Source organism: Bidens hawaiensis, unplaced genomic scaffold, assembly GCF_021521415.1.
Source record: "Bidens hawaiensis isolate Kalapana, Puna unplaced genomic scaffold, B.hawaiensis_p1.1 tig00015870_1, whole genome shotgun sequence".
Classification (NCBI taxonomy): Eukaryota; Viridiplantae; Streptophyta; class Magnoliopsida; order Asterales; family Asteraceae; genus Bidens; species Bidens hawaiensis.
In genome coordinates, this window is record NW_027492420.1 from 463,503 (window position 1) to 535,591 (window position 72,089).

General features: G+C 39.4%; 4 protein-coding genes and 1 pseudogene across 4 annotated transcripts; 3 read left to right on the forward strand and 2 right to left on the reverse strand.

Annotated features, from left to right (window-relative positions):
* Positions 1-9,647: 9,647 nt before the first annotated feature.
* On the forward strand, positions 9,648-20,451 carry LOC143549943 (wall-associated receptor kinase 5-like). The gene is made up of 3 exons (XM_077040708.1): positions 9,648-10,603; positions 18,278-18,433; positions 19,181-20,451. The coding sequence occupies exons 1-3, from the start codon at positions 9,676-9,678 to the stop codon at positions 20,386-20,388; spliced, it is 2,292 nt and encodes a 763-aa protein (XP_076896823.1). The 5' UTR covers positions 9,648-9,675; the 3' UTR covers positions 20,389-20,451.
* A 6,102-nt stretch (positions 20,452-26,553) lies between these two features.
* Positions 26,554-29,474, reverse strand: LOC143549945 (protein PLASTID TRANSCRIPTIONALLY ACTIVE 12, chloroplastic-like). Its single transcript, XM_077040712.1, has 9 exons — positions 29,297-29,474; positions 28,021-28,734; positions 27,832-27,944; positions 27,492-27,751; positions 27,283-27,404; positions 27,084-27,152; positions 26,946-27,008; positions 26,762-26,854; positions 26,554-26,677 (listed from the first exon to the last, which is right to left on the reverse strand). Exons 1-9 carry the CDS (start codon positions 29,351-29,353, stop codon positions 26,576-26,578), a joined length of 1,593 nt encoding a protein of 530 aa, XP_076896827.1. The 5' UTR covers positions 29,354-29,474; the 3' UTR covers positions 26,554-26,575.
* Positions 29,475-35,675: 6,201 nt separating this feature from the next.
* On the reverse strand, positions 35,676-37,812 carry LOC143549935 (heat shock cognate 70 kDa protein-like; annotated as a pseudogene).
* A 3,435-nt stretch (positions 37,813-41,247) lies between these two features.
* On the forward strand, positions 41,248-45,523 carry LOC143549936 (RNA polymerase II C-terminal domain phosphatase-like 2). Its single transcript, XM_077040700.1, has 14 exons — positions 41,248-41,320; positions 41,705-41,859; positions 41,986-42,456; positions 43,286-43,496; positions 43,600-43,757; positions 43,849-43,919; positions 44,016-44,121; positions 44,229-44,331; positions 44,407-44,546; positions 44,620-44,677; positions 44,780-44,916; positions 45,023-45,076; positions 45,176-45,272; positions 45,387-45,523. Exons 1-14 carry the CDS (start codon positions 41,248-41,250, stop codon positions 45,521-45,523), a joined length of 1,971 nt encoding a protein of 656 aa, XP_076896815.1.
* A 1,445-nt stretch (positions 45,524-46,968) lies between these two features.
* On the forward strand, positions 46,969-48,431 carry LOC143549946 (uncharacterized). Its single transcript, XM_077040713.1, has one exon. It carries the CDS (start codon positions 47,181-47,183, stop codon positions 48,420-48,422), a length of 1,242 nt encoding a protein of 413 aa, XP_076896828.1. The 5' UTR covers positions 46,969-47,180; the 3' UTR covers positions 48,423-48,431.
* The last annotated feature ends 23,658 nt before the right edge of the window (positions 48,432-72,089 follow it).

Genomic DNA, 72,089 nt, shown 5'->3' on the forward strand with positions numbered 1-72,089 from the left:
ATGGAGTGGCCGACGCCCTCAGCAGAAAAGAAACAGATAAACCCAGACGAGTGCGAGCATTGCAACTCACGATTCATGCAAACTTACCCGACCAGATTCGCGATGCCCAACTCGAAGCTTTAAAAGATGATAATCTTCCATCGGAACTCATGTGGGGCATGAACAAGCAACTTGAAACCAGATCGGACGGGGTCCGATATTTTGAGAACCGGATTTGGGTTCCACGGTTCGGAGAGTTGAGAACTCTGGTGATGGACGAAGCACACAAGTCCCGATATTCTATCCACCCTGGCTCAGATAAAATGTACCAGGACTTAAAGGCACTTTACTGGTGGCCGAACATGAAAGCCGACATTGCCACCTACGTGAGCAAATGCTTGACTTGCGCGCCGAGTCAAAGTAGAATACCAGAAACCATCTGGTCTACTGCAACAACCGGAACTCCCAATGTGGAAATGGGAACACATCTCAATGGATTTTATCACGGGTTTACCTAAGACACCGACGGGATGCGATACCATCTGGGTGATCGTTGACCGGTTGACTAAGTCTGCACACTTCTTAGCGATTAAGGAATCGGACAAAATGGAAAGACTGACTCGCGTTTACATGAAAGAAGTGGTGTCTAGGCACGGAGTGCCTGTCTCAATCATTTCTGATCGAGATTCTCGTTTCACTTCGCACTTTTGGAAGTCGCTGCAAAGCGCACTAGGCAGCCGTCTTGATATGAGCACAGCATACCATCCTCAGACGAATGGGCAAAGTGAACGAACTATTCAGACCCTGGAGGATATGTTGCGTGCATGCGTGTTGGATTTCGGAAAAAGTTGGGAACCTCACTTACCTTTGGTAGAGTTTTCGTATAATAACAGCTACCACGCAAGTATTAAAGCAGCGCCGTTTGAAGCGTTGTACGGACGGAAGTGTCGATCACCACTCTGCTGAACAGAGGTGGGTGACAGCCAAATCACTGGTCCAGAACTGGTACTCGAAACCTCGGAAAAGATAGTTCAAGTCCGAAACCGCATGGCAGCAGCACGAGATCGCCAAAAGAGTTACGCCGACAAGCGCCGAAAGCCTCTCGAATTTCAAGTGAATGACCAAGTGTTACTTAAAGTCTCACCTTGGAAAGGTGTGGTTCGCTTTGGTAAGCGAAACAAACTCAACCCACGATATGTTGGTCCTTTCCGGATAACTGAGCGCGTTGGTCCGGTGGCGTACCGACTGGACCTACCAACGGAACTCAGTGGCGTACACAATGTTTTCCACGTATCAAATTTGAAGAAATGCCTATCTGATGAAACCCAAGTAGTCCCTTTGGAGGAACTGCAAGTTGATGAACAGTTACGTTTCATTGAGGAACCAGTCGAGGTTTTGGATTGGGAAACCAAAACGCTCAAGCACAGCAAAATTCCAATCGTTAAAGTTCGTTGGAACTCGAGACGTGGACCGGAGTTCACGTGGGAACGCGAGGATCAAATGATGAAAAAGTATCCTCACCTTTTTGAAGGGCTGACCAAACACAGAAAACCGCGAAACCCGGCAAACCGTCAGAAATCACCGGAGGTATGAATTAAATTTCGGGATGAAATTTCTTTCTACTAGGGGATGATATGACAAACTGAAAATTTTTCTTACTTTTTCAGACACTCATCACGACTTGACTCAAATTTTCGGGACGAAAATTCTTTAACATGGGAATGATGTGACAATCGTCAATTTCAGGTTAACTCCGTTAACCCAACTCTGTCAATTCAAACTTAAAGATCATTTAATCTATAACGCACACTTCATTACATTTAAACTAGGGTTTAAATGACGCTTAACACTTACTACATGTGTAGTCTTTCGGGAATTGCACCGAAACGCAAACGAGTTGACACAAACGATTGGTGAATAAACGAAAAACGTCAAAACAGTAATTATGTGATAATTATGTGTTAGACTTATGTGTTGTGTGATAACATCGTTATAAACACTAACTCAAGATGTAAACAAGTTAGTTTAAGCTAGATAAGTAATACTTAGAAGTGGAGGGGCCAAAGTGTAACATAGTATTATTATAAATAATAATAATAATAATAAACCCTAACTTATTATTCTCTCCCCACACAATCCCGATCGGAATTCTCTTCCCCCCCCCTCACGGCTGCCGCCACTTATATACACACATACAATCAAGTTTTCAAGTCTTTGATTGAAGATTAAGGTGCTAGGAAGGTATAAACGACTATCCTATGCATCCTTTATACTTAATTTCGATGTTTAATGGGTTAATTGAAAACCCTAGAAGCCGATTATGTGTGTATGTAATTCATATGATTGTTGTTGATTTGATGATGAGTTGATAACTAGATTGGATATTGTTACATGTTAATTGCTTGTGTCTTTGATTTGAGTTCAAACAAAAACCCTAATCATGTATGTAATGTGTAATTGATGTGCATGGATAGTGATTATGGAGTCTAGAGTGTTATATGAATGTATGATGATCCATAGATAGTTAATATGTTGAGTTTGGATGCAAACAGTTTCTGGACAGATTGTGTTATTGATGTTTAATTGACTGCAACGAGGTGTAAATGTGAAAATTGGTTGAGATTATTGATACTACAGTAAACTAGGTTGAGTCTAGTTTCTAAATATTATAAATTTGCAATTTTTGGACGTGTAAAAGTTAACTTTTATGATTTTACAAAAACGTTGTGCAAAGCTGAGCTGTTAGACCTGCTGTTAGGTTGTTTTGTAAATATTATATCTCATGAACTACGAGACCAATTGGGTTGGTTCCACTTCTGGAAGTTGACTTGTTGAGTTAGGAACCTAACCCAAGTGGTCTTGCATTTATTGGATTTTTCGTTTAACGGGAATTTCAAATAACATTCTGTTGCGCATGAATTTGACTGTTATGAGTTTGCTGTAATGATTTGATGATTGTGAGAAACCTATGTGGAATAAAAATATAATAAAATATTTTTTGGAAACCTAAGACATATATGATTTTGTGATGATTTTTGGTAAATTAATCGTGATGCTATGATCAGTGAGATAGACTAGTTTTTCAAGTAGAATTCTGTCGTTAAGAAACTAGCTGCTGAATTTTGTGAAAATGCATGAAACATGATACTTGCTATATAATTGTTATGTTTTGACCAAATTGCTCTTGCGGGGAATAATTGCTAATTGATTGTCATAATATGACCAAATTGCCCTCATGGGGAATAATGGCTAGTTAATTGTTATGTGTTGACCAAATTGCCCTTACGGGGAGTAATTGCTAGTGATGTACTTTATGAATACATGACACGTAAATAATTGCTTACACATGTAACGTATCACAAATACATTTGTTAAAGTCACACACGATTCACAAACGAAACACGAAACATGTTATGTGCATAGGTATTATGTGCCGGGTCTAGAGACTCGATAATATTCCGATACTTAGAAAAATCTCTTTGTTGTTTTAGAACGCTAGAGAGAGTTTTTCTGTTTCGCGCATCTTGGTGAATTATTTTGGGAATACTTCGCAAACAGTGAGTTTCACTTTCCCCTTTTAAACTCTTTAAACGCTTTTCACTTGGGGGAGATAACATACTCCGAAAACGCATTTAAGATTTTGTTAATATAGATTATATATCACTTGTAAAGACTAAGTGGCAAACGCGTTAACTAAAGTCCTTCATTCACATCGAACCGTTTAATATTGGATAATAGCGAGTCACTGTTGAGTAGTACTACTGGGTTTGACAAACCCCACCCAACGCTAAACTCGACTGGAGGTCGAGTGGGTGTAATCTTGGCTAAACACATACCATGGTCTGGATGACCTGGTGGCAAGGCAAATGATAAACAGTCAGCTTCGGTGTCGAACACTTAGTGATACTTGTTTTATAGGCTAGCTACCTATAGATATATAACTGACATAACACTATCTGTAACGCAAAACGCTGTAACGCAAAACGCTGTAACGCAAAACGCAAACGCTAAACGCTTTATTTTATATAAACTTGTGAACTCACCAACCTTGTTTTGACACTTTTAGTATGTTATTCTCAGGTAGCCGAGGCGGGCGCGCGGTTTAGGAACATGCATTGCTTGAAACACTTTTAACTATGCAAACTTATTTTTAAACTGTTATCTTTGGGTTTTAAGTCGTCCTGCGTGACGCAACATTGGTTTCTATGGTTTTTACGCTTCCGCATTTAATTACTCGTAAACGTTTTCATGGTTTTGAAACTTTGTTTTGTGGTTTGATTATAACTAATGATTCCGATCCTGTTAGTTCACACCCTCTGACGGTAAAACTCCGTTAGTGGATTTTGAGGGTGTGACAGATTGGTATCATAGCCATTGGTATTAGCGAACTAGAAGCTGCATGCATACTAGACTATAACCGCGACGACCCATTAGTTATAATGATACGCACTGCATAGATTTGTGTAGTCTTTGTTATCTTATCTCTTTACCTCTTTCACTCATACGTGCGCGCATACACGGCTTACCTGTAGGAATGTCGACGCCGCCATCATCATCATCATCCGATCCGATGACTCATGCTCATGGGAAGGAACCGCAGTTACCTACCGCATCGCCACCCCGTGTAGTCCCGGAACTCGAAGTTCCCGCACCGAAGAGGTACCGCCTATCCGGAGGCATGTACGAAAACGAAGTTAGCTGGGATTGGTACCCTAATATGATCAGACGTATGGTCTATCGCGAACAAGTTCCCCCGTTACCTCACCCGAACCACCCTGCTTACCCCAACACCCTACCACCCATAACCGAACCTGTAGAGCGAGTTCTCGCAGCTGTTGTTTCATGTTTGGAGTGTGATGTGGGCTACATGAGCTATACGAGAGCGAACGTTTCCGGACTGTTAAAAGACGGAACCGAGACGAAGGAGGAGATTGCCCGCATGGCAGCGGCAATGAAGGAAATGCAAGAGGCTAGTGATCAACAGATGAAGATTATGAGAAAGATGCAAGCCGAGATGATAGACTTGCAAGAGCAACTCCAAGAGGCAAGGACCCGAACCGGGATAGCTCTAGCGCGTTGCGATGTCATACAAACGCAAATTGCTCAGACTCCAGCCTTTCAATCCTTCAACTTTTGTATTGTATATGTACATTGTTACGTTGTTGGAGGGGGCAAAGAGCTATTTTACATAAGGAAAGGGCTTTGCAATAAATAGGAGGGACTAAATGTGACAAGGATATAAAAGTTGAAGGATTGAAAGGCTGGAGTCTATTAAAGCGTATATGAGAAGATATTTTTGGTTTTTTTATTAGAAAGATTATATAACTTTCTTCTTGGTGTTCATCTTCTTCGCTCTGTTAGGGTTCGATCTTGAATTTGCGTGCAACACTTTGTTGCAGGTATAGTTTCTTATACATCATAGTTTAGATCTTGTAATTACTTTGTTAGATTTTCTTATTGTTTGTAGTTGTTTAACCAATTAGGACAATTAGGATTAAATTGATGTTGTAATTTGGTTTGAACATAGTTGTATCTTTCATTGTTTGATTGAAATAAAGTGATATGTGTTCATGTTTTTAACAAGTTTGGTAAATATTTGAGCCCCAAGGGGGCTAGGATTAGGAGCCTAGGAGGTCAAATAGGATTTACTTTCAGGTGTATTAAATTGTATTAAGGCAAGTAGGCAAAAGTTTAAAACCTGAAAAACTGTCCTTTTATAAGGGTTTATATTCTTTTTTTTTACTAGTTTTGAATTTTCTCATTCTTCGTGTATGTATTATAAATTGATTGTGTATAAATACATTAGCTGCACCCTAATTATTGGGTATTGAGTTTTACTTTAAAACATGCACATATGTTATAAATAACATTTTATTTTTACTGTTTAGTATATATATATATATATATATATATATATGCTAGTTTTTTGGATCTTTAGTTTACTAACTTGGTTCAACTAGCAGTTTGCTCGTCCGGTGGACGAGAATATCAACGCAGTAAGGTGATACTAACATTAAGTCAATAACACATAGAAACAACTGATCATATAAAAACATAAGTCTAGCTATGATAGTACTTAAAAAAACAATATTAAAACATTAAGCGATACGGTCCTCAATCAAGGTCAACCCGATTTACAACACGAGCATTGTTAGTCCTCCTCTTAATAGGCACCCAAGCGTCTTCTGATTCATCTTCGGAACTTGCAATCTCTATCACATCCTCACATTTTCACTTATCGAGTGCGCGAGACCGTTTCTTGAGTCGGTCAGCATTGTGATTCTAAGACAAAATATGTTAATTAACTGTTAGTTATTTTCAAGTAAACACAAAGTAAGAAATAAGTACCTCAACCTTAATGTCGACAACAATATCCTTTTGGCAAGAACAATACAGTGGGAGTTTATCAAAGTCATTCAAGTCCCCCCCCCCCCCCCCAAATAAATCTTCTTCCTGTTAGTAGCATAATGGTGCAGGTGTTAGCATTTGATTTGAGTACGCTAGCGAGCAAATAAGCAAGTTAAGCTGTTACCTGCTTAATATAAGTGGGTTCACCAACGACATTCTCAGGTTTGTGCAGCTAAAAACACAAATGAAACCCAGTTAGGAAGTTCGCGTAACACACAAACTCATATTTACAAGTTAGATCCTTACAATTAAGGAAACAATACACATAAAAAAATCAAAAAATAATGATAATAAAAAAAGCCATTGATATGTTGGTACTGTTTTTGAGTTTTGTAGAAACTTAGTATATATACAAAGACACAATCATGGTATCATATATATTATGTAATATCAAAATAATAAAAGTTCAGCAACAACAAAAAAGAACACATTAGAAACTCAAATAACTCAAACATGTTTTCCACCACATGTACCTCATAAAGCTTACTTCCTGTTTCAATAACTTTGTTCTACAAGTAGGAAAATATCAATCGTTAGAGGATAAAGTATAAGAAACTTAGAAACAAAAAACTGAATTAAAGTACCTCCTCATCATACAAGGATGTGTGATGATATAACTCTTTATTCATGACGGAAGCACTTAGCAACACAATTAAAAATGAACCTCATAACTACATTTATAAGCAAACAAAATCCAATTATATAGAGTGGTATGCACTACAATTTAGCAACTGCAACACCACATCCTAACTTTATAGGAACTGCAATATATACATTAACTGCTATGAACGAAAATAAAAGTATGTAACTACCCACTACTACACCTATTCCATTCCAACACATTTGATCCACCACACAAAATAACTACCCAATACATACATAATGTGGACATGGCTAGTGGGAAGTTAAAACTAAGTTAGTTACATGCACTTTTTTAGGTGGTAGAATTTAGTTTAATTATACTAATAGTCGAGTTGGAATAACCATGTCTAATAGTGGGTTGTTACCCATGTAAATGGGTTAGTGGGGTAGTTACATGTAACGAAAAGTAACCGCTTTTTAATCCATCTTTATCAAACGGCCCATATTCGATCTTTGATCTTATCGGACGGCCAGAATTAAATCTCACTCTTCTGTAACCTATTATTATAATTACTGGTATTCAACGTCCCTTGTTCAAAGCTAAATTACAAGGTCGAGTTTGGAACCTTAATTTGAAATTTGTAAAAAAAAATCGTATCAACTATTCATTTATTAGTCGTATCACTAATTCACTATAATCATTTTTATTAACTGAGGTTAAAATTTTGTTCTTGATGTATGAAATGATTATTTTATATAGCTTTATATTTATTATTAATAAAATGATCATTTAGAAAACGCAACAAGCACCCCTTGATCTTTTCCACTTATTACTCTTGACCCCTCCCAAATGCATTTGGTTATACGGGCCAATGAACTTTTCGATGTCCAGATGGTTAGTTTAAAGACGACTAAGTCATGTTAGTTAGTCTTAACAACCAAATGGGTTACACCCGCAGTTCAAAGAGAAGTGTTTTGCACATAAATGTCGAGAACCATGTCCATAATTCCTACATAATTGATCAAATCATACTCGTAAATTTCAAAATAATGGACAAAATATATATCATTTGAGGTTTAAAGTTACGATTATTGTTACAAATTCCATCACCCGAAACTCAATTTTAAACTCCTCTAAAAGAATATCAAATAAAGCATACTCAAGTATATTACTCAAACAATTCCATATTTTTAGTAATTGCTAAGTTTTAGCAACTTTAATAAAATCAAAATATTATTTGTTATATTTTAAATAGGGGTGCCAAATGTTGACACAACCCAAACCCGATATGAAGTAAATTTGGGTCGATGATACGATCATAAATATAAATATTATTTAAGTTTAATATATTAATTAAGTTAATTATCTTTTATTTAGTTTTCTTATTATATTATAATTAGATTTCCTTACTATTTATCTTTTTCTATTTTTATTTCTTTATTTTTCTATATATTATAATCTCGTTTAAGAAAAAGAATAAGAAAAATTTATTATTTTGGGTCTATTTTCTCTTCTTCTTTTGTGTTTTTGAGAGATTGACGGTTGCCTCGAATAAACCGTAACAATTGGTGCTTTTATTGAGCCTTAGCCTAGATGGCTTTGGAAGAACTCTTGTGGGAGCATCCACGATTACCTATTTTTACTAGATCTAATCACGCTATATGGATCTCTCAAGCCGAACAATATTTACTCTTTTACGCGATCTATGGCGACGAGCGGTTTCCCTATGTTATTGAATCCTTCGCGGATGAACCATTCTAGTGGTTCAATGGTTGGCTTCGGAGTTCGAACTTCCTCACCTGGGATGATTTTACTACAGCAATGCTTACTCAATTTTGTATTGGTGCTATAGATAACCCTGATTCGATTGAACTTAGCAATGTTTCTATATCTTTAGCCACGCTGCCATCTGCCCCGCTACCGCCGCCACCCACGATTCCACCTCAACCAAAGCACAAAGCACAACTAATATGGGGCGATTACAAGCCCTTTGGTTACTACCATGTCTTCTACTTGTAAAATTATCTCAAACTGATACAATAAAGTACACAACTTTAAAACTCCCGTTCATAGTAGATACTATACTAAGGAAACAATAAAGTATATATACCCACGGCCAAAGGTTTGCTCGGGTATGCAATACAAGATACAATTTGATACAATACTACATGCATGTCACAGTCAAGCATCTAACAAATATCTTATGCAATTATGTAGTTATGTTACGGTCCAAAAGTCAAGTCAAACTAATGAAAATACACTGCTACAGTTGATTTTTATTCAGTGTACGTTAGACAAATCAACTTGAAATTTTTCTTCAGACCATTTGCATGTCACAGTCAAGCATCTAACAAATATCTTATGCAATTATGTAGTTATGTGCCAGTTGAATTGTCGACTCATGTGCCATGAAGAAAGAGTTTGGTTTATCTTTTCCTTTAAAGAAGAATCAAAATGCAAATGAGAATAACACCGAAACTCTCTCTATCAGCTCGTCCCAAATAAATATCCTCCGTGGAAAAGTCAGGAATCAATCTTTTCTTATATGTATATTTATTTTTCATATATTATTATTATTATTATTATTATTATTATTGTTAGTGTTTCTACGATAGGAAATTGCAGAGGGTTTACATTGTGCTCTATATATATAAAGTTAAAGTTAGACGAATTAAGTATCCCTCAAATATCAAACCACAAATTACATGGTAGCCATGAAACTCCTTGTTCTTCTTATGTTGGCTTTATTTCTAACAATATTCACCTTTACAGCATCAGCTAATAATGAAACCTACAACCTCGTCAATTACTCAACCAACTTAGCAAAGCCAGGCTGCGACAGCCGATGTGGGGACTTGACTGTCCCATACCCTTTTGGCCTCAACTCAAATTGTGCTATAGACACGATGTTTGTTATCTACTGCGACAGGTCCTTAAACCCTGCAAGGCCTTCTTTTACCAGAACAGGTTACAACTCCATCAAATTGATATCTGACTCCACCCTGCGGATTACCAATGTAGTAGAGAGTAAATGCGAATTTCATGATGGCAGCACAAGTTTTATCAGATTCTCCTTCAATTTTACAAGTTGGCCATACACCATATCAACAGTAAACAAGTTCACCGTCCTCGGCTGTGATGGTTCTGCTTGGTTGACCTCAAGAACAAAGGATAAGAACTTGTATACGGGTTGCATGGTGTTTTGCACAAAACCGGAGGAGGTTGGTGATGCTGACTGCACAGGAAATGGTTGCTGTCGATCATCCATATCCCAAGACATTAACTACTACACAACTCGCATCTCTTCCTTGCGGAATTCAAGTGAAAGGACCGATAAGAGTCTGTTTGCTCCTTGTACGTATGCCTTTCTTGGTGATCCTAGCGAGTTAAAGTTCAAAGGCACAGTTGATTTAAACGACACTTCTTTCGAAGATAGGATTGAGTCTGATGTATCGATAGTACTTGACTGGGCTATCGGTACGATGAGTTGTGCTCAGGCCAACGGAACCACTGATTTTGCCTGCAAATACTCAAATAGCACGTGTGTTGACTCTGCAAGGGAAGCTGGTGGTTACCGCTGCGAATGTAAACAAGGTTATGAAGGGAATCCATACTTGTATCCTGGCTGCCAAGGTAATGATCTGCCTACAATCAATATATCTCAATTAGTTACCAACTTTCACATTACATAGATTATAACACAATAAAATGAACCAGTCAACTTAATTTTTGTGTTTAAAGAGAATACATGACTAATAAAAGGTCAGCAACTATGTCCTTCCTCTTCTTGTTCGGTTACTCACGATTATTGCAAAATTCGATTCACTTCATAGACTTTTCACTAGCTATTATTCAACTTAAAATATATTTTCGTTTATGTTGAAATAGAAGTTAAGCGATTAACAAGCTGCGACGCTATTTTTGTTTTTAATTGTAAGAGCAAGTCTTTTACAAACTGTATTACTTTTTTTTTTGAAAATTGACTTTCATTAAAAACAAACACAACCAACGACTATCACCAAGACGAAGATAGACGCCGAAAGCCAAAAACCAATAACAACAATCACGTTACATCAAATAAACACCATCTTTTCCAATCCACTACCCCTATCTTAGATCTATTTTTGTACCAAAGAAAACCCAAAGATTTTATATCCGCAACCATTTCTACCACCTTAGTGTTCTTGCCCGAAAAAATCTTTTCATTCCTAGCCCGCCAAATCCTCCAACAAGTAATGATGACAACGCCATGAATAATCAATCTCTTGTTCCCCGTCGCACCACTAACCTTATGCACTTCCACCAAATCATTGACATGGAAAACAAAAGATCTAGGGATGTTGCACCATGAACCAATCGCATTCCAAACGGCCATAGAAATGAAACACCCGGTTAACAAGTGCTCGAGCGATTCCTCATTACTCTCACATAAAGCGCAACTATGATCATCACAATGCAAATGACGCCTAGCTAAAGCCTCCTTGGTTGGAAGACAATCCAGAACGGCCCTCCACATAAAAATATTACATTTTTTCGGGACCCAATCGCTCCATTGAAAACCGAAACTCCCAGCATCCACAACGGACCGCACCATCATCTTTTAATCGACGAAACCTCGAACTCTTTGCAGCTACCAACCGCCCAAGACCATGAATCTTCACGGTCAACCATCACCACCCCTTGAAGGAGATCTTCCAACTCTTGCTTCCCGATCACCTCCTGTTGGGAGCAAGGAGCTCTAAGCCAATCCCACACAATGCGACGAGAGGATCCAGTGACCACCAACCGATCCGCTAACAAGACATTTTTATGTTTTTCTACCGCATATAAGGACGGATACTTGTCCATAATCGGCGCCGAACCCAACCACAAATCCATCCAAAACCGAACTTGGCGACCATTCCCAACTGTGGCCCGGATCACTCTATTAAAACCCACATCATCAACCTTAAATTTGTTCCAAAACATAACACAATTCTTCCAAACCCCGGGAATCCCATTATTAACCGGAGCAAGCCCCCAACAGCGCGAGGACCCGTGAATAGACAACACTACTCTTCTCCACATCGCGTGATGATCGTTTAGAAATCTCCCAAGCCATTTAGTAATCAGCGCTTGATTATTAACCTCTAAACGAGCGATACCTAAACCCCCTTCTTTTATAGGTTTGGTGACTACCTCCCAAGCCACCCATGACATCTTCCTCACTTCATCCGAACCACCCCATAAGAACCTTCTCATCAAAGCTTCTAAATCATTGATAACCTTCTTGGGTGCCTTAAAAAGCGAAAAATAATAAGTGGGAAGACTATCCAGCACCGATTTAATAAGGGTTACCCGACCGGCAATAGATAACGAATTAACTTTCCATTTAGAAAGCCTCTTCTTGAACTTGGACACAACCGGTTCCCAATTAACCACCCTATTCATGTTAGCACCAACCATAATCTCTAGATAAGAAAACGGGATTCTACCCGGCTTACAACCCATGAAACCAGCTTGGATATCGATCTCACCATCTTCTACACCTACTCCAAATAACACTGATTTATGGAGATTAATCTTTAGCCCCGAACACAAGTAAAATATGCGAAGAATACGTTTCAAGTTATCAAAATTAAAAGAAGACCACTCTCCCATAATCATAGCATCATCCGCATAAAAAGATGGGATAAAGTAGGACCTTCATTAGGAAGAGTAATACCATGAAACGCACCTATATCACAGGCTTGTTTCAACATACCTGAAAAAGCCTCCATCAGAATAATAAAAAGAAAAGGCGATAACGGGTCACCTTGACGAATGCCTTTATGACACCCAAATTCGAAAGTAGGAGATCCATTAACAAGAACAGATGATCTGGTTTCCAACAAAATACCACTAATCCAATCACACCAGACCGAAGGAAAACCCATCTGAGAAAGAACCGACAACAAGAACTCCCAATTCACATTATCCTAGGCTTTATCGAAGTCAATCTTGAACATAAAAATTCTTCTCTCCCTCTTCTTAGCCCACGCAATAACCTCATTAGCCACCAAAGGGCCATCAAGAATATATCTTCCTGATAAGAAAGCCGACTGATGCTCTGAGACAATCTTATTCATAACCGTTTTGAGTCGATTCACTAACACCTTCGACACAGTCTTTAAAATACAACCAATGAGACTTATCGGTCTAAAATCCCCCAAAGATGACGGATTGTTTACCTTAGGAATTAAGGTGATAAAAGACGATCCAACCCCCGAGCAAAAACTTTTAACACTATGAAAATGATCAAGAATATCTGCAAAATCTTTCTCGAACAACTCCCAAAAAAACCGAATGAACCTAAAATTAAAACCATCCGGCCCAGGGCTTTGTCACTATCGCATTCAAAAACCGCCTTCTTGATCTCATGCACGGAAAAATCACTGATCAAAAAATCCGCCTCCACCGAAGACAAGACCGAAAACCCATATCCAATCAACCGAGGCCGATGTGTAATAGATTCTTTAAACTTACCAGCAAAGAAACGCAAAACTTCCTTTTTAATGAGAACCGGGTTTGTTTCCCACGCCCCATTCACTTCCAAACCCGAAAAATAATTTGAAGCTTTACGTTTATTAATAAAACCGTGAAAAAATTGAGAATTTTCGTCTCCATGAATCGCCCAATTACACCGAGCCTTTTGCTTCAAATCCCGGTAATAATGATTATCCCACTCGCCTAGCCGTCTTTTAATTTCGCTTAAAGACCATGTCTCTTCTTCTAACAAATCCCGAACCTCCATGGTTTGGTCCAAATCACGCAACTCTTGCTCCAATAAAACCCTTTCCTCCTTTTCTTTGGCTTTACAATCGATCGCCCATCTAGAGATAGCATCACGCAAAGCTTTAAATTTATACAACAATCTCGCGTCCGGAGAACCATGAAACGAGCCATCAACAAGCGTCTTCTTAACCAACGTCCCAAAATCCTCTCTACCAAGCCATGAATTGAAAAACCTAAACGGTTTGGGACCATAGTTCTTGGAAGAACCAATTTTCAAAACCAACGGACTATGATCCGGCTTATTCCTTTCGAGAGCAATATACTCCGCACACGGTCATTCCATAAAGAAACCCCAATTAACGAAGATTCTGTCAATATTATTTCCTGCAACAAAAGTAAAACGCCTCCCTTTCAAGGAGTACTCGTGAAGATTCGAATCATCAATGAAATCGTTAAACTCATTGGCCTCACCCACATTAAACAAAGAATTCCGCCTATCCTCGGCACACCGAACCGAGTTAAAATCTCCTGCCACAATCCACCTCCCATTACCCTCCCCGATAAAATCACGAATTTCCCTCCAAAGTGCTCGTTTAGTAACTAGATTTTGAGAAGAATAAACATTGAGAATATGAAACAAGCTACTCTTTCCTTTCACAGTGCCCGAAACTAGAAGCCAATTATTATTCTTGACCACCCTTTCCATACGAAAGACTTGGGAATCCCAGATCGATAATAACCCACCCGACCTTCCAGACGAAGGAACCCAATCAAATGAATACTCACCATAACCCCAAAACCGTCCCACATCCACAGAATCCAAGGAAACAAATTGCGACTCTTGTAAAACAATAAAACTAACCTCATGATGGACTCGAAGACCTTGAATCCAATCGGCTTTGCTAGAACTCCCTAACCCACGAATGTTCAGAGAAAAAACATTCATTGAACACCTTCTTGATAGCCTTCGGAAACAAGAACCTCTTTAACATTAGAAACAAAATCTTGCAAATTCTTAACACCTAACGCCTTACTCAACTCAATGGTCTTCTCCAACTCCACCTCAATCGGACCTTAGTGTTGCACCTGATCAATACCTCTACCAATCATCGAGGGCTCCGCAGTCTCTCCCTCGATGTCTCGAACCACCTCCGTATTAGTAGACTGCCCTTTGTTAAGATCCGGTGTTAAGAACACTCCTTCAACACCTGTCTCGATACCCCTAGTAACATCCGAAGGCACGTGCATAATACCGATAAACCTATCAAGATCAAACATATCTAAATCCTCCCTTGGTCTCTTCTTAGGACGCTCCCTAGAACCACTACCCCCACTCCGATTAGAAAATAAAGACTTCCGTCTGAACTTCTTATGTCCCTTGCCTTTCAACGCAGAAACATTTGTACTATCACCGTTACCATTCTCGACCGCCTCCTCATTAGAATGATCATAAGAGTTCGAAAACTCACTGACCATCACGTTAGAATTATCGTTCACACAACCATCCAACCCATTAACAACATGTTCCCTGATAGAAACTTCATTAGCTTGAGAACATTCGCCCTTTTCACGATGCACATTATGAAACTCATCCTGCACAATATTATCATCACACTTATCCTCCTCCGGTAAAACGGAACCATCATCCTCTTCATACTCTACTACACATTCCGGTATCCATTCCCCAACATCTTCATCCACCCACACTTTAAAAATTTTCCCCCTCCAATTAATGTCCACCCGATCCACAATCCGTTTGCACTCTTTACTCAACACACCGATGAGAGTATACGATAAGTTGTTCTCTTCAGCAGATAAGGAAGCCGATTGAACCACCTTGCCAAATCTGCTTCCAATCAAATCGAATACCTCGTGTAACACCAACTGAGCCGGAACCCCATGAACTTGGAGCCAGGCGATCCGACCCTCCTCCACACTAGTTCTATCAGACCAAGGTTCTAAACACTCAAACCAGTCTGACCATTTGTCTTTGTCATTCAGGAAGGCATCCCTATCCCCACTAACGTAGATTACCAACACCACTAAAAGCCCTCCCAGATACTTAATATCTAATGATCTCCAACCATGCTTCCGAACCAACTTTTTCAAAGAAGTTAACGTGTGAAGATTCACCACCCTCCCCGTAAGAACACATCCCTTCCAATGAGAAAACCGTTCCATCGAATCATCCACCTTAATCTCATCTACTTTGTTCCGATTTAACAAAGAATCAACAAAGGAACGCCCATTACCAACTGATGCATAAGGAACCCCATTCCTATCGGATCCTTCGGAACTAGGGTTTGCTTGACCACTAGGTTTTGCATGGCTATTAACAGGAACAGAAGCCGTCTTCCCCCTATTACCAGAATCGGGTCTATCTATATTCTCACCATCCACAAACCGATCAATCGCAATAAACAACTTATACGAACCGATCCATACATCTAATAACTCATCTCCCAACCGTTTGACATCTTTCACCTCGGAAAACGATACGAAAGCAAACCTCTTACCCCATTTATCCAGCTTCCTAGCTATATAGGAACCTTCGTAACGACCAAAGCTACCCATAACATCTTTTAAGTCTTGCGAAAAACACTTTGGGGGAAGATTTGAGACAAAAAACTTCGATAAAACCTTTTTATTACCTTGAGCCTGATGATCATTCCGTTTCCCTTTCCGATTACGTGGTTGTTCCCATTCTTCTGAATCCATGCCGCCGTGGATCGCCCGAGATTTTCGGAGCTAGGGTTTTCTTACGTTGGGGGACTTCATATCATTATTTGGACGACCACTTGTTGATGGATATGGACAATAGGTCGGCGGATGCAGGTGGTGAACGGTGGCTGGAGGTGAGCGCCGACTGTAGGGGAGCGGCGGCTGGAGGTCGCCGGAGGTGGAGAGGCAGGCGGTGGCGCACTGGAGGTGGAGGAGGCAGGTGGCTGCGGCGGCGCACCGGAGGTGGAGGGTAGGGGTGACGGGAGGTGGAGGCTAGGGTTTTTCCGGTGGTGGGTAGGGGTGACGGGAGGTGGAAGATTACAAACTGTATTACTTAATTCAACTTATTCTATATGAGTTATGTAAATTTAATTTTTTTTTATCAACTTTGACTTTAGAATGAAATTAGTGTGGAAGGTGGAGATAAAAGGTGACCTGGCCTCAAGTTTTGACTTTCTTCTGATGTGACATACGAACATTTTATGTTTATTATAATAATATGTTAGTTGCATATATTAAATAATGAGAGAACAATTAGTTATTATCAAATGATTGCACAAAGTAATGTGTATAAATTGACGTAAGTAGATATATAATAATGGATAATCATGTCCCGGCTATCCGAAATTATTTTAGCCATGAAATATATAATTTTATATAAAAAAATAATACTTAAACCAATTTCTGTAAAAAAAGTAAAGAGAATAACCATCTTTTATAAGTGATCGACATGTGTTTTACATTTAATTAATTAACTTAAATGTCATCCGAACGTACATGTCACTGGCTACATAAAAAGACAATATTAAAATTCAATATATATATATATACATATGTATATATCTTAAGGGTTTTAATCAAATACAAATGAAATTAATGTGTTAATTGTGAAAATTAAGTAGAGTAATTATATATACAAGTAGGTTATCAAGGAAATCCGTACTTGTTTCCTGGATGCAAAGGTAATTGATATTAATTATTACAATCATATCTCACATATTTACAAAAATTTACATAGATCGATTATAACGCAATAAAATCAACCATTCACTTGATTTTTACGTGTTTAAAGACAATACATACATAACTAATAACTAAAAAATGTTTAGATTTGCTTCATAGACTTTTCTCTATTATTCAGTTTAAAATATATATTCTTTTATATCAAATAGATAGGCAACACGTTGCGTTACTAACCTCTTTTAAATTGCAAAATCAAGTCTCTTACATTGGTTGACTTCTTTTTTCCAACTTATAAATATAATTTTTCATTAACTTTGAAAATCTGAAACGAAATTAGTGAAGAAAGTGGAGATAAAAAATTAAAAGATGAACAGTTTTGACTTTTATATATAATTACACTACTTGATTCTCACAATTAGCACTTTAATTTTATTTGTATTTGATCTAAACCCATAATAAATAAATAGTTTACAGAAGGGCACATGTGAAACTATTTATTTAATTTTCCGTTTTGACTTTTAAAGTGTCAAACATTAATTTGTGAAGTGATAACGCACCTTTATTTTTATTATTATAATAAGGCAGTGTCTTGTGGGATAATCAGTTTTTGCTAGTTATCCAGTCATGTCAGTGCCACATAGACATTGAGATAACCTCATGTTTCATGTGATGTGAGATGAATAGTTTTTGCTAGTATTTACATCATAAAGACCATGCACTTAAGTGGACTATTAACTTATGTTAGTATAGCCACACATATTGTATGCACTTAATCATCGAAACTAAATAATTTTTTAGGTTATGAACTATGATTGATTTAGTCATGAAGTTAAAATAAATTTGGTATTCGATCTTTTGTTTATCTTATAGATACCAATGAATGTGTTGGTATGAACCCGTGTTATGGAGTTTGTGAGAATACTGAGGGGAATTACACGTGCAAATGTGAAGAAGGGTATTCCGGTGATGCCAACGTTAAACATGGTTGTCAGCGAAATTCATTAAACGTCCTTCACTTATCGTTAGGTATTTGTATTTTTTATTTCTATTTCTATTTTTATTTTTGAAAAGTTAAGAATAAGGTAAAATGTATGCTTGAATTTTCTATTCAGTTAACGTATTATCCTTTTTCCTAATTGATATTGATATAAACACATAATAGAAGAAGTGCAACATCCAATCTATGGTTTGAATCAAATAGAAATTAAATTAATATGCTAACGGTGAGAAGTAAATAGTGTAGTTATAGTGTAGTGTAATTACACTACAATGTAATTATATAATTACATTACTTGATAATCACACTTAGTATGTTAATTTAATTTGTACGTTAAATTTTCCCCAATATAAATATCTTATTTCCTTTTATATTAAAACAAATAAAAATACATATAATTATATAACTTTCAATAATTCCTCTTTAACTGCCTCTGCTCTGCTCTATAGTTTGAAACTTATACATATTACAAATTTTAGAAAATATACTATTGTTTTTATACACATGCACTGATGCACATGTGTTGTGTGCATGTTCTAATCATGACAACAAGTTTAAAACAAACCCATCAAACTAAATAATCTAGGCAAGTGTGAGTGACTATTACTTTGATAGAAACTTGTTAATCACCAATTACTTTGATTGTTACATTAAAATAGTATGTTACATTATTTTTTAAAAATAATTTACAAGTTAACCCAGATCGAAAACATACTCAAGCATAATTTGTTGGTCGGGTTATCTTAATCTAGTATCTATCTTCTAATCACATGCAGGATTAGGGCTTGGGTTCCTCACATTACTGATTGGATTATCTTTGTTGCACATAATGGTAAAACAAAGAAAGCTAATTAAGCTAAGAGAACAACTATTTGAGCAAAATGGAGGTATACTATTGGAAAATAAACTTAAGACCACAGGTCGTAGCGTCATGAAGATTTTTCAAGTTGAAGAACTAGAAAAGGCAACGAACAATTACGCGGAGGATAATATTCTTGGAAGAGGGGGTAATGGCACTGTGTACAAGGGAACTCTACTAGATACACGTATAGTAGCAATCAAAAAGTCCCAAAGATTGGACCAGGGGCAAAGGGATCAGTTTATAAATGAAATGGTAATTCTTGCACAAATTCATCACCCAAACGTTGTGCAACTTTTGGGATGTTGTTTGGAAACTGATGTCCCATTGCTAGCTTATGAATTTGTTTCTAATGATACTCTTCATAGCCACATTCGTAATAGAAGTGGGAAGGGGAGATTGTCATGGGATAGTCGTTTAAGGATAGCACATGAATCGGCTGGTGCACTTGCTTATCTTCACAACGATGCTAGAATGTCCATCATACATAGAGATGTGAAATCTACTAACATATTATTAGATGAAAATTTCATCGCAAAAATTGCAGATTTTGGTGCATCAAGGTTAGTCCCATTAGGTCATGAGCAAGTCACTACACTAGTTCAAGGGACCATAGGATACTTGGATCCTGAATATTTCCATACGGGTCATCTAACAGACAAGAGTGATGTTTATAGTTTTGGAGTGGTTCTAGCAGAACTCTTAACAGGAAGAAAACCTATTGACCCAGAACGAGGTTTTGATGATACAAATCTCGCTACATATTTTCTAAAGGCAAAGAAGGAAAATCGATTACTTGAGATTCTTGACCATCAAGTTGTAAAGGAAGCAACTGATGAGCAGTTAAAACCAGTGTGTGACTTGGTTTGTAGATGTCTTAGCCAGGTGGGTGCAAACAGGCCTAGCATGAAAGATGTGACCATGGAGCTTGAAACATTGAGGAAGTCCGGCAAACATCATCCCTGGATTACTCAAGAAAATTACACTGAAACAAGTAGTTTCATGATTGAAAGTGAAGAACATGGCACGTATCCTCTTGTTGCCACTAGTGATACATTTGGAGAACACAGTTCAAGCACTATGGGAATGAAAGACATAATGCTCCATGTACGTAGTCCACGCTAATAGATAGTTATGTGAATGATTGCACCTTTCGCATCCTATATCATTAATTTTTATATTCAAATTAAGTCAGCATGTATAATTCATACACCCCTAGTATAAGATCAATGCGTGCCATCATTTATGCTCGTAAATTATTTCATTTACCATTTTTCTTGTGAACCAATGATGTATATATGGTTGTTACCATGTATGTTAAACTACGCTACTTTCAACCCTCTTTTTTGATAAAATTTAGACCTCACAATTCACACTGTTGGAGAATTTATGCATGAAGGCGAATCTAATATGGTGATGCCATGTAATTTGTCGTTACACTTTATTTGGTTAAACGGACCACTAAAAACGAAGAAGCCAAAAAGCAGCTAATATGGGGTGACTGGATCACTGGAATAATAAAAAAGACCCCTGCTCAATCACCTCCTGGTAATAATCTTTCTTGATACGGTGCTAGTAATGTGGGAGATTGGTGATGTCTTCGCTGGCCATGAATAAATCGTAAACTGTAGTCTCCTTGGCGGGTTTAATCCTTTCAACGGTGGTCATCCATTATATCGTAGATTAAATTTGCTGAATTTTACTACTTTAGCGAAGTTAGATTAGAGGTCATTATTTTCATCATAATTTCTGAAAATTTGTATTAGGCAGGTCTTGGTCTTGGTTTTTTACCAACTCATAAGACCGTTACTCATTGAGTGGAAACTGAAAAGTCGTTTTTCAATGAACAACATACTTGTTTGCTGGTCAATCCACGAATCCAACTCAAACAGTCCCACGCTAAAAACAAATGGCCTATCCGAACTCAAATCTGTTTTCACCTGTTACACAAACGTCCAATTTACCTATGATGTTTTCAAGCGTTTAGAATTTAGACCAAACAGCACATCATCTTTTATAACTCGAACGGAATTTTAGTTCACAACAAAGACAAATGTCTAAGTAACTACATATCATTTTCTCCGCCCATGGTAACTCTAGTTACTGCTACATATTTTACTTTTAAGGTATTTGCTCGCCGAGAAAACAAACACGGATGTGTTGCAGCTTACAATTAACATCTTCTGTGGGAAAGATGCAAATAGAACAATTGACTCTTATCTTCTCCTTCTGCAGCGATAAATAAATTATTTAACTTATAACAATGTTCAGTTATCAAAATCTTGACGCTTAATGCAATCAATGTCGAGTGCAAATATTTTGAAGAGGTATGTACCCGCCTCAACAATGAGCGAGGCGGGTCAACCCACAAAGATACAGACAAGTGACTTGAAATCAAGACATTATGAAGGCACAAAGCCAAAACCTATGCGCATGGCGCATATCACATATGCTCAGGCATCATATGCCCAGGCACCACAGATGCTCACGCATCACACATGCTCAGGCATCATATGCCCAGGCACCACAGATGCTCACGCATCACATATGCACGTGGCGCATCCGCGCGTGGCGCATATCACATGCTCGTGCATATCACATCTGCGCATGAAACATCTGCGCGTGAGAATAAAGAGAAGACCTCGCGCATCCTCAGGATATGCGCGCATCACACATGCACATAATCAACCTCATCCTTATCCAAATCAGGATTAGGGCAACCTTGATTGTGCACGTCAGACAACCTTCCAGAAGGTATCCTTTTTTAAGGAATAAGAATATGCTGATGTTGACAGCTGCCAAATGAAAGGTGGACAACTCAGCATGACACATGTGCTACCACGTGATTGCAACCAATGAGAAAGCACCAGGTGTCCCAGAGGACACGTGGCGCCGAGCAATTGGAGGAGGCCAACAAGGCTGAGCCCAATCAGTGGAAACCCTAGCACTATAAATACAGCATCAACTCCACAAGGAAGAGACATCCAACAGTTGACAGTTACAGCCAGTAACATACTCATTCATTTCACATTCAATCATATTCAATCACATTCACTCACAGACAGTTACATCCAGTAACACCATCAGAGAGAGTATTCAGCTATTCAGCAAGACTCTCCATATTCTATATACACAGATTATTATCTTCTCCACAAAATACTTATTCTCACACCGGAGGGTTACCCCAAAGAGGACCCCTCTGTCCCTTTCTGAGGGGTAAGTTAACGGTGTTGTTCATTTTGTAGGTGGAAGAACACAGATCCAAGAAAACCATCGGTGAAATAGTATAATCACACCCGAGGAAAGTAGATCGTCTACCAGTGAGTCGATCCACGCTTCTTCATTGGCGCCATCCGTGGGACATAAGAAATTATCCATCAGAAATATTCCATCTCGGGCGGTAAGTGTGATCGGTTTCCTGCAAAAACAAAGAAATTATCTAAGTCATCAAAACATAAGATGGAAGTCCGCGCAGCGGAGCAAGAAATAACCTATACTTGCGGGGATGAAGCAGAAAAGTCAGCGCCAGCCCCACGAGAAATCTCCGACACGAAGCCTCGGGGCGCGGCAGGGCTGGCGCGGGCGCCATCGGAGTCCTCAGCATGAACCTCCTCATCCTCCTCTGAAATAGGCCTCTTCTCCTGCGACCTTGAATCAAAATCAGTCTCGCGAGGAGGGCTGTGCGCAGGGGGAGGTGAGGGAGGTCTCGGCGCCGCCAGGTCGGCGCGCAAAACGGCCTCCTGCTCCTTACTAATCCCGATGAGGGGAGACTCATCGCTTGCAGGAGCAGGAACAGAACCAACGGCGCTGGCGCCGGCGCCAGGAGTGTCGCCAGAAGCTCGTACGCCAGCTACAGCTTCTATGAAAAAATCAAACAACAAGAAATGGTTAGTGACTTGATCTAAAAGAAAGTCAGAAAATAAGAGCGCAATACGTACCTTGGCATAACTCCGTTCGCGAAGCAAACATCGCCATGAAGTCCATTCTACCCTTCTTTGACGGTAAAACAGGGGACTTCGAAGCGACCTCCGGCGCAGCCTCGGCATCTTGTAGCGCTGTCGCCGGCTCTACAAACATTTAAGCAAGACAAGATTCATTAGTAATTCTATAAGAATCGCGCTCATAGAACCATAAAAGATAAGCAAAGTATACCTGTCGAAGGCGCAATGCCACTTCCCTTTTCCGTAGCGCGAAGGGAGGAGGTAGCGCCACCATATCTCAAGTGGACAGGAGGTCTGCCCACTTTTTGAGGCAGGGAAGCCAATGAAACCTTGGTGGTAAACCCCGGGGTTTTCCCAAATACCCCCGCCTGAGTAGGAGGATCCTGAACAACAGGGGCATCATCCTTCTTCTGTTTCTTACTGGCCCCTGCGCCAGTTTTCCCCTTAGCCTTACGCTTCAGTTGGGCCGGCTCCTCCTCCTCCTCCTCTTCCGCGAGCTCCAGCTCGTAATTTTCAAGCGCATCTACAATACATGCAACAGAAGTGTTAGAAAAATTTGATATTATAAAGGCAAATGCATAAGTACAAAGGCTTACCAGGCGCATCGCTGTCGAAGACAAATCCCAGATCAACAGGGATGAACATGTCATCGAAGCGATCTGGGAAACCAACCTCCCCAGCGCCAAGCTCGACGGAGCCACCCTCCACTTGATCATCATAAGCGGCGTGGATATACTCCTTAGTGACTGCACAAAACAAGTCAAGTGATATCAGAAAAAAGAATTATATTCGCGCAGAAAAACAAAAGCAATGAGATAAACTTACACAACCCGTCGACTTGGATAACGGGCTCAAGCGCGCTGTCCGCCCACCTCTTGCTCATACCAACCCCCACCAGCGCCTCCTCACGAATGCTCTTGGCGGGGGATGGTTCAGTGGTCAGCTTATTAACCCAGGCGCCAGTTGGGTTCTTGAGGACACCCACATCCGCAGGCGCAGAAGAAATCGAGCGCATGGTCATGCGGATGGGGATCACACCAGCCCTAATGTAAAAGAACCTCTCAGACCAGTCATGAAGGCTCTTGAAAGAAACAGTGGAGCACTTCACCTTCTGACTGCGAGGAATAAAAGAGAACCAATTGTCTTGGATCTTGGGCTTGTAAAAATACTGAAAGCGCCGAGGGGTGGGCTCCTCGCGCTGGGATTTGCACATGAACTCAAAGTGAGTCATGCGCACAAGTCCAAACGGATGGACTTGGGATATATGAATCCCATAGAACTTCAGCAGTGCACCCACAAACCTTGTCATCGGGAGACGAAGGTTGCAGTGGGTGAAAAAATGGCTATATAGGGATATATAGCCGGCAGGCGGGTCCGCCGCCGATTGCCCGGCCCCAGGCAACATGCAGCCAAACAGGGTGGGAAAGCCCTGAGAGGCGATAAGGCTGTCAAGATCAGCCTGCCTCAATTTGCAGGGGATTTCATTCCACCTCCTCACCGCCTTGGTCCTCCTTACCTCCTCCGATGAGCCCTCAGCAGCCTTCTTCCACTTGCCGGTTCTCTTCAATGTAGACATTACTAACGATTTTCTACGGCAATGGATGGAGATTGTATTGTCTGAACTATCAGACATACAACTGTAAAATCAAACAAGGAAAACTTCTGAAGAACAGATATTTGGGAAGTAGAACAAAGGTAATCAGAAGACAAAGAAAGGAAAGCTCAGAAGAATAAACAAGAAGATGAAGGATAAAAAACTCTAAGGGCTGGCTTTTATAGGCCCAGGAGAGAGAAATTTTGGTGCTGAACGGACTTCACGCGCCCCCACTCGCAGGTCTTGGCCAATGCGAGCATGAAACGTGTCCCTGACACTGTGTGAGGAGACATGAAAGGAAACTATACGGCTGCTGCCAGAGTTCACGCGCCCCCACTCGCAGGAACGGACCAACGCGATCGCGACACGTGTCCCTGATAGCATGTGAGGGGACACGAAAGGCAACTGTAGCACCTCGAGCACACGAAATGTCTGACACGTCTCCATCACTGACCCACGTCAGCAACCATCACGTACATAGACGATTCGTTTTCAACCAAAAGGATAGAATTTCGCACAATGAGGAATAATAAGAAGAAAAAGACAAAACCACTCCTAAAAAAGCAAAAAATGTTAAGTCTAACATCTATCTTGCCTCGCTCGCGCGAGACAAGACACACATTAGACTGGGGGGGCTTGAAGAGGTATGTACCCGCCTCAACAATGAGCGAGGCGGGTCAACCCACAAAGATACAGACAAGTGACTTGAAATCAAGACATTATGAAGGCACAAAGCCAAAACCTATGCGCATGGCGCATATCACATATGCTCAGGCATCATATGCCCAGGCACCACAGATGCTCACGCATCACACATGCTCGTGGCGCATCTGCGCATGAAACATCTGCGCGTGAGAATAAAGAGAAGACCTCGCGCATCCTCAGGATAGGCGCGCATCACACATGCACATAATCAACCTCATCCTTATCCAAATCAGGATTAGGGCAACCTTGATTGTGCACGTCAGACAACCTTCCAGAAGGTATCCTTTTTTAAGGAATAAGAATATGCTGATGTTGACAGCTGCCAAATGAAAGGTGGACAACTCAGCATGACACATGTGCTACCACGTGATTGCAACCAATGAGAAAGCACCAGGTGTCCCAGAGGACACGTGGCGCCGAGCAATTGGAGTAGGCCAACAAGGCTGAGCCCAATCAGTGGAAACCCTAGCACTATAAATACAGCATCAACTCCACAAGGAAGAGACATCCAACAGTTGACAGTTACAGCCAGTAACATACTCATTCATTTCACATTCAATCATATTCAATCACATTCACTCACAGACAGTTACATCCAGTAACACCATCAGAGAGAGTATTCAGCTATTCAACAAGACTCTCCAGATTCCATATACACAGATTATTATCTTCTCCACAAAATACTTATTCTCACACCGGAGGGTTACCCCAAAGAGGACCCCTCTGTCCCTTTCTGAGGGGTAAGTTAACGGTGTTGTTCATTTTGTAGGTGGAAGAACACAGATCCAAGAAAACCATCGGTGAAATAGTATAATCACACCCGAGGAAAGTAGATCGTCTACCAGTGAGTCGATCCACGCTTCTTTATATTTAAAGATATTTATAAGCTGTACGATTTAAAAATCAATATATCTAAGCAAAACTTGTTGCTTAACTTTCAAAATTGAAAATGGTATAAAGAACATGCAAACTACAGGTCAACTTCATTGTAGATCAGCAAATGCATGTTTAATGTTTCTGTTTATTACCATGTTTAATATGAAAACATACCGTGTAAAAATAGCTTCCAATATCACTTATCCTGGTCGAAGTCCAGCAAGAAATCAGTCAAGTTTTCAGAGTCGGCTATAGCTTCCTCCAAAGTCATCCTACCTTTACCTTTTGCAGGTTTCGGCTGCAAATAAGTAGAATTATATACCAAATTTAAAGAAATCTACAAATACAAAAATTTAATAAAATCAGAAATTATGAAAACTACCTTTGATTTGCGAAGCTCAGGAGTAGTTTTTAAGATACTCCAATTACGTGTGATATTTTCATCATCGTCAAATTTACCCTCATCATCACTATCCTGTTAAAGGATACATACATATGCAACAAACATCAGTGACACGTTAAATACGAAAAAATAATTAAAAAACAGAAATGGCATGCTAGTTTACCTCCTTTTCACCAATATCAACAGCTTTAGCCATAGCTTCATCATCAGAAATTGGTGTCTTTACCTATTTACAAAATTTCCCAAACTCAATAGTGATTTTGCATATTTACAAAAATGCATAATTAAACTGATATTTTACCTTTACTTTTTCAACTTTCTCACTAGCCAATATTCTATCAATTTCCTCCTTCGATGTAATATTACCATTCTGATAACAAAAATTTAGACCGTCAATAAAAAATATAAACAGTATTAATATTTTTTCCATTAATACATCAAATAAACACTTGAACTAATTATTAACGAGTAACAAACTAATTCAGTTGAAATCTACAAACCTGTTGCAAATAAGCCAAAACATTAGGTGTCGGCTCATGAAAATCTGGACCCCTAAAATCAATCACTTGATCCGGGTCTTGATTGTAGTTAACCGTTGGGTAAACCGGATCTCCACCCCATACTACAAGTAAACAGGTCAAAAATGATAAATTCATGCAAGTAAACAGATCACACAATATTAATAAGTAATAACGTTTCAAAAACATACTTTGTTTTATCTGGTCCTCTGTCATTCGCATGGCCAACGGATCTCTAGAAACACGATAATCAGTACCCATCATTACACGATACTCGCGAGCGGTTTGACAAGAAAACATTTCTATAAGTTGTGTGTTTTCATCTTCACCGGTTTCCTCAAAATGTTTTTGAACAGCTTCACGTGACGTGTCTTTTTCCCATGCTTTAACCCATTCTGAGTAATAAGCGATCGGGCCTTCTTTTTCCAATCTATCATGTTCAGCCTGCAGCCTATATAACACACAAACCACTTCTTAAAAAGTATCATTTCTTTAAGAAAAAGTAATAAGAATTAGGTTAAACAGATAAACCTTTCTTCTTTGTATAAATGTTTTCTAGCTCTGTAGAGTGCGGTTTCGGTTAAGGTCGGTTCTTCACCATAAAGCTTAATTTGCCCACTCTTTGCCATTGCCTTGAGAAACACCTGTTGACCAACCAAAAAGAATTAATATTAAGTCAAACAGGTAAAAAAAACTGATAATATTAAGCTATCCACTCACCGTTTCAGCATCGGGACGTTTCCTCTGCCACCTAGACCATTGTTCCTTATCCGGTTTTCTCCAATTCCACCATAACTCTTCACTCGTAAGCGGCTCCTTTATCGGCTTCCTAACTTTGGGATCAATAAACGGGTGGGGCCGCCCGAGTTTCTTGTCGAGGTCATACCCGGTTAACTCATCTTCTTCATTTTCCTTCTGGTAAACCACAAAATCAGAAAACTCGTCGTTCGCTTCTTCTGATCTCTCAAGCAAACTGCCAATGTCATCATCATCATCCTCAACTACTTGGTCAACCACTGCAGTTGACTCGGACACATTTGACTCAGAAACAGCACCCTTGGCCTTATACATTTTCCTTCTGCTTCCGGGGTTTTTACCAAAAGATGAAGCCGTGGACGAGTCAGCAGTTGGGCCAGGGGCACCAGCAGCCCGGGCTTGACCGACTGTGCCTTCGGGTAAATAATCCTGGCCGAGAATACTTGCCCGAGCACCAGATGCCGGCTCGACCTGCCCGGATATCGAGTCCCGGTAACTATGATACGGAGCCCGCTCAACGGATAGCTTCTCAAAAGACGGTTTCTCAGAAGCGGTTTCATCATCATCCTTATCATTCTTTTCACATTTCACACAAGGAAATAAAGGGGCTCTTTTAGTGGTGTTTAACCTAACTTTTGGGTGCCATACTGATGCGGGAAATGAACCAGATAGAGATGTCTGTATAGAAAAACATACGGGTTATGGTATTAATTAGGGGTTATTTTACATGTAAATTCAAACAGTGTATTATGATTATTATCTAATAATTACAAGATTAAAGAAACGAAGCACGTCTAAACACTTTCAAATTCTAGTTAAATTAGTTAGGAACAGAGTGTCAATGCGAAAACAAAACAACACACTAAACTAGGGTTGTAAATGAACCAAACGAACACGAACAAGGGCATACTCGTGTTCGTTTCTTTTAACTTTAAACGAGCACGAACACATATTTTGTGTTCGTGTTCGTTTATTTAAAAAGTGAACATGTTCGTGTTCGTTTGTTTAAAATATTAACGAACAGTGCACAAACATGAATGAAAATAACTTAACAAAGATGAACAAACTTAAATGAACAGATATAAGTGAACACAAGCAAACATAAATAAGGAGACTTAAATGAACGTAAGTGAACACAAACGAACACGCTTAAATTAGCTAAAGGTGCAAAGATTACAATGAGATAGCTTTAGTTAAGTAATTAAAACCGAAAACCGACAAGTGATTGGCTTAAGCTAACCTGAAAGAAGAGAGGAGATTTGTTAGGCGCACAGCTGCCGCATCCTCCAGTAATCATGATTGATATCTATCTATCTGCACAATTACAAACATTAAGAAGAAGCAGCAATTAGAAATTGAAACAATTGATTGAATGACGATTGAGATGCGAATATGAGAAATCATTATTAACTAACTACTCAATCCAATTGAATTGAAGCAAAATCTTCTTCTTCTTCTTCTTCTACTCGACAGACAGGGTTTTAGGACTACTAAATTATTATTATTATTATTATTATTATTTTTTGGATAACGTTTTTGTTGGTAAAAATCATACCCACTTTTACATAAATCATCCCTCAACTCTTCCTACATGTCAAATAAAATAAAAGCCTCGAAAGTAACTAGTTGAGTTACTTGAGAATGTAGGGGTGCAAACGAGCCGAGCCCGAGCTCGACTAGGCTCGTTTAACTTACACAGAGCTTGAGCTCGGCTGGTTTCGAGCTCTATTTTCAAAGCTCGAGCTCGGCTCGTGAATGGATTTTGAAGCTGGAGCTTGGCTCGGGCTCGACTCGTTTACTATTTATCAATTTTTTTTATATAATTCTAATTATTTTATAAATTGTTTTCTATTATAATTTTATGTATAAATGAATATATATTATTTAGTTATTTTTATTTATTTTTTCATAACATTATATTTATTAATTAATAATTATTAAATATATATTTTAAAAAAATTATATAAATGGCAGGCTCGTTTAGAGCTCGGGCTCGTTTATTAAACGAGCTTATTTTTAGGCTTGAGTTCGGGCTCGGGCTCGATAAAGCTCAGCTCGAACGAGCTTTTTAACGAGCCGATCTCGAGTAGCTCGCGAGCAGCTCGGCTCATTTGCACCTGTAACAACGTGAAAATTTCGCGTTCAAAGTATCAACTTTTCAAAGTCTAGGGACTAAAATTGCTACGCGATGAGTCAGAGGAGAGCCCCATCGCGTATCACGATGGGGTACCTGACACATATTGACACGTGTGCCATGTGGCACACGGTGGCACTGGTTATCGCCACGTGGCAACACTGCTGCCACGTGTTGCCACGTGTAGCGGTGTCTGCCACGTGTCGACACGTGGCAGGTCTATGCTGTGAGTCAGCAGACCTATATCGCGATACGTGATAGGTCTGCTAAGGAACCTATCGCGTATCGCGATAGGGACCAAAATTTTGTCTATAAATAGCAGCCATGGGGTGTTCATTTTACACATCCAAACTGCTCTCTCAACTCTCTCTCTCTCTCTCTCTCTCTAGCTTCTCACTACAACCCGACAATCATATAAACGATTTGCCTCGATAAGCGTGCCACGATCTCTTGTTTGTGTACACTGTTTCCTCGAAGTTTATGCCACCCTCCACCCTCATTCATCAAGAAGGCCTTGTTATGGCAAAGAGTCCCGAAAGACGTGCCGACGAGTGTTGAAATTGGCATACCAAAGTTGATCGAGAAAAGTAAAGCGGCGTTGGAGTGCTGCTCAATTCTCTAGAGTTTCGATACGCCACTTAAGGTTAGGCGTAATATCGAATTCAATATAATTTAATATTATATTCAAGGTTTAAGCCTTAAGTCGAGGATATACTCGATACCTCGATAAAAGAAAAGAAAAGAAAAGAAAACATAACAAAGAAACGAATGAAAGAATGATTATGAATATTGTTGAATACGTATATATGTGTGTAAGTATATATGTAAATATTCTTTGTTATGAAATATTATTTAATGAATAAAGAGTATTCTTAAATAATAAAAGAAAAGGATTACGTTTCTTGGAGAAGAAGAAACGTCGGGTTTTTGAATATAAACTAAAGGTTTATAATTTACTTTTAAACTAAAGGTTTTCAAGTAAACAAAGAATTGAACTAAAGGTTCAATCGAGGATTGGGATATAAGACTAAAGGTCTTAAGCCGGATCGTGTATCCGACTAACAAATATTTATACTCGTACTATGGATGCGAGATAAATAAAGGGAAAGACCCTTGGACGGTGAGTGAACGGTGAGTGAAGCCGATCCTAAAGAGACAAGGTGAATACGCCCCCAGACTTTTACTTATTTAAAAATGAGTCAAACATGTTATTTGAAATTGTTTACAAGGAACTATGTGTTCCTAAAACCGTTATAAATAAAGGGTATAAACCTAGCCCTCGGGCTGTGGTATACGTATGTCTGGATCCTTACATAGGGATGTATGGGCATGATCGCACCACCTTTGGTCGTAGGATGCTCTCCTGCAGGGAGTACGACCTTATGTGTATATTTACGGGTACTTAACTAAGTCGAACGCTGCTGTGTTTGCTGAGGTGACCTAGCGTAGAGGCTCATATTTGTAATGTGTTATTTGACTTTGTTATTCCTAAGCCACGTTGGGCCGAGGCATGCGTAGTCTCGAGGGGTAATAAAGTAAAAGAAATATTTTTGCGTCAGCGTGTTCACCAACATTCGTTGCTGACGTATTTTCTTACATTTTGCAAGTGAACAAAGTTAGAGCTTGGAATAACGAAGTACTATGATATCCGATGGCTCGGATTCTTTTTGTGGACTTAATATCTTAAATGGTGGTTTGTAAACATAAACAAATAATCTTTTGTTAACTTAAACGGGTGTTTATAATCCCGTCTTTTGAATATATATAAATGTTACACTTTTGATCCTTAAAGTTTTATAAGTCTTCCGCAACATAACGCAACTCTGATTTATTTACAAACACGATACCAACTATTGGGTCGCACTCCTAGGCCCTATATGGGGGTGTGACAGGTTTTGTATCAGAGCCATCGATCTTAGCGAATTGGGTATCATAAAACAATACCCAAGCTTCGATCCAAGTATAGGAAATTATTTGATTATTTGTTTTAAGGATAAGATAGGCTGGTAACCTTTCTATCCCTCTCTACATTCTAAACCACCCAAATTGTTAGATGTCATTTAAAGCTATGATGGAGAATTTCGTTTGCAAGGCCAAGGAAGCCGGTATAGCCGAACCTTACCCTGAAGACAACATGAGCGATGGATATTATGAAGCGTTCTTTGATCAAGACGTGGAACAAGACTTGTCCAAACCCTTATATTACCCCGGAAGTAGGCATTACCCGATAAGTATACCCGATAGTCCACCAAAACCAAGAGTCGAACCACCAAGACATTCCAGCTATCACCCACCAACCATGCCGATGTATCAACCATCCAAAATACGGATATATCATCCTTCAAAAATTCCCACTTATCAAGCATCACAAAAACCACAAAACTATCCCACAGGATATTTTCCAAATGCACACCCATCCTATACTTTTCTTTCAAACCGACCCGTAAAGGAAGAACCACGAAGCCCATCCTCCGATTGGATACAGTGTCATTCCGACCCATGTCGATGGTTTACTGGAAGTTCCACCATGAATGAAGTCAACTCGCAACCCACAATATCGAAGGGCCATCCCGCAAGCCCAATATGAGGGTAATGATGCCCTACGAAATTTCCAAGATGCCCCCAATGGAGAACGTAACTGCACAACCAATGGAGGAAGACGAACCAGAGGAAGAAGAACCCACTGAAGAAGAGGATCTCGATGAAGAGGAAGATCCTGAAGAAGATGATGAGGACCCTGTGGAGGAGTCCAAGGAAGAAATGGAAGAAGAGCATCCTGAGAATCCTAACGAGATGTCAAGCTCAATGAATGGATCACTCATTTCCAGAAATCCAAGCTATGGTTCCGTCGATCCGTATGTTCAATATTTGGAGCAATTAAGGAACCAAGCTTCGTCAAGCTTCCCGCCATTTCAAGGGAGAATTCCTTCAATTCAAGAACAAGCCGATGAAATTCGCGAGCAGAACCAAGCTGCCAAGACCTACCTCTACCTTGCATCTGATCAGACTTATGTTCCGTATCCCGAGCCGAGAAACCATTACAAGATGGTAACACTAGGTTATCGCGACCCACCTCCGCAGTACGGATACCCCAACATAGTCCCGCAGTCGTATGAGGAACATCTGGATCGTGCATTACATGAGACCGACGACTGGAGGAAGAAGGTAGATGAGAAAGAGAAGAAAAAGAAGAAAGTTGGAAAAGCATTCCTTCATAAATGCAACAAACTAACGAAGGTTGTGAAGAAGTTCTTGAAGGACTGAAGATGGTGGAACATGATGTGAAGACAATATGTGTAAAATAGTTTTTGTATGTTATGTGTACGAATAAAGAACGTTTGAAACGTTCTTATGTAATGATATGACTAGCTATATATATCGTGGGAACGATATATATATATATATATATATGTATTGTAAAATATATATATCCTTTGGATATATATATATATATAATGTGTAATAAATAAAAAGTATGTTTGAAAGAAATATTGTTAAAATTTCAGACTTAATTGAAAAAGATAAAAAGAAAATGTCTGAACAAAACAATAATAACGAGAATGCTCGTAAAGAAAAAGAAATGAAAGACAAGGGGAAAGGCCCTGAGAACAAGCGAGAGGAAGAAATTCCCGAGAAATATATGAATAAAATTCAAAAGATGATAAAAGATGACGTGAGGGAAGAATCTATGAATACATCTCATTCTAGGCAATCTCGAAATTCTTGAACTGCTAATCCTTCCGTTCATCCCTCCCGAAAATCCGAAAAGTCTTGACCAAACCCATCTCGTGTCGAAGAGAGTGTACATGAGTCTAACGCCGACGGCGGATTTAGACGTGAGTTCAAGAAACTCAAGATAAGCGGTTGTTCGTTTAAAGATTTCAAGTACTATGGACCAAAAGAGTTCCATGGTGATAAGGGAGCCATTTCAACCGTAAGATGGCTCGAGGAGATGGAAACAATCGTGATTACTAGTAAGTGTTCTGAGGTTGAGAAAATTCAGTATTCAGCCCTTATGTTCAAGGGTGAAGTGTTGGAATGGTGGAATGCTCTGTTGATGAGCAAAGGAATAGATGTAATGTATGGTTTAAGTTGGGAAGATTTTAAAGGCTTGTTGATGGTTAAGTTCTGTCCCATGCATGAGACCGATCAGATTCAAACAAAATTTTTGAATCTCAAGGTCGTTGGGACAAATCTCCGCGAATACAATACTAAATTCCATGAGTATTGTCGCCTTGTTCCCCAGCTGGTTCACCCTGAGTCCAGCAAAGTCACGAGATATATTTGGGGACTTCTGCGGGAAATCCGCGACATGGTAAGGTCTCACCTACCACAAACAGCTGACTCTGCGATGGAGTTGGCCGGTTATTTAATGGGCGGCATGGTTCGTAACAAAGAAGAAGACAAGAAAGTTACGACACCAACGACTCAAGGAAGGACAAGTGGAGGAAACAATCGATTCAAGGGATTCAAATGCCCCACAATGCAATACTTGTAGGAGGTATCACAAGGGACGTTGCAACTTTGCCCCGCCTCCTAAGGTATGTGAATAACGCAACTCTGATTTATTTACAAACACGATACCAACTATTGGGTCGCACTCCTAGGCCCTATATGGGGATGTGACAGCACCCCTACTTGAGATCTATTTGCTTGCTATAAGCTCCAAATGGAGCTTATTTTGGAACTATTTTAATAAACGAGCTCGAGTTTCACGTGTCAAGTTTGACTAGATTCACAAGCTCAAACAAGAGTATTATTACAAATATTTGCTTATTGTATTAAATATATACAAATAATAACTAATAAAATATATGAAACTATATGAAAAAAAAAACTAAATAATATATAGTATGTTATAAATATAAAATAATATAATATGCATAACCTGAGCATTAGATATAGAGGCTTTAAAAGAGTTGACCCTGTGCTTAACTACTTGCCTACTAGGCTCGTTTACACCCTTAAACCTGTCCCATCAGAAGCCATTGGACATCAAGTACCTTAACAAGAGAGACCCACTATGTATGCATTTTTGCTGTCTTTTTTCAAGTTTCATATAGATATTTGTGTTATGTTTTGAGGTTAAACAGGAAGTTGCGCATTCTACACGAGTTGATTTCTTCTTCACCACTAATGCATTCTGCAATTGCCTTTAAATACAAATATTTAGAGGGTGTTTGGCTGAGCTTATTTTTTTGCTTTTTGCTTTTTGGAGGGACAAAATGTCTAAAATGCCACTCTAAAAAGTAAAAAAGCTTCAAGTTGGTGTTTTTGGAGAGGCATTTTGGACATTTTGCCCCTCCAAAAAGCAAAAAAGATAAGCTCAGCCAAACACCCCCTTAATCGGCTTCTGCAGTTTACAGTTTAAACACACAAAATAGAAAAAAAAAACATATAAATGAATAGAAAAACTTGGACAAATTCCATATCAACACATATAGTTAGAACTTAGAGCATACAAGATAGATAGGTTGTTCAGTTTTTTACATATGACGTAGTATTTCATACCAAAATCAAAACCTATTCAAACAAGTGGAACCTTTAATTTTCAAAACCCCACCTTCAGGTTTTAGTAATTGTAATTGATATATTTTGACCGGTGGATGTTTCCTCTGCAGAGACTTGAAGGATTCCATTGGCATCTATACTGAACCAAACCTCTATATTTGAATTCCCATTGGAATCTAGCTTAAGGTTATAAAGGTTGAACTGGCCAAGTAATATGTTGTCCTTCACTTTGCTCTTCTCACCTTGATACACCACGATACTAACTGATGTCTTGTCACGTGGATATGTTCTCGTTTTGCGTGTGGGTATGGACGTGTTCCTGGGAATAATAACATTCATGTAACCCCTTTCATTACCATGCTTCACTTCAATTCCTAACGAGAGCGGGGTGACATCCTGTAACACAATGTCCCGCACCACATTATCCGTATCACTATTTCCACTTAACTTTGCAGCCAGGATTGCAGCACCAAACGCAACTGCCTCATCGCCCTTCATGTTCTTGCAAAGTGACTTCCCATCGAAAAACTCCTCCAACAATCGTTGTACCTTTGGAATCCTGGTGGACCCCCCCAACAACCACCACCTCGTCCACACTCTTTTTCTTTACCTCCCCATCAAACAAACATTTTTCCACCAGTTCGATGCATTTCTCAAAGTAAGTTGAATTTAGTTCCTCGAATTTCGCTCGACTGATTTTGATGGAAAAGTCAACCCCCTCGTACAAGCAGTCGATTTCAATTGGAGTAAAAGTAGTCGATGACAGGTCCCTCTTTGCTTTCTCACAAGCAACTTTTAGCCTCGCCATTGCTCTTGGGTTTCTTCTTAGATCCAATACATGCTTTTTCTTGAACTCTTTTGCGCAGTAATCAACGAGTGTCATATCAAAATCCTCACCGCCTAAATGAGTGTCACCCCCAACCGCTTTCACATCAATGACTCCAGTCTTACTAATTTTCAAAAGAGATACATCAAAGGTTCCACCGCCCAAGTCAAAAACCAAAACATTTCTATCACTATGCCATTTTTGGTCAGCCTTATGGTCCAAACCGTAAGCAATTGCAGCTGCAGTAGGCTCGTTTATCAATCTCAACACATTAAGGCCTGCGAGTGTTGCTGCTTCCTTTGTTGCCTCTCTTTGATTGTTATTAAAATAAGCAGGAACGGTGATGACAGCATCTGTTACCACTTGTCCGGTAAATGCTTCGGCAGACTGTTTCATCTTCTTGAGAATCATGGCCGATAACTCTTCGGGTGCATATTCCTTCTCTTCACCCCTCAATTCAACTACAACATTTGGCTTCCCTGCAGGCCCTTCAACAATCTTGAACGGCCACAACTCCATGTCCTTCCGCACTTGAGGATCACGGAATTTGCATCCAATCAACCGCTTAACATCTGTGTTTCAATCAAGGGTGATTAGCAACAAAATTATGTATACATGAAAAATAAAATTCCAAAATAGTGCACAAAGCATAGTTTAATCACAGCATATATACTATACAAAAACTAAAATTTAATCAAAATTTGGATTATAATACTCCACATTATTTTAAGTAAATATCTCAAATAAACTTTATAAATGTTAGCCAGTTTTCTTTTAAAAGTGTCAGCCTAACTAGGGTGTTAAAGAGGTAGTGTTTGCAGATTAACAGATCCAACAGACACAAAACCTAAAATTTGACACGAACAAGACACGTGACCCTGAACACGACCCGCTTATTTGCGGGTTGACCCTAACACGACCCTTTTGACCAGAAAGTTTTTTTCTTTTTTTTTGTTTTATGTTAATATTTTAAATTTACAATAAAAGATTCAAATTTGTATAAAATAATTACATTGTGCACTCTATTCCATAAAGAAATAAAAAAAATACAAAAAGACTTGCCAAATACAGTGTTGGTTGGATTCCTTGCAATCTGGTTTTTTGCTCCCTCGCCTACCAACAAGTCTGTATCGTTGAAAGCTACACAAGACGGGGTGATATTGTTTCCCTGTTCATTAGGTACAACCTCCACTCGGTTTTTTCTGTCAAACCAAACTGCTGCACACGAGTATGTTGTTCCAAGATCAATACCAATCGCGACTCCGCCCTTAACTTTTTGAGACATTTTTAAAACTGTAGAAAAACAAAATAATGAATTACTTTCGAACGGCAGTTGAGTTGAGACAAATCCAAACAACAAACGAATATGATTTCTTGAATATTGGTGAGATTCATTCAAAAGAATTGGATTTATATTCAAAACTTGTTTTTCTTAGCATTTGTACTTGGACCTGTATACCTTTATTTCAATCAGTGTTACATTTTAAACTAACACATGATGAAAGACATCAGTTGGCTATGCATAAGTACTTGATAAATATACTATAATAAATAAATATTTGCATGTAAACATTATTATGGTTTGTTCAAATTAGAAACGAAACCTAACCTTTGGTTTATCTCAAACTGTCAAACATAACATAACAACATGTCAGGCCGGTATGACAAACTCAGCCTACTATCAAATTCTTTCTAGAAGATATATATGTTAACACAACATGTATAAATAATTACCACTTACAAAAAATAAAAAATAAAAAAGCAAACTAGGTTGTTGTGCTCTTGGTTTCAATAACGAAGTGAAAGTGGAAGAAAACAGCAATAAAAATACATTTTCTTCCTCCAACAAAAAATAATAAAAATTAGAATACACGAGGAGTAAAATCAATGGATACTAATTTACCTGCTGAAAGCTCTAAAGCAAATGGTTAGGGTTTTGAATTATAATCTAATATTTTAAATTTAAATAAATTGTTAACCCAAAGAAAGGTTTATCAACTATTTATCAGTTTTCAAGAATTTAATTTTTCTTTACGAGATATTGTTTTTATTTTATGATATCTTGCTTCCTTTTTAATCACCATTATTTTCATCTTTTTTTACTTCTTATTAAAGTCATATATTTCAATTTCAAGCACAAAATGAGTGTATATACTACTACTACTTTTTTTTTTGAACAACAGATTTCATTAAAACAAAGCCGAAACCCTTCCTACCGAGAAGATAGCAAGGGCCGACAACAAACAAGGCCACAAAACCTTACACAACCAGTGATTTCCATTTGTTCCAATCCAAATCTAAACAATTTGCTCTATTTTTATCTATAAGAAACTCAACACCTTAATAATAATAATAATAATAATAATAATAATAATAATAATAATAATAATAATAATAATAATAATAATACATAAAGTAAAAGAAATGTAAGATTAAGGGATGTTTAATTCGTATAATGTTTTTGATATCTGTCAAAAAGAATTAGAATTTGATGGATTTGAACGAATTTCTATAATGCGTTTGTTTGGCAAAAATGCAATAGAATCCTTTGGCTAGTTGGCCTTGTAGGGGTGGTCCGTGATGTACATTTTAGCTAAGTTGGACTAGGATTAGTTAGTTTTCTTGTTTATTAAGTTGGGTTAAAAGTACATATATGTATTTACACAATAATAATCAAACTTATGTTTTTTAAAAAGTTTGTTATGTTAAAAAGGTTAACTTGAAAACAAAGACATGGTATTATAGTGATTGGTAATTTGGATAGATTTTTCATGAATATAAATTGTATAACTTTACATGCGAATCATATATCGTTCAATTAAACAATAAAATAATATATCCCACATAATAAATATATAAGGATTAAAACTAAATTCTAAACCAGAAAAAATTATCATGTATATTCATATATAAACCTTAAAAAAATATCATACATGTTTGATTATAAGCATAATAAGAGTAAATGGAAAGAACATGTAGTTTCGAGAAAGGGCTCATTTTTTTCCATTCGTTAGTATACTTTCAGTTTTACGTGTTTGTGCTCTAACCCCTTGCTAAAGCTGTTATATATATATATATATATATATATATATATATATATATATATATATATATATTTCATAAAATTTGCTATTGCTAAAAAAAAGTAAAGTTTAATAGTTTACTAAAAATTAAATAGGTTAAATGCATTAAATGTTTATCTTTTTACTAACAAACCTTTTAACAATCTCCTTTCCCACATCAACACAAAATATATATGTAATGTTATTAATGCAATATGATACAATTTTATTACGTTTTGTTTTTTACAAAATACTCGTATATATCAATTTTATTTTTAAATAAAAAATTACTTATGAGGTTATAATATTATACAATAACACATAATAGATGTAATAAGTCGTATCACATGACTAACATGCAAAATAAACTATGTTGTTAAGTTAAATTGCTAAAATCCAAATGGACATAATTGCAGCTATATAGTTTTTCATTATGTTATTTAAGTATTTAAATATAAATATTTTATCACCACCTTGATGGGATGGTCAACTGGTCATGAAGGTTTTCACTAAGGATTTTCTTCATAGAGAGATCAAGGGTTTGAATCTTAAATTAGGGTGTTTGTTCAAAAGAAAAAAGTTAACTAAATATCTTGTTAATTGCTGAATTTAAAGGCGTTCAAAAAAATTGCAAAATTTAATGTGAACTTAATGTTTTAATTAATATTTTCTTAAGTAATAGTAGAATTTAAGTTTGGTATATTATTAATTTATTTTTTTAGTTTTTTTATTCACCTATTATAGTTAAATAATTTATATAAAAGCAAACATAACACACGTCAAGATACTTTTGTTTATATTAAGGCTTTATACTTTCCCTCTTTAATTGCTATATCGAGTGACAGTATCACATCGATACTTTACTCATGCTAAAATAAATTTAACAGATACCTATCGAGTTTCTGTCGTATTTACTGCCGCAAAACACGGGTTAAATTCACTAGTTAGTATATAACCAAAAACAACATATTAATACAAGTCTTTAAACCAAAAATCAAGGTCCATCGCTGTTAAACATTAACAAATATGGTGTTTCAAAAAGTAGATAGACCATGTGACATTTTTATACTTATATTTTTAATTTTAGTATAACAGCTTATATTCTATCTGTCGAATATCATAGATTAGATACACTTTATTGAAAAATATACAACAAAAATTGTCAATTTAATTGGTGACGAAGTTAATCAACACTCTATAAACTTACTTTTTCTACATAAAAGCTGATAATCACACCAATTTATCTTTTTAAAAACTTTTCTTACTTACAAATCATTACAATGTCAATACATATATTTTCAATTAGAAATAACATAAACGATAAAATATGTTAACGAGAAGAACGAAGATAACAAATTTTAACTTTTTAACTGATATAACATATCATAGTTATGTTCTTACTTAAGAAAATAATCACAGTTATTTTTTTAATATCTTGTTTTCGGTGAGACTTGAATTTAAGACTTTCAAAACCTTTGCAATTCAATTTGACTAAAAGTTTTGTATCTGTTAATTAAAATAAAAAAGTAAAACCAATGTAGGAGGGACAAAAAGGCCAATATGCTAGTGGTAAAGTAGTAAGGAAAAAACTTGGTTTTTATGTGACCCAAGTTCAAGTCCTCCTCTCGTCATTTAGTTTCAGCAGTATTAGGGTGATGATGGGAGACAAGTTCACTAGTTGGATCTATGAACCGAACATGTTTTATCTCACTGCACTGTTACGCTTTCCAGGTGAGAGGGCTTTTTCGAATTAAAAGACGAGTATATCCTAGTGTGATAACTTTAATCGGTAACTCATTTAAAAAAATTCGGTAGCGGTTGAAAAAGAATAAAAATAAAAACAATAAAATTTATGAGCATCATTAAGCCAATATAGTGGCATAACCGTAAATAAAACGAAGTCCAGGCCCTCTTACATAAGCCCTCCCTCTATATAAACCCTCACAATCACTTCATTTCAAACCGCTAAAGAGAGAGAGTAATAAGCCTGCCTACTAATTCTCGTCGTTAATTCGTCAACAATCCGTTGCAATTTTCCATTCATTTCAAATTACAATTTTGTAATTTGATGCTAAATTGTCGTAAATGAGTCAGCTAGGGTTTAATAATAATAAGGCCACCCTGGTTTACCGATAAGCGAACGCTGTTTGCAGCTTTCGGTTCTGTTGTCCATCTCTTCGGCTTCGGTTTGTTGCAAACTTAAATCGTATTCGCTTTCGGTTAATCATACATTGCTTGATCTCCACGCCAGTTGTTTTTATGAGCTTAAGGTAGCTGTCTGATTAATATTTTAGTTATTATTATTAGTCTGTAAACGAGCAAACAGTGCAGGAAGTTTGTTTATGTTCGTTCATTTATTATTATTATTATTATTAATTACTGATTACTGATTACAGACAGCTGTGATGTTGATTGGAGATGAAGAGGTGCATTTGGTGGCAATGCCGAGCAAATTAAAGCGGTTTCCGTGTTTCTGGTGTTGTGTGGTGCCAGCTGGGCTGTACACCGCATGTTTAGGGATGTTGAACAAGCGGTGTTTGTCGATCGTGTTTGATCTAGACGAGACGTTGATTGTTGCGAACACGATGAAGTCGTTTGACGATCGGATTGAGGTTTTGAATGGGTGGATTCAGCATGAATCGGATCCGGTTAGGGTTAGTGGGATGAGTGCTGAGCTTAGAAGATACGTGGAGGATCGAGCGTTGTTGAAGGAGTATGCTGAGAATGATTTTGTTAGTTGTAATGGGCAGAGGTATGACGTGAAACCGGAAGAGGTTCCTGTTAATGCTGCTGGTAATGAGCATGTTATTCGACCGGTTATTAGATTGCCAGAGAAAAATGTAGTCCTGACTCGGATTAATCCTGAGGTATTGTTAATCTAGCTGCTTTAATCAACTGTCATGTATGCATATTGGTAATTCTTATTAGCATTATTTTGATTGTGATTATTTTAGGATCAAAGATTGTAACTTGAGTTGTGAATGAATCATAATATTCTAGATGTGTTAGTACCCTAGCAAAATGTAGAATCTATTGTGGTTAAAGACGAAATGCAGTGGTTATTATTCGTCTTTTTATAATAAAATGATATGAGTTGTGACCAATTTATTGTGCTTAGATATATATGTATGTATATTGGTAACTCTTGTTAGGATTATGCAGATATTTCCTTTTTAGCAAGGACAAATCATTAAGTATTAAGATCAAAGATTGTAACTTGAATTGTGAATGAATCATTATAATTTTGTTGCATTATGCCCTAGCAAAATTGTGGCTAAAGACGAAATGTAATGATTATTATTCGTCTTTTTATATCAAAATGATTTGAGTTGTGACCATTTCACTATACTACGGAAGAATTAGCATTACCTAGCAATATGTTTATAGAAGCTTATTTGGCTAAAGACGAATTAGTAATAATTCTGTTTCGGCTTTATACTAAAGGTTTAACTGAAACAGATTTGATCACATCTTGCATTATCATTAATTTTATTATATAGAGTTGGAAATGGAGTGTCATTAAATGTTTAACTGAAGCTGATTTCATTTTTCATTATTTTTCGTCTTATTATGTGTTGTTTAAGGTATGAAATATGAATACAGAGTTCTTGTGTTACTATGCTTCCACAAGTACTATTTGTATTCATATGTTTTGTTAGTTGTATACTAATAATTATAATTTGTTTGCGTATACAGATTCGTGATACCAGTGTGCTTGTTAAGTTAAGACCTGCATGGGAAGATTTGAGAAGCTATTTGATTGCAAAAGGACGCAAACGATTTGAAGTTTTTATCTGTACGATGGCTGAAAGAGATTACGCGTTGGAAATGTGGAGGTTGTTGGATCCCGGGTGCCACCTAATCGCTCCTAAACAATTGTTGAACCGTGTTGTATGCGTCAAATCAGGTGATGGTTTTAACTTTTGAGAAAACCATATAAAATTGTGCATACATGTATTTAAGTTATTATCTTTTATGACTTAAGTTTTCGAAAATTTGTTGTTGTGTAGATGCGCATAAATCTTTGTTGAATGTGTTTAAAGATAGGATTTGTCATCCGAGAATGGCAATGGTGATTGATGATAGGTTGAAAGTTTGGGAAGAAAAAGATCAACCTCGAGTTCATGTGGTGCCTGCTTTTACTCCTTATTATGCTCCACAAGCAGAGGTATAGTAAGATTATAATGTTTGTTTCTTCATATGATCTTTTTATATTAATTTACTAATATGAAAGTTTATCTTTAATCGAATTATGATAGGCTGCAAGCGCTGTTCCAGTTCTATGTGTGGCGAGGAACGTTGCTTGTAATGTTAGAGGCGGTTTCTTTAAGTAAGACGGTTGTTTAAATAAGAAATATATCATATTTACACAATACAATACACTCTTTTATTTGTTATTTACTTATGATTATGATGCACTGTCCAGAGAATTCGATGAGACTTATTTAAAGAGGGTTTCTGAATATTTTTATGAAGATGAAGTTTTGGATCTACCATCTGCACCGGATGTTTGCAGTTACCTAATACCAGAGGTGAGTAAATAAGAAACTTACAGAGTTTGATTCTAGTCTTGCCTTATTATTTAAACATTTTGTTTCAGGATGCTAGTTTAATTCTTCCATTTTTAAACTTTATTCAGGATGCTGGAAACATGGAACTAAAACATGAAAGATCCCAGTCGGTTGTTCCATTTGCGAGCATCTACGGTCCACCTTCGGTTAGATCTATGATGCCTTCTGACAGTAAGTACTCATAAAACATATTTAGTTTGTCTTTTCATTTATCTTCTGGTTATAACTTAATTCGTTATGGTTTAGAATCCAGCTTACTAGGCCCGATTCAAACGCCTGGTATATTGAACAAAAACCGTGCCGATTCTTATCCTCTGCCTCATGGTACATCTAGTTCTGTCTCTGCAGGGCCTCAACCGCTCGTATCTGAACCAAAGCGTGATGAGGTAACTAATATTAACAACTTACTAATAATCTAATATTGTCACCTTTGCTTATCTAGTTTTGTGGTTTTTTCAGGTGTCACATGGTTATAGACCGGCAAAGAGGAATTTTTCGCTAGGAGGTCAACAATCAGGTATTAAAGGATTGACTTTTATTTCCAACACAAACTTAAATTATTAGAATTCTTTTACTGTATTGAGGATTATTATATGTTAAGGAAAAATGTGTTGTGCAGCCGATGCAGGTGTAGCGCATAATCAGCCATCCTTAAATAACACAAGAGGGCCCACCGATCGTGGAGATTCAAACCCGCAACAACCTTCTCTATTCATTGAAGTGCTGCAGAGAATTGGACAGAAATGCAGGTCTAAGGTATTTGATAGCCTCCTGTAAAAAGCAAGTTTATAATTTATTATTCATGATTTCGTGTTATATTATGTTTTTCATGACATCTTTAACTTTATTTATCTATTTACAGGTTGAATATAGATCAACTTTTAGTTCCCACCGTGAATGGCGATTTTCTTACGAGGTGAGCGCTGAACCTTGTACACCATTTTTATGTTGTTATCTCAACTTTTGTATTTAATAATTAATAATCCATTTTATGTTTCATTGCTTAATGATGCAGGTTTTATTTACGGGTGAGAAGGTAGGGTTTGGGATGGGTAAGACCCGAAAAGATGCTCAACAAAAAGCCGCTGAGAATGCCCTTCGCAGCTTAGCTGGTTTGATTTTTATTAATTAATTTTTTACTGAAAATAAAACCGTGTCAGCCTGTCAGGTGATTGTATTTATAAGTTATAAGTTTATAACATATGCTTCTTGTTATGATATTGCAGATAAATACGTCGCATCCCTATTCACGCGATCTGAAGCTGCACGCAGAGATCTTGATAGCCAACCGATTGATGGAGAGAATGGCTTTCTGTGGGAATCGGATTCGGATGATTCTGAGGTGAGAATCAATACATCCTAGTTTTTTTGTATTTTCTAAATAGTTATATATTGTAATAGGCAACTTAATTGTATTATGTTTGTATGTAAAATAGTGATCGTATAGGTTGATAAGCTAGACGTTCCCCCAGCTAAGCGGGATAGCCAGTACAAAAGCGAGTCAAGGGAAAGAAGTTTTGGGGGGTTTAAAGCTGTAAATTACTTGTTTTGTGTAGAGAATAGGGAATATGAAGGTTAGTTCTTGATATTATGAGTTATACAAAGTGTCATTTTGAGATAGTTTGGCCAAAACCAGACTGTAGTCATTTGTTTGCATACAATGATAGACATCAAATACACACATGTTAGTACCCATACATTTATACAAGTTCATATATGTATAATCATGTGTATGTACCTAGATATGTTGGTTTCATATTTTCATAGTGCCGTGATAGCTTTCTATATCATGTGACTTTCGGATTAATATATTTCATGTATGTATGAGAAATCAATAACGAAAACTTCTGCAAAAATCGAGAATTAACTCTCTGAAAACTTCTAATTTGTATCTTAAATCACACCAAACAAACTTTTTTATATAGAGATTTTTAAAGTATATTATTATCTTGTTAAATTCTTTAAGGATTCTCAATTTTAAAACAATTATTTATGCCCAATAATCACTTATTACCCTACAATAAAAAGATAAATTATATGGTCTACCCTCATGTTAGAATATTTGACTTATTACAGGTCAACAATAAGTTATTCAAAGATGACTCACACCATTAAATAGAGTTAGCCTCAAACAGTCAAATGTATATACAAATGGATTGTTAAATTTATTTAAATAATTTGCATCCTAAGACTAGAAGATACTAGTTTTCTAGCTACTTTCATATTGTGTTAAAATATATATGCCAGAAAATATTTAAATTTAGATGAAGTGACTTCTAAACTTTTTAATAATTTTAAAAGATATAAAAACAAGATACATTTAATATTAATAGTTAGCCACCATGTGATAAAAGTGGAAAACTATGTCAACTTCATACACATTTTTATCTACAAAAATTAAGTTTAAGAATATACTTCATCTTCACAAATTATCATAATTATCTTTGAATATAATTATATAAATCTTGTCAATAAATCATGAAACAATTTCATGTATGCAACTTATCGACACGTCCTAAAAAATGCATAAACGTTACCCACATTCTCACCGTTTAAAATTCATATTTACTTATTTAGTTACGATTGAAGACTCATTCCGATGCATTTTCGAGATCTTATAACAGTTTATGACATCTCACATAATAATAGAAGGCCTCAACCTTTGTACATACTTTTTTCTATCCTCTAGACAACAATTATTCACATTCACAAAACTTGATTCATAAACTTTTCATATACACAAAAGCATAACTTTTTAATATAACTTGATAAAAAGGTATCTTATGATATTTTTTAAAGCATATCTATGAGTGGCTCAACTTAATATAACCGGGCCCACACCAACCTTCTAGACAATAACACACACCTGATTATAACTTATTACTTAAAAGATTATTTGATTATTTCCAACTTTGATTAATAAAAATTAAAAGTCAATTTCAGCGTCCTTCAAATAATAAAACCTTTAAAATAAAAACTTTAGCAACCCATTATGGAATGAATGAATATTAATCCAACCAATGAAGACCAAACTTCCGGCCACCAAACCGGCGGAGTCACGGCGGAGCAACCGCCACCTTCACACCAGATTCCACATCATCACCACCCTATGTCTCATATTAATAATATTCACATACACCTTCAACAAAACCACTTTCATTTCAAACATATCATTCAACTTCAACCCAAACTCCACAATCCCAATACCTTCAAACATTTTGATCAACAACCAAACAATCATCATCAACCAACTGAAATCAACTTCCACCATTCAAAATCCAGTCTTGATCGTCAAAGAACTCATAATTCAACAATCCAAGAACAAAGATGATCACTTTCTTTACAACTCTAACCAAGAATTCGAAACCCGAGTCACCGAATTCTTTAACGATTGCAAAGTTCAATTCTTTATGACATGGATTTCATCTAGTTTCAAATTCTTTGGAGAAAGAGAGTTTCTTGCGGTCGACGCGCTTTTCAAGACGAATCCAGATAGCTGTTTGATGATATTATCAAACACTATGGACTCTGATCACGGGTTTCAGATATTAAAACCCGTGACAGACCTTGGTTTCCGGGTTCTGGCTATAGAACCCGACTTTAACTTTTTGTTTGACAACACACCCGCGAAAATATGGTTTGAGAATATAAAAAACGGTGATCGCGATCCTGGGGAGATCCCATTAGCCCAAAACTTATCGAATTTGATTCGGTTAGTTTTGCTTTATAAATATGGTGGAGTGTACATCGACACGGATTTCGTCCCGTTACAGGATTTTAGCAGTTTACGCAACTCGATAGGAGCTCAAAGCGCGTCACACTTGGGCAACTGGACAAGGTTAAACAATGCAGTGTTAATATTTGATAAAAACCATAGTTTGTTATACAGTTTTATTGAAGAATTTGCGTTGACTTTTGATGGAAACCGGTGGGGATACAATGGGCCTTATCTTGTTTCAAGAGTAGTTGAAAGAATAACAAGAAGTTATAATGAGTTGAACTTTAGTGTTTTACCACCGTCTGCGTTTTATCCAGTTGATTGGACTCGAATTGGTGGGTTGTTTAAGCGGCCTGTGAACCGGCCCCACCGGAGATGGGTGGAAGCTAAGGTGGTGCAACTAAAAGAGTCAAGTTATGGTGTTCATCTTTGGAATAAGCAAAGTAGGAGATTAAGGATTGAAGAAGATAGTATTATGGCAAGATTGATATTGGAATATTGTGTAGTTTGCAAAAATTTTAAGAAAAGTCAAAAGACTTTATGAAGAAGAAGAAGAAGAAACTCAATTTTTGGTGGAGTGATTATTTTTTTAGATGTATGTAAATAACAAGATTCTTGAGTTTTGATGTAGGTGATCAGTGAGAGTATAATTGTAAAATTTTATATTTTTTGGTTAGTTTTTTCTTGATTAACAAGAAAAGTAGGATATATGTACAAGCTATGTGTACTTGTATAATTGTATTACTTGAAAAGAAATTTTATTTTGTGTATGACAAATGGAAAGGAGAAATAAAAGTTTGTTTTTTTTAGTGTTTTGATATGGGACGGTTGTTGAACTTATAACTTTTGCTAGAGTTTAAAAGAGTCTAAACAGTACGAGTTTGATCAACATCGGTTTTTGCCTTAAACCGGTATGGGTTGACATGGTTCATAAGGGAGACAAGAGTAGTTTTAGTTTTGAGACTAAGTTATAAACCGGTTCAATTCAAGTTTAACCAAGTTCAAACTAATTACAACTCTATGGTTCGATACTTCGATTCAACTACGAATCAAGTTCTCTCGAACTTGTTTCCGAAAAGGTTTTATCGGGTTAATAAAAAACAATTTCGGTTTCTAGCTGACTTTTTTGTTTACCTCTACCCGTGCCAGTATCATCAGTTCATCATCTAAACAAAACCACAATTAAGTCTACAGAGATAACATTTTCCTCTTTTATTCCGCCATAACAAGATCCAAAAATAAATAAATAAAATTTCACTTTTTAAGAAAAACAAATTACTTTTTTACTTCTAGTTCCAATTTTTTTTCATGTTCTCTCTCCAAAAACGATAACAAAACCTAATTCTTAACTTCAGACGAAATCTAAACCTAAACTGAAGAGGTAGGTCCCAGCAGAGCCCAGTTGGACCCGCAAGACTCACCTTGAACAGGGACGTCTGCGCAATGACCAACTGCTCCAGCAGGACCCACCATGCTCAAAGAACCTTACGCGCAGTACGCCAGCTGTACCCGCAGGGAAAGCCTCCCAATGGTGAAGTACCCTGCCTGTTCCCGCAGCTGCGGATACAAGCCATCAGGGAAGGCTACCCGCACTAACAGCAAGGCTACACGCACAAGGCATTAGCTACTTCAGTAGTCACATGAAGGAATGAGCAAGGCGGGAATACTCCCGCCCAAATGAGCCAGTCCGTATGCTTCTGGAAGGTCTTTCGTACTATACCTACTAAGGTATGGGCGGAACAGACAAATTGACCAGAGCAGCCCATGAACCAATCACAGGGTGACAGCTCACCGACAACAATACGAGGAGGAGCACCCTCTAGTACTGTTTGTCACTATTAGCCGCTGCCTACTCACCAACCCTTACGAGGGGACGTGCGCAGCCTACAGTTGGTGGAACAGTGCGTAGCCGGCAGTAAATGAACAGTATACAGCCGACCTTTACTGTTGGCCGTAGCCTACCCACCAACCAGCATGGCCTGTGCGTAGTCCACTGTTGGTGGAACAGGAATACTATTCAGCCGGCAGTACATTCTAGGAAACCTACCTTCGGCTATAAATACTCCAACACCTTGGAATGGTAAGGACATCATCTGATATCTCAATCTTATCTAGCAATCTCTTAATATACACTATATTCAGAGCAATCTAGTCTGATTCTCACGCCGGAGGGTGGTCACAAGGAGGAACCCCCCCTTCTCAGTGACGAGCTTACGGTGTCTGTTTTGCAGGTCCCCTGAAGAACAACTTTCTGCTAGACCTCATCCTCGTGGGAAACATTACTTAACCCCCAGATTATCTATAATCTGTCCAGGGTTCACTTAGTGTTTCTTCATTGGCGCCATCCGTGCTTAAAAAGCTAGAACTAATTCTTAGTCTTCAAAGTTTCCGAAGAAATGGTTAACGTTACTCCGGTCCCAAGACCAGTAAGTAACCAATAAACCCCGGTGACCACAACCCCAGTAACTGGGAACACCGGCGGTTATACAAATCTTACGAACACTACCCCGGCTACCCAAGCCGGGGCAAGTGCAGTAAATATTCCACTGGGGTTCACTGATGCCCAGTTGGAAAAACGAACGAGGGTCCCTCGCCAAACACTAGATCAAGTGAAGGCGTGGGCCGAAGCACGTCAAAGAGAGTTCCAAGCTGAATTGGATGAACGCTTGCGTTCAGTTCAACAGGCTGACGAATTCGGCAGTACTCGCCAACATCTCAATATGAACAGTGAGAGCGAGTACTCAGACGACGAGAGGGAAGAATCCGATACCGACGCAAACCCTCGCCATAAGGCGAAAGGGAAGCGTAAGGAAACGGACTTCCAACCAAAAAGGAATTTTGGGGAAGCTTTTAAACCAACAAATGCGGAGAGAAACCCGCGTGACTTCTCCAAAACCTTTAGACCAACTGCTACAAATGCAGGAAAGTCAAAGTTCGCAAGGGACATTGCGGAAGCAATCGCCCCGAGAAGTGCCAAACAAATGTCCAACATTGGCACTTATGATGGTCTATCCGACCCAGACGACCATTTGAACAGGTTCATTGCGGGGGCAACCGTCAGTAACTGGACGGAACCCACGTGGTGTTACATGTTCCAGATGACTCTGGTCGGAGCGGCCAGGGCATGGTTCGATCGCTTGCCGGTCCACCACATTTATGATTGGGCGGACTTCCAGAATAAGTTCAGCCAGCACTTCAGCCAACAGAGGAAATATACTGAAGAACAGCGGACGATCCTTAATTGCGTTAGAGAGGAGGATGAATCTTTACTAGACTTCATCACCCGTTTCAATTCCAAAAAGCTAAGTCTCGGTAGCATAAGTGAAGATCTTGTTCGCGCCGCTTTCATCCAATGCGCCGAATACCCAGAGCTTATCCGCACACTGACGGGTAAGGATGGCATGCCATCAACATGGGATGCCATCATGACGGCGGCAAAGCGCTTTGCCGAGACGGAAAAGCAACTGGGAAGAGATCTTCCCCAGAGTACACACCTCTACACGCAGAGGACAAGAGAGAACAATGTCCGGATCGCCCGGCAGAACAAAAAGAGGAAGCTAGGTATCTGGCAGTCAAGGGTAAACTTTGACACCTCATCCAGCTCTCACCCTCTTGTTGGCAGAAGAAATCACACACACCCTTCAAGCCAAAAGCACAGGTGGACGCCACTCACCAAAAGCGTCACGGAGATATTCGCCACTGAAAAGCTACCGTGGCCAAAAGCTCCAATGATCCGGCAGCGACCTAATGCGGATCAGAGTAAATCCTGTGACTTCCACGGGACAAAAGGTCATGGTACGGAAGAGTGTACATCCTTGAAGGATATTATTGAAGCATTCGTCAAGGATGGAAGACTGGCACACCTGGTGGCATCAATCAAGAAGGGAGGAAGAAATGACAACCGGTACCGAGGCAACGGACGAAAGCCCGTTGACATCAGCATCAACATGGTTCATGGTAAGATCAGAGGAAGAAAAAGGCGAACGACAGAACCATGTGCGTGGAAGGAAGCTGAGGTGCGCTTCCCGCGAGTGCCAGGAGGACCCAGCAAAGAAGGCCCTATCGTCATCAAAAGCCAGCTGGGGCACTACATCACTTCTCGCACTCTTGCTGACAACGGCGCCTCGTCAACGGTGATGTACAGGCAGTTCTTTGACAAGCTAGATGACGAAGACAAGGAACGCCTGGAAACGATCTGCGCCTCGATGGAAGGGTTTGATGGCAGCACAAACACCCCCCTGGGTATCCTATCTTTCTCCGTCACTCTTACGGACGGGAAACACTCCCGCACAGAAGATGTGGACTTTGTCGTGATGAGGAAGCCACACCACACATACGACATTCTCTTCGGGAGAGACGGGATGGCAAGATTCAACGCCGTGGTATCCTCAGTCCACGGCATGATGGGATGGCCAACAGCTGAGGGTGTAGCGATGATCACCGGCATTCCCCAGGTATGCATCGCATCTGTCTCATCTAAACCCAAACCAAAGATGGCTAAACCAACCATCACCGAACCAGAAAAATGGGCCTTAAATGGCAAGTACCCTGACCAGGCCGTCACCATTGGCCCGACAATTGTTGATCCCACACGCACCCAACTCAATCGCTTATTACAAAAAAACGCTGACATCTTCGCGTGGACACCAGCTGACATGACTGGTGTACCCCGAAGTAAGGCAGAGCATAAGCTCAAATGCGATCCGGCTGTTACGCCGATCGTACAAAAGCGCAGAGTAATGGGGCCAGAACAAACTAACGCGTGTAGAACCCAAGTCAAGGAACTCCTTGACGCAGGTATCGTACGCGTTAGTAGATATCAAACTTGGGTTGCAAATCCCGTTATGGTACCGAAGAATAACAAACAATGGCGCATGTGCATAGATTTCAAGGACTTGAACAAAGCATGCCCCAAAGATTGTTATCCGTTACCCGAAATTGATCTTAAGGTGGACTCGTTGGCACCGTTCCGCCTTAAATGCTTCCTGGACGCGTATAAGGGGTACCATCAAATCCACATGGCCGTTGATGATCAGAACAAAACCGCATTTCGGACGCCCGATGGCATATTTTGTTACCAAATGATGCCATTCGGACTTAAGAATGCCGGGTCCACATACCAACGCCTGATGGACAACCAGTTTCATGCCCAAATTGGGAGGAACTTGGAAGTCTACATGGATGACTTGGTCATCAAAAGCCCTGACCCAGAAGCGATGTTGAAAGACATCAAAGAAACTTTCAACACGCTCAGGAAGATAAACATGAAGCTCAACCCAAGCAAGTGTACTTTTGGAATGGAAGAAGGGAAGTTCTTGGGGGTCATCGTCACTAAAGATGGCTTTAGAGCGAACCCTGAAAAGGTCGAAGCCATTATCAAAATGGAATCACCTACTACCATCAAACATGCTCAGACACTGAATGGACGACTAGTGGCACTTAATCGCTTTTTGGCAAACCACGCAGAAAAGTCGTTTCCTTTCGTGTCAACGTTGAGAAACTGCTTAAAGAAAACGTACTTCCGCTGGACACCAGAAGCGGAAGCAGCTTTTCAGGAGATTCGGTCACGCTTGATCGAACTCCCAACGCTCACAGCGCCTAAAGCGGGAGAGGAGTTAATCCTATACCTTTCCGCAACAGATAGAGCAACCGGGGCAGTACTGCTAGTAGAGCGAAAAGGCATCCAGATGCCAATCTATTATGTCAGCCGTATCCTAACAGACGTAGAAACCCGGTACTCTACCCTCGAAAAATTAGTCTTAGCACTTATACATGCTTCACGCAGGTTAAGACGATATTTCCAGGGTCACCCAATCACCATTCTCTGCAACTTCAAACTTGCAAACGTCCTAGGCAAACCCGAGTTATCGGGACGCCTAGCCAAATGGGCAATCGAGTTGGGGGAATACGCGATAAAGTATAAGCCAAGACCAGCTATAAAAGGCCAGGTTCTGGCCGACTTTATTGCAGAAGTGCCTGCATCGCGGGAAAAAGAGTGCCAGGAAGAGGCTCAACCCTCTCCAGCACAAGACATCAATGACGTCTGGCGACTCTACACTGATGGAGCAGCCAGTAACGAGGGTTCAGGCGCAGGGCTGAAACTAACCAACCCAGCAGGCCAAGAGTACACTTACGCTATTCGACTGGATTTTCCAAGTACGAATAACGAAGCCGAATATGAGGCATTCTTGGCTGGGCTGAGAATTGCGCGTAAGATGGGGGTGAAAAACTTGGAAGCCCACGTGGATTCCATGTTGGTAGCCAATCAAATCAACGGAACGTACACGGCCGTGAACGACACGATGGCCCTATACCTCGCACAAGCAAAATTTCTTATGCGCGATTTCAATGACTGCAAAGTCATACACGTCAAGCGAAGTGAAAACAAATCTGCGGATGCGTTAAGCAAGCTTGCATCATTAGCCTTCACCCACTTAGGAAAGGATATCCGCATTGAACTCCTCGAGGCACCTTCGGTCCCGCACAAGGAAATTTGTGTCATCCAAACCAGCTCGGAAACGTGGATGACACCGATAATAAAATACCTTGCGGCAGGTACACTACCAGAATCCAAAACACAGGCAAGAAAACTACGCTGTAAAGCACTGAACTATCAACTCATCGATGACATCCTTTACAGACGTAACTTTCTTGGCCCACTCTTAAGATGCGTGGACAACCAAGATGCTGACTACCTCCTAAGGGAAGTACACGAAGGCATCTGTGGAGTACACGCAGGCCCCCGCGCTGTTGTAGCTAAGCTAAACAACGCGGGATACTTTTGGCCGGGGATGCATATGGATGCACTGGCATACATCAGAAAATGCAGGTCTTGCCAGCTTTACGCACCCAACACGCACCGCCCGAAGAATGAACTTGTTCCAGTCACTTCTTCATGGCCATTTCAGAAGTGGGCCATCGATGTGACAGGCCCATTTCCTACAGCAGCAGGAAATGTTCAGTTCCTAGTGGTAGCCATCGACTACTTCACCAAGTGGATAGAAGCAAAACCTTTAGCCCAAACAACCGCGAAACATATCAAAAAATTTATTTGGGAATTTATTATTTGTCGTTTTGGACTTCCACAGAATTTGGTGAGCGATAACGGCACCAACTTTGCTGACAAGAAGCTACAGCAGTGGCTAAAAGAACTTCAAATCACCCACACCTTTACCTCAGTGGCACACCCGCAAGGTAATGGTGAGGTGGAAAGAGCAAATAAGAGCATCGTCGAAGGCATAAAGAAAAGACTCTTGGAACACAGATCCGGCTGGGTGGACGAGCTTCCGCACGTCCTTTGGGCAAACAGAACGCTGAAGAAGGCCAGTACGGGAGAAACCCCGTTCAGTCTCACTTATGGCACTGAAGCCATGGTCCCGGTCGAAATTGGTTTACCCTCACCAAGGGTCTTGATTCAGCCAGAAGACAATGATGCGGAAAGACGGTTAGACCTTATGCTAACCGAGGAACGCAGAGACTTAGCCGCAGTGCGTGAAGAGAACTACAAGCGACAAATGCAAAAGTACTACAACACGCGGGTAAAACTCTGCAACTTCAATGTAGGAGACTACATATTGCGTAACAACGAGGCTTCGAACCAAGAACGCCCAGGAAAGTTGGCCCCGGTCTGGGAAGGGCCATACATCATCAGAGAAGTCCTGGGAAAGGGTGCATACCGGCTCGAAAGGCTCGATGGCACTCTCATCCCAAGAACATGGAATGGAGCTCAATTACGCAAATGTTATATGTAGATCAATTCCAAACTTGTAAAGAAAAGGCCTAGAGCCACTTCTAATGGAAATGATTCTCCTTTCACAATGTGTTGATAGCCTTACCTTTATACTTATGAACTTCCCACACTATTATGCCGGTATTCACCGCATAAATAGGGGAAGAAGTAAGTCGTTACGTGTGGAAGGCGGCAAAACCCGCATAAACACAACGCTAAAAATGTTAAAAGTTTTAAGGAAAACCTACACGCAGGTCAGATGTAAGTAAAGTTTAGCCATCCTTGTAAGTGCAAGTGACGGTCTTACCCGCACAATCACGAACAAATAAGCAAAACTTCAACCTATCATCTACCACGTTCAAAGGTTAACTTATTCTGAACACTTAGAAATTTTCAAAGGAAAAGATGAGGAAAACTTCCACGCAGGTCAGATATAAGTAAAGTTAAGCCATCCTACTAAGTGTAAGTGACGGTCATACCCGCACAATCATGAAAGAGGAAGCGAAACAAACTTATAATTTACCACGTTAAAAAGTTAAATCATCTAAGTACTAAAGAAATTGCTAAGTTAAAACATGCGTAAAATAAACAAGGCAAAGAACAAACACAATCTTTATTTCATCAAAATTCAAATATTACAAAGAGCTATACAAAAGCAAAAATCTACGCTAGTGGTGGAAAGAGATCTTCAGAATCAAGCTTCAGGACCACTTCCACTTGGACCCGCTCCATCAGTAGAGCGTGGTGGTTCAAGGAAAGCTCTAAGGATAGCAAGCCCATCATCAGCAGCAGCGACTTCGTTCACCTTCTCCACCACCGGATGCGGGAAGGCGGCATACTGGTTCACTGCTTGGTCATAAGCAGCTTCAGTATCCACATTATACAAAGGGAAGTTGGAAGGCGGGACGCCTTTCTCAACGAACCCTAGACCAAGCAGGAAGCCGGCCCGTTCCCTATCCTCGTGAGAAGCGTTGAGGGCTGCGCTCATAGCATCGTCGTAAGATGTCTCTGAGAAGACCCGATGCACAACCTACAAGAAAATATACAAGTATCAGAACCCTTTCTATTTACAAAGAAAAGCGTAAAGACAAGAAAAGCTTACCAGAGACAACGCTTCTCGAAGAAGCCATTCCTTGGCAACCAGAGCTTCCTGGAGGGCAGCTTGAGCTTCGTTACGGGCGCGATCGGCTTCACTCCTGTTAAGGTTGGCAAGCAACACTTCTTTAGCCGCAGCCTCTTCGACACCCTTTAGCTTACGCTCAGCATGGTCAAGCACCCCCCTCTGGTCCAAGATTTCTTGGAGCTTTTTGGCGTCTTCCATCGCCAAGGCATCATGAGCCTGCTGGAGAGCCTCTAATTTGGCTTTAAGTTCTTCATTCTCCACGCGTAGAGGCTCAGCAACAGCTTCAGCCTTGGTGGCCCTCTCGGTTGCGTTCCTCGCAGTTTCCTTAGCCAGCCGAAGCTGTTCATTAACAGCTTGGGCAGCCTTGGAACGGGCCTCGAGTCGAGCCTGAACTTCAACCTCGAGGGCCTTGAAGGCCTTCTCCTTCTCCGCAGCCACTGCGGCAAGTTTTTGGTTCTCCTCCGGGACAGCCCGCGCCTGAGCTACTTCCTTAAGGCGAGCTGCTTTTAACTTGTCGTTTTCACGACAAAGCAGCTCGACGCGCGGCTGCATCCCGGCCAGGAGAACCCGAAGCTCATTGGTTAGCCTACCCTTCTGGTAGCTAGCCATGGCTTCCCCCAATGCACCACTGGGAGCAGCGTGACGAGCCCATTCCACGCACTCCACAGGGGTGCGAAGGGTTGTTCCTCGGCGAATGTTCCATCGTGGAACATACACTTCATTGGAATCCGACACTGCAAAAAACACAAAGCAGTTAGGAAAAGATGATAAAATATATATATATATATATAATGGGCCAGAAGAACCCTACGCACCTGTAGGGTCAATAACAGGCCGATAGCCGCCGAATCCATCACCTGAACCCAAAGGAAATCCATCCAAGAGGTCAGGCAGATGGGAAGGTGGCAAAGACTGGCGAGAAGCCCCATGCGTACCTGATGGACCGGCCGTCGTTGCCGATGGCGGAGGCACGGTAGCAGCCGCCGCGGGATCCGCAGCAGTAGTAACCGCCGGCTCGGTGAAAGATGCTATAAAAATAGCACTCACAGCCGGCGGTGACGTCATCTCAGCTGGAACAGTCGGCTCAAAGGAGTGAGCAACTGGACCAGCGGAAGCAGGCGCAGGCGCCTGGGTCGTCGCCTCAGGTAGGCTGACCAAGCCTACCGTCATTGGCGGGGAGGTACTACTCGGCGCTCCACCCTGGAATGCGTCAACATCCACGCCTGCGTAAAGAAGAAAAGTGTTAAAAGATATTAAGCTATGAAGATAAAAGCTAAAGGAAAGTTGTACTTACGGGTTTTCTTGAGCCTAACGGTACGGAGAGGCGGGAACGGACCCGATGGAGCCGGCCTCTTTGCGCCGGTCACCGTCGTCTTCTTTGGCTCTCCGGAGGTGACAGTCGCAACCTCCGGAGCTGTAGTCTTATCACCACCGGGATTCCCCGCCACCTCTTCGCTCTCGGTCTCCGAATCAGACCGAGGCGCTGGATCGGCAGTGGAGGCCTTCTCCTTCCCCTTCCCGCCGACAGCCTTCTTCTTCCGCACCAACGGAGGACCATCTGAGGATTCCTCATCAGAACATACAATTAAAGGAATTCCAGCAGAGGTTTCAACATTGAGGCGTCGAGGGTCGAATAGCGCCTTACCTGGCCGACGGGCGCTAAGGATCTCATGGCCTAGCGGATAGACCTCCACGAACCGATCCGCCGTTTGTTCTAGGATGGGCAACTCGTTCTCGTCTAGAGCGCGAGTACCCATCCGGGCGGGACCGTCAGCCTCCCGCGGATTAAGGAGCGACTGCAGGTCGTTCCCCTCTGAAATAAACAGGAAAAAAGTTAGAAGCAATTCAGAATCAACAATAAGAGACAAAGCATACCGTAAAGAACAGAGTTCGAACCGTATTCGAGGACGATTGGGATCTTTTGCGCATCGGCAGCCTTCCACACCCGGCTCATCCCCAGCATCACATCCCGGACTCCGCAAACCGGTAAACCGGAGATTGGACCCGAGATATCTTCGCAAACCATTCCGCCTCCTGGTAGTTGGAGGCGTGAAGGCTGGGAAGTGCTTGCCCGTTCTTGAATTTCATGGCAATGGGGATGGCGCGAGCGGATATGAAGAAAAACTCCCTCTTCCACGCGCGAAGACTGCGCTCGGTCGCGCAGATCTTTAAACCCTTAATCCGGGTTGTCAACGTATACCACCCCTGGATGCACCTCCACGTATAGAAGGTCATCAGGCGGTCAACGTAGGGCTCAATGCCCAAAATCCGGCACACCCACTCGAAGTGGCGAATCTTGGCGATCGCCATGGGGTGCAACTCGGTCAAATGAACGCCGTGCCTCTCAAGGACACGGTAAACAAACTTTGTCAATGGGAACCTAAGATTCCCATAGACAAAGAATGCAGCATAAACCCCGATCTTGCCTCTGGGGGCATCGTACACCGTCTGGTGGGGTTCAGGAAACTCAGGCTCGAGAGACTCGAGCATGAACTTCCTGACGACGTACCGATACAGATCGCCAGGTAGAGCACACTGGCACTCGCCAGCAGTACTCTTGTCGTCAGCCGTAGATTCGAGATCACGAGACATCTTGCAAAAGAAAGAAGAAAACGATTTCGGGAGAATGCTTGCCTGAAAAGGATGAGTATTCGCCGGAAATCGCTTAAAAGATGAAGAGAAGAGTGAAAGTGTGGATTAAAAAGAACCATCTCCCCCTTTATATACTAATCGCAATTAATGCGATGAAATTAATGCGGAAGAGAGAGAAAACGAAGGTGCAATGAAACTATGACACGTGGCGAAAAGCAAGCTGGCAACAGCTGTTGACAGGACGCATACCATTAATTTCGCGGCCACGCGCCCGAAAAATCGCGCCCATGCGCCTGAAAAAGCGTCTGGAATGACCATGTACTGTCACGTCACCATAACTTCCTGCACGTCCTGACACAGTCAGAAGAAACCGTCGCACGACGTTTCAGATGTTTGGACTGTTCTTATCCTTTCACCAACTCTTCGAATTTCAAAATTCAAAATTCAAAAAAGATTCAAAAGTAAGCGGGAAAATACCCCTTACCTTGGCAACCAAGTAACCATAAGACGGGTGCGGGTACAGTGTCAAGGCAAAACCCTTCACATACTTAGCACCCGCAGGGAATTGACGCCAGGAATACCTTGGAAATAAAGTAACCGTAAGACAAGTGCGGGTACAGTGTCAAGGCAAAACCCTTCACATACTTAGCACTCTGCAGGGAATTCAAACCAAGAAGGATCTTCTGGGCCATGCTTGCGGAAACGGGAATAACATCCCCGCATGACGGGAACGTCGAGAACTATATTGTTTGAAACTCCAAGATGGAATTGGTGGTTTTAGCATAATTGATCACTATGTTGAAAACTACCAAGACCCCATGGAGAATCCACACAAGTGGGACTCAACGCTCCTGACGTGCAAGGAGGTTACAAACCTACCCGCTTCATACCCAAGGATCAAGCAGAAAAGTCGGGAATTTCTGCGTGACATCAGGAAAACCGCGGGAAGAATCACCACGGAAAACCTAAAAACTAAACCCCTTTTCAAAACCCCTAGCTAAGTCCAAAAGTTCACCTCACTTATTAATAATTCATGAGAAGAACATTGGACTGGGGGGACTTGAAGAGGTAGGTCCCAGCAGAGCCCAGTTGGACCCGCAAGACTCACCTTGAACAGGGACGTCTGCGCAATGACCAACTGCTCCAGCAGGACCCACCATGCTCAAAGAACCTTACGCGCAGTACGCCAGCTGTACCCGCAGGGAAAGCCTCCCAATGGTGAAGTACCCCGCCTGTTCCCGCAGCTGCGGATACAAGCCATCAGGGAAGGCTACCCGCACTAACAGCAAGGCTACACGCACAAGGCATTAGCTACTTCAGTAGTCACATGAAGGAATTAGCAAGGCGGGAATACTCCCGCCCAAATGAGCCAGTCCGTATGCTTCTGGAAGGTCTTTCGTACTATACCTACTAAGGTATGGGCGGAACAGACAAATTGACCAGAGCAGCCCATGAACCAATCACAGGGTGACAGCTCACCGACAACAATACGAGGAGGAGCACCCTCTAGTACTGTTTGTCACTATTAGCCGCTGCCTACTCACCAACCCTTACGAGGGGACGTGCGCAGCCTACAGTTGGTGGAACAGTGCGTAGCCGGCAGTAAAGGAACAGTATACAGCCGACCTTTACTGTTGGCCGTAGCCTACCCACCAACCAGCATGGCCTGTGCGTAGTCCACTGTTGGTGGAACAGGAATACTATTCAGCCGGCAGTACCTTCTAGGAAACCTACCTTCGGCTATAAATACTCCAACACCTTGGAATGGTAAGGACATCATCTGATATCTCAATCTTATCTAGCAATCTCTTAATATACACTATATTCAGAGCAATCTAGTCTGATTCTCACGCCGGAGGGTGGTCACAAGGAGGAACCCCCCCCCCCTTCTCAGTGACGAGCTTACGGTGTCTGTTTTGCAGGTCCCCTGAAGAACAACTTTCTGCTAGACCTCATCCTCGTGGGAAACATTACTTAACCCCCAGATTATCTATAATCTGTCCAGGGTTCACTTAGTGTTTCTTCATAAACCGAAACCGAAATCTATACTTATAGAAGCTTGGTAATTTGCTAAACGATTTCTTCCTGGTCAACTTGTGCTTCCTAGACGCCTAGTCTTTATTTTCTTTTTGTTGTTCTTGTTCTTTCCGCTCTTCGTGTTCTTGAACAAACCCGCGATCCAACTTAATTATACCCAACCACGGATCATCATGAACCCCATCATCCGAATCACTACCCCATAACGGGATTGTCTTCGTTTCAGGCGATCCACTATAAAACTCAAAATGATTACTTAAACTTGTATGCTCCATATCAAACAACCTTCTCAATGATGTACTTCCTTTCTTCATCAAATTTAATAGCTTGCGACTATGGCTATGATCAAACGATGAGAACGAAGAACGAAAAGCCGCCCTCGATGAAGATAACGGGTACATAGACGATGAAGACGTTGATGTTGATGATGACGTGTTGTATTGATCCTTTTGGTGTTTTAAAAGTTGTCTTATCTTGTCTTTTTGAGCTTTTTTGTTGGTGATCATGAAGTATGAATCTTCATCTTCTTCTTCTTCTTCTATGATCTCTGATGCCATTAATCAAGCTTTAAGGATGAATAATGAAAGTTTAAGGATGTTTTAAGGGGATAACATGGAATAGTGTGGCCGGCAAATGACAAGTCATATAACTATAATAATAATAATAATAATAATAATAATAATAAATTTATTAATAATCGAGTTTTGTAATTTAGTTATTTGGCCGTCAACTTTATGAACATTCTTTCTTTTGATTTTCGTAATATACAAATCTTGGTTTTTTAAAAAACTTTATGAGAGAAAAGACTACAAGAACATGATGGCTTGTATCATTTGTTTATATATTTACAACTTTACATTTATATAACTTGTTTTTATGTTTATTATTTACTAGATAAATATCTGATAAATATATGTATAAGATAATTATATATTGTATATTAATAAATATAGAGCTCATGAAGTTATATATTCATGAGCTGCATATATACTATTTTTCAAAATTTCTACCTGACGTCACCCAGGAGCCCGTTCGAAATTTTGTCAGTATTGCCAAAAAGGTATGTTCACCGAGCCGGAGAAAAAACTGAGTATGGATCGAACCACTGAATCGGATCAGAAATTCGGTCTTAGAGACCTTTCATACAATATTTTATACACATACGAAAGAATCAGATCAATATTTATGCCCTGACACCACCCGGGGCCTGTTCGAAATTTTGCCAGTATTGCCAAAGGGGTATGTTCACCGAGCCGGAGAAAAAACTGAGTATGGGTCGAACCACTAAATCAGATCAGAAATTCAGTCTTGAAGACTTCCATACAATATTTTATACACATAAGAAAGAATAAGATCAATAATTATGCCCTGACGCCACCCCGGGGCCAGTTCGAAATTTTGTCAGTATTGCCAAAGGGGTATGTTCACCGAGCCGGAGAAAAACTGAGTATGGGTCGAACCACTAAATCAGATCAGAAATTCAGTCTTGAAGACTTCCATACAATATTTTATACACATAAGAAAGAATAAGATCAATAATTATGCCCTGACGCCACCCCGGGGCCAGTTCGAAATTTTGTCAGTATTGCCAAAGAGGTATGTTCACCGAGCCGGAGAAAAACTGAGTATGGGTCGAACCACTACATCAGATCAGAAATTCGGTCTTGGAGAATTCCATACAATATTTTATACACATAAGAAATAATCGGATCAATAATTATGCCCTAACGCCACCCCGGGGCCCTTTCGAATTTTTGTCAGTATTGCAAAAAGGGTATACTCACCGAGCCGGAGAAAAAACTGAGTATGGGTCGAACCACTGAATTGGATCAGAAAATTCGGTCTTGGAGACTTCCATACAATATTTATACACATACGAAAGAATCAGATCAACAATTATGCCCTGACGCCACCCCGGGGCCCGTTCAAAATTTTGCCAGTATTCCCAAAAGGGTATGTTCACCGAGCCGGGGGAAAAACTGAGTATGGGGCTCTTCACCCAAAATGACCATATTTTCGGTCCTGGAGACCTGAATCGAATATTTTATGACTCTACAAAAGAATCAGATCAAATTGATGTCCTTAGAGCTTTCCCGTGACCCGTTCGAAATTTTACTACAACGGCCAAAGGGGTATGTTCACCGTCAGCCCGAAAAAACTGAGTATGGGGCTATTCACCCAAAATGACCATATTTTCGGTCCTAAAGACCTGCATCGAATATTTTATGGCCATACGTAAGAATTAGATCAAATTGATGTCCCTAGAGCTTTTCCGCGACCCGTTCTAAATCTTACTACTACGGCCAAAGGGGTATGTTCACCGTCAGCCCGAAAAAACTGAGTATGGGGCTATTCAATGAAACTGACCATATTTTCATTCCTGGAGACCTGCATCGAATATTTTATGACCTTACGAAAGAATCAGATTAATTTGATGTCCCAAAAGCTTTCCCGTGGCCCGTTCGAAATTTTTCTACTACGGGCAAATGGGTATGTTCATCGCCAGCACGAAAAAACTGAGTATAAGGCTATTCACCAAAATGACCATATTTTCTTTCCTGGAGACCTGCACCGAATATTTTATGACCCTACGAAAGAATCGGATCAATTTTATGTCCCTAGAGCTTTCACGTGGCCCGTTCGTAATTTTGCTACTACGGGCAAAGACCGTGAGCCCGAAAAAACTGAGTATGGGGCTATTCACCGAAAATGACCATATTTTCAGTCTTAGAGACCTGCATCGAATAGTTGATTACCCTACGAAAAAATCGGATCAAATTGATTTCCCTAAAGCTTTCCCGTGGCCCGTTCGAAATTTTGCTACTACGACCATAGGGTTATGTTCACAGTGAGCCCGAAAAAACTGAGTATGAGGCTATTCACAGAAAATGACCATAATTTTGGTCCTGGAGACCTGCATCGAATATTTTATGACCCTACGAAAGAATTGGATTAATTTGATGTCTCTAAAGCTTTCCCGTGGCCCGTTCGAAATTTTGCTACTGCGGCCAAAGGAATATGTTCACCGTCAGCCCGAAAAAACTGAGTATGGGGCTCTTCACCCAAAATGACCATATTTTCGGTCCTGGAGACCTGAATCGAATATTTTATGACTCTATAAAAGAATCGGATCAATTTGATGTCCCTAGAGTTTTCCCGTGGCCCGTTCCAAATTTTGCTACTACGACCAAAAGGGTATGTTCACCGTCAGCCCGAAAAAACTGAGTATGGGGCTATTCAGCCTAAATGAGCATATTTTCGGTCCTGGAAATCTCCATCGAATATTTTATAACCCTACGAAAGAATCGAATCAATTTGATGTGCCTACAACTTTCCCGTGGCCCGTTCGAAATTTTGCTACTACGGTCAAAGGGGTATGTTCACCGTCAGCCCGAAAAAACTGAGTATGGGGCTACTCACCCTAAATGAGCATATTTTCGGTCCTGGAAATCTCCATCGAATATTTTATGACCCTACGAAAGAATCGAATCAATTTGATGTCCCTACAGCTTTCCCATGGCCCGTTCGAAATTTTGCTACTACGGCCAAAGGGGTATGTTCACCATTAGCCCGAAAGAACTGAGTATGGGGCTATTCACCGAAAATGACCATATTTTCGATCCTGGAGACCTGCATCGAATATTTTATGACCCTATGAAAGAATCAGATCAAATTGATGTCCTTAGAGCTTTCCCGTGACCCGTTCGAAATTTTACTACAACGGCCAAAGGGGTATGTTCACCGTCAGCCCGAAAAAACTGAGTATGGGGCTATTCACCCAAAATGACCATATTTTCAGTCCTAAAGACCTGCATCGAATATTTTATGACCATACGTAAGAATTAGATCAAATTGATGTCCCTAGAGCTTTTCCGCGACCCGTTCTAAATTTTACTACTACGGCCAAAGGGGTATGTTCACCGTCAGCCCGAAAAAACTGAGTATGGGGCTATTCAATGAAACTGACCATATTTTCATTCCTGGAGACCTGCATCGAATATTTTATGACCTTACGAAAGAATCAGATTAATTTGATGTCCCAAAAGCTTTCCCGTGGCCCGTTCGAAATTTTTCTACTACGGGCAAATGGGTATGTTCATCGCCAGCACGAAAAAACTGAGTATAAGGCTATTCACCAAAATGACCATATTTTCTTTCCTGGAGACCTGCACCGAATATTTTATGACCCTACGAAAGAATCGGATCAATTTTATGTCCCTAGAGCTTTCACGTGGCCCGTTCGTAATTTTGCTACTACGGGCAAAGACCGTGAGCCCGAAAAAACTGAGTATGGGGCTATTCACCGAAAATGACCATATTTTCAGTCTTAGAGACCTGCATCGAATAGTTTATGACCCTACGAAAAAATCGGATCAAATTGATGTCCCTAAAGCTTTCCCGTGACCCGTTCGAAATTTTGCTACTACGACCATAGGGTTATGTTCACAGTGAGCCCGAAAAAACTGAGTATGAGGCTATTCACCGAAAATGACCATAATTTTGGTCCTGGAGACCTGCATCGAATATTTTATGACCCTACGAAAGAATCGGATTAATTTGATGTCTCTAAAGCTTTCCCGTGGTTCGTTCGAAATTTTGCTACTGCGGCCAAAGGAATATGTTCACCGTCAGCCCGAAAAAGCTGAGTATGGGGCTCTTCACCCAAAATGACCATATTTTCGGTCCTGGAGACCTGAATCGAATATTTTATGACTCTATAAAAGAATCGGATCAATTTGATGTCCCTAAAGTTTTCCCGTGGCCCGTTCGAAATTTTGCTACTACGGCCAAAAGGGTATGTTCACCGTCAGCCCGAAAAAACTGAGTATGGGGCTATTCACCCTAAATGAGCATATTTTTGGTCCTGGAAATCTCCATCGAATATTTTATGACCCTACGAAAGAATCGAATCAATTTGATGTCCCTACAGCTTTCCCGTGGCCCGTTCGAAATTTTGCTACTACGGCCAAATGGGTATGTTCACCGTCAGCCCGAAAAAACTGAGTATGGGGCTATTCACCCTAAATGAGCATATTTTCGGTCCTGGAAATCTCCATCGAATATTTTATGACCATACGAAAGAATCGAATCAATTTGATGTCCCTACAGCTTTCCCATGGCCCGTTCGAAATTTTGCTACTACGGCCAAAGGGGTATGTTCACCATTAGCCCGAAAGAACTGAGTATGGGGCTATTCACCGATAATGACCATATTTTCGATCCTGGAGACCTGCATCGAATATTTTATGACCCTATGAAAGAATCAGATCAATTTGATGTCTCTAGAGCTTTTCCGTGGCCCGTTCGAAATTTTACTACCACGGCCAAAGGGGTATGTTCACCGTTAGCCCGAAAAAACTGAGTATGGGGCTATTCCCCCAAAATGACCATATTTTCGGTCCTGGAGACCTGCATCGAATATTATATGACCCTACAAAAGAATCGGATTAAATTGATTTCCCTAGAACTTTCCCGTGGCCCGTTCGAAATTTTGCTACTACGGCCAAAGGGGTATGTTCACCGTCAGCCCGAAAAAACTGAGTATGGGGATTTTCACCGAATATGACCATATTTTCGATCCTGAAGACCTGCATCGAACATTTTATGACCCTAAGAAAAAATCGGATCCTTTTTGTGGCCCTAGAGCTTTCCCGTGGCCCGTTCGAAATTTTGCTACTACGACCAAAGTTCACCGTCAGCACGAAAAAACTGAGTATGGGGCTATTCACCCAAAACGACCATATTTTTGGTCTTAGAGACCTGCAACGAGCAATACAAGTTGTCTTTTTCCATAATCAACCTATTTGTTGTGAACAAACAATTAAATAATGCACAAAGTGTCGAGTACAAGTATCTTCCATCAAAGTTGTACATAAAAATAACTAAATTGTAGTCCCGAACATGATCACACCACAAAAACTAGTCATTGGTAAAGATGATATAAATAATAATAATAATAATAATAATAATAATAATAATAATAATAATATTATTATTATTATTATTATTATTATTATTATTATTATTATATAGACCAATTCTTGTATAAATTCGTTTAGTTATCGAACCCGAGCTCGAGCCTTGCATGGGTAGCTCGTTTAGGTTCGCAAGGCTTGTGTATTTTTAAGTTTTACCTCTTCTGGGATTTTATGTATTATGTTACCACTTCACAGTCGAGCTTGGACCGGATTTGGCTCATTTAAGGTCCTAACTGAGCTCGAGCCGAGCTTAGGCTCGTTTAAGGTTTTTCTCAAATTGTATAAAAATAACAAGAAATGTATATAAATAATAAACGAGCCAAGCATGGACTTGAAAAAACAAATTACGAGCCAAGATCGAGCTCGAGCCCTCGTAAGTCAAAGCGAGCCGAGCTCAGGCTTGGCTCGGATCATTTACACTCGTTTTAAACTGCTGACGTGGCTTGTTAACTCCTGTCATCAATGGATCTTCAGAATCTCTTTAGCTTGAGTGGTGTAGCCCAACTAGCCCATTCATCAAAACCATATAAACTCATTTTCTTATATTGCTGGCCATCATTCATTCATTTGTATATGTAATAATAACATTTTTAACTATCAACCAAGATTGATAATTTATAAACTTCATTTAAATTGCACCTTAATTACATTGTTTTAGCTCGTTTTCTTGATAACAAGCCAAATACAAAAACAAGCGAAAGTAACATATTTATATAATTAGATTGATGCATTTATAACATAATTTATATCTAATAGTGTGTATATAAAATGCACCAATCATAAATTCATAATGCACTATCATATATCCATGCCAACATTGGTGATGAAATTTTTTAAAATGATATTGTTCACACAAACAACTATTTCCTTAAAAATATGATTAGTTTGTTGGTAATTATGTCTGTCACTATAATTCATGTCCTGGTTTTCTTCAAACCAAATCGATGTTACTACTTGAAAAACAGTTGCTCTCACGTCCTCGTCCTCATCCTCGTCCACATCAACCAACCCACGCGGATCACTCATCATAATCACGGTTTTTTATGATAACCATAACAATATGTAGAAAATTCAGTCGTATCTTTGGACTTCCCGATTATAGTTGGCAGTCGGGCTCCAATCAACTTACAAGATACCCACCTCATGGTCTCAGTAACATCTTTATTAGTATGAAATGCATATAAAATGTATTGAAGATCTAATTCCTTTAAGTTTAGCCAATTTTAATGGTAAACCCCAATAAAACCTTCTTCTAATCTTGAAGTGTTCTTTTTCTCCTAAAATTCAGTTTTTTATTTATTTCACAAGGGTTTAAAGTTTAAACCCGCTCAAGTCCATCAACATGGCTTAAGCTTGCCAGGCCCATTTTCATTTGACTCAAACACTCAGGATTTATGTTGAGATATTTTAGTGACATAATGGTTTAATATTAGTAAAAGAACCCTAAAAAAATGTTTCTGATACTGGAAATGCTAATTAAATTTGTTAATTACTTATGTTATGATTACAGGTAACTTAAATTCCTTATTTTATGGTGAACCTATATCAGTTTCTAAGCACGCTTGTAAATCAAAATGCACCCTAAACGTAATTTTATTTTGTTTCACATTCTAAAAGCAAAACACTATTTGTGAAAGGATACATCTAACTTTTGTCGCAAACATGTTTCATGAACTTTATACACCGAATGAAACATATAAACACTAAAAAAGAATGGTGAAATATGATTTGACAAGATATAATCATCACCTTTATTGAATAAGGTTAGGTATTCATACACTACTAGTGTATTATTCACACACCATTACATGTTATATAACATTTTCACATACCACACGGGTGGTATAAGGTTATGTAGTCCGTATAATATGTGGAAAATTGATATATACGGTCCCATATAAACTAATTATGTAATATCATGACTTATAACTTGTGTTATATTCAATGAGGCAAAGTTTATGGTTCAACGTAGACAAGGGCATGGCTTAAATAGAGGCATTTAAAGTTGTTAAGTTAGGTGAGCTACGATTATACACAATGTCTAGTTTTGATTGAAGATATTAATTATTATTGACAACGAGACCCTCTAGTCTCTACGCATATAAATGTATAATTAATTACTAAAATGACTGTATTAATCAGGCCTCACAAATGGATCAGGGCGGACAGGTTCTGGTTACGGGTTATGTTCGGGTTAGAACGTGCTCTAAACAAAATGCCTTCATGTCAACACAGGTTTTAAGCAGAAAGAATTTGGAACGATACAAACTTCTTGAATAAGTACGCATACGCCTCTCACGGTTTAAAATGAGTCGTTTAAGAAAAGAGTTACCCGCCTCACCACTTTTATAAACCAAGTACCCACTCACCCCCGGTTAACATGACTGCGTCGACAAGTGGGCGAAGACAAATAATGTCACACGTGGTACTAACTCATTTGTATCTTCTTTTTTTACATGCGTAGGTTACATAGTTGGTAATGTCCTATATGGTTTTTTTGAATCATAAAATCTGGTCATTTTTTATCAAAGTATTTTATTGAAAACTCGAAATTATAATTTTCATAAATATTCTAACAAGTTAACAGTAGGTTGTTAACTTTGTAGGTTACGAATAATCACAAAACAGTCTATTTCTATTTTGTTAACAACCAATATGTTTCTATTGTGAACAGACCAAATCAAAGTTCATTTTGTAGGTTAAGACGTATGATATCACCCAACATTTTGTTCAAACTACACAAATTCTCATAAAATAGTGTGTTGTTATTTTTATATATTTGAAAGCCTTTATAGAAGCTAAATTACTACATATTACTAGCTTATGTCACTAGCAACTTAGTTACTACTTATAAATGGATCATGTCAATAGAAACTTAGTTATTATTTATAACTTACTTTTGTTGGTACGAACTTAGTTACTATTTACTAATGGTTGTTCAACTATCGTTAGTTGTTGTGGGCCCTGGGGTGGGGGTGAAATTGCACTAATTTTGACGTTATTTTACTAATTTTCCTGAAAATAACGTTAAAAGTAGTGGAATGTTAATTATGCATCATGTGGAGGCATTGATAGCCGAAAAACAAGGGTACATTCATCAATTAACCAATAGGGAGTGTTATGTGTACGTCTTATGTCCAATGTTTGATGCAAAACTATTATCGAACCCGGATCCCAGCGGAAGCATCCTCTCTATTCTTATAGGGCAGAGCCTTAGCTATGCTATTTGTGAGATTTACTAAATACAATGATGATGATATAGTTGTTTAATAATAAATTAAAATGTTTATTTCATCAGTCAAACAGTTATATTACATTTGCCGTTCAAACAAGGGAAATCAAACATATATATTGTGAAAGAAAAAGACATTGTTGGTTAATTTTGTAGTGGACATATTTGAGAACCAAAATATGGATTAATAAGGACGGCCAACAACTTTGATGTTCTCCTTTGTGGTGATTAATTGTGAACATTACATATTTGCTGGAAATAATGAATGGTAATGTATAAGTCCCAATATTGTGCGTAATTTGGAATTTCATATTACACAATCCAACGAAACACGTTTTTCTTTATAAAATGACAAAAAAAAGTAAAAAAATTAAGCAGTACATGGTTTAACGTTGTATTGCGCTTTTTTTTCTTTCCTTTGTCCATTTTTTATATGTAGTTATGAATTCTAAGCGATTGATTTGTTTGATCAAGGGTCAATGATTATTTCATACACTTCGGAGTTCGGACACAATTTTAAGTTCGTATATGATCCGTTCTATGTATGGGCATATATACATATATATATATAGTAGACTAAATTATGTTAGAACAAGAAAACAAGCCTAAATCTTGTAAATTTTTAAATCAGTATTTCATATTTTCTAAAACTTTTACTTCTCATATTCACATGTCTATTTTAGGTACATCAAATATCGTTAAACTAACTTTATCATATGGTTTCACATTTACAAATTTTAACTTGTGTAGGAAATGTACATATACATGATTTACATTTTACACCTAGTAGATTCTATAAATTAATGAATTTCATTTATATATTATTTAAAATGTCATAAAAGATGAATTTACATAATATTGCAACCATTTTTTGTATTTTAAAACTTCTATAAAATGAAAAAATGATTAACTTATTTTGTTTTGTTTTTGTTCCCGCTAAAAATATCTTATGTGTAGAACTCTTCCATGTGTGTGTGCGCGTGTGTGTTATGCTCGAATATACAATGTGTCTAAAAAGTGCAAAAAGCCACCAACAATTTCTAAGTAAGACGGTTCAAGCATTCAAGGTTCTCATAGTGAAGAGGTATGTACCCGCCTCAACACCGAGCAAGGCGGGTCAACCCACAAGATAAAGACATTATGAAGACACAAAGCCAAAACCTATGCGCATGGCGCATACAAAACATCCTCAGGCATCATATGCCCAGGCACACATATGCTCGCGCATCACATATGCGCGCGTCGCATCAGCGCGCGGCGCATATCACATGCTCGTGCATATCACATCTGCCCAGACACACATGCTCGCGCATCACATATGCGCGCAGCGCATCAGCGCGCGGCGCATATCACATGCTCATGCATATCACATCTGCGCGTAAGAATAAAGAGAAGATCTCGCGCATCCTCAGGATGGGCGCATATCACACGTGCGCATAATCAACCTCGTCCTTATCCCAATCAGGATTAGGGCAACCTTGATTGTGCACGTCAGACAACCTTCCAGAAGGCATCTTTTT

What these genes read in the sequence shown, in the direction of transcription:
- LOC143549936 (XM_077040700.1), top strand. Translation starts at nt 41,248, where the DNA reads ATGGGAGACAAGTTCACTAGTTGGATCTATGAACCGAACATGTTTTAT. An exon ending in GTTGTTTTTATGAGCTTAAG is followed by an intron (nt 41,860 to 41,985) that starts GTAGCTGTCTGA and finishes TACTGATTACAG; the next exon opens with ACAGCTGTGATGTTGATTGG. An exon ending in GCTAGGAGGTCAACAATCAG is followed by an intron (nt 44,678 to 44,779) that starts GTATTAAAGGAT and finishes TGTGTTGTGCAG; the next exon opens with CCGATGCAGGTGTAGCGCAT.
- LOC143549943 (XM_077040708.1), top strand. Translation starts at nt 9,676, where the DNA reads ATGGTAGCCATGAAACTCCTTGTTCTTCTTATGTTGGCTTTATTTCTA. An exon ending in CTTGTATCCTGGCTGCCAAG is followed by an intron (nt 10,604 to 18,277) that starts GTAATGATCTGC and finishes TTTATCTTATAG; the next exon opens with ATACCAATGAATGTGTTGGT. An exon ending in CGTCCTTCACTTATCGTTAG is followed by an intron (nt 18,434 to 19,180) that starts GTATTTGTATTT and finishes AATCACATGCAG; the next exon opens with GATTAGGGCTTGGGTTCCTC.
- LOC143549946 (XM_077040713.1), top strand. Translation starts at nt 47,181, where the DNA reads ATGAAGACCAAACTTCCGGCCACCAAACCGGCGGAGTCACGGCGGAGC.
- LOC143549945 (XM_077040712.1), bottom strand. Translation starts at nt 29,353, where the DNA reads ATGATTACTGGAGGATGCGGCAGCTGTGCGCCTAACAAATCTCCTCTC. An exon ending in AACGTCCCGATGCTGAAACG is followed by an intron (nt 27,945 to 28,020) that starts GTGAGTGGATAG and finishes GTTGGTCAACAG; the next exon opens with GTGTTTCTCAAGGCAATGGC. An exon ending in AGAAAGTTGAAAAAGTAAAG is followed by an intron (nt 27,009 to 27,083) that starts GTAAAATATCAG and finishes TTTTGTAAATAG; the next exon opens with GTAAAGACACCAATTTCTGA.